Source organism: Nyctereutes procyonoides, unplaced genomic scaffold, assembly GCF_905146905.1.
Source record: "Nyctereutes procyonoides isolate TBG_1078 unplaced genomic scaffold, NYPRO_anot_genome, whole genome shotgun sequence".
Taxonomy (NCBI): Eukaryota; Metazoa; Chordata; class Mammalia; order Carnivora; family Canidae; genus Nyctereutes; species Nyctereutes procyonoides.
This window is the reverse complement of record NW_026575044.1, coordinates 31028651-31100739: the sequence shown is the minus strand read 5'-3', so window position 1 is coordinate 31100739 and position 72089 is coordinate 31028651. Positions and strand designations below refer to the sequence as shown.

The 72089-nt window shown below is 34.9% G+C and overlaps 1 protein-coding gene across 1 annotated transcript; it reads left to right on the top strand.

The window, feature by feature from the left end:
* The first annotated feature begins 36964 nt into the window (after nt 1–36964).
* Nucleotides 36965–71705, top strand: DSG1 (desmoglein 1). The gene is made up of 15 exons (XM_055323612.1): nt 36965–37945; nt 46479–46514; nt 46781–46912; nt 48105–48260; nt 50080–50224; nt 51863–52029; nt 53961–54095; nt 54388–54573; nt 56679–56938; nt 57999–58138; nt 59786–60127; nt 61543–61676; nt 62001–62073; nt 64070–64278; nt 66913–71705. Exons 1-15 carry the CDS (start codon nt 37898–37900, stop codon nt 67957–67959), a joined length of 3210 nt encoding a protein of 1069 aa, XP_055179587.1. The 5' UTR covers nt 36965–37897; the 3' UTR covers nt 67960–71705.
* The last annotated feature ends 384 nt before the right edge of the window (nt 71706–72089 follow it).

Below are 72089 nucleotides of genomic sequence, written 5' to 3'. Positions count from 1 at the left end.
TCCTGTGGCTGAGTCAGAAGACCAGAGATAGGGTTGGTTTTGTTTTTTTGTTTTGTTTTTCTTTTCCTTCAAATCTTATGAAAAGAGCCTTAAAATGATCTTTCTAGACAGAGAAGAGTAAGTATAGATGCCTTTGGACAACACAAAAACAGAAACTTGAGTGTAGGAGAAGGACTTCACACTGTATTTTGCTCACCTGCTTCCTTTAGGCAGTTCTAAAGGGATTTAAATAGTTCTTTATAAAAGCAAAACTGTAAGAATCTCTGTTCAGACTCATAGGGAAAGTTTAATCACTTTTTAAATGAACATATAATTATGGTGTAGCTATGATGCCTATGAAAAGTACACCTATCACAGGCATATGGCTTAATGAATTTTTATCAGGTAACTACATCTTGTGTAACTAGCTCTCTGATCATGATCTAGAACATCAGGGCCCTCCATCACTGACTTCAACTCTGACTACTAGGGACACCTGGAGAGTTCAGTGGTTGAGCACCTGCCTTTGGCTCAGGGCATGATCCGCCATCCAGAACCGAGTCCCACATCAGGCTCCTTGCAGGGACCTTCTCCTCCTGCCTATGTCTCCTCCTCTCTCTGTGTGTGCCCCTCATGAATAAATAAAAATCTTAAAAAAAAAAAAAAAAACCCTGACTACTAGCTTGAATTCTAACAGCATAGTTTTGTCTCCTTTTTGTTTTTAAGCTTTTGTCTATTTACTTTAAATAAATGAAATAATGCTGTATGTTCTTTTCTGTATCTGGCTCCTTCCACCCAATATTATGTTTCTATGATTCATTCATGTGTTTGGGGGTATTATTGATTATTCTCTTTGCTGTATAGTATTTCACTATATGAATACACTGTAATATATTATCCATTCTGTTATTGATGGACATTTGAGCCATTTCTAATTTGGGGATATTATGCATAGTAGTTCCTCCACAAACATTCCCATATTTCTTTCAGTGCATATATTCATTCATTTATGACAGATATATATCAAAGAGGTGGAATTCATAAACTATAGGGTAGGTACATGTTCATTTGTTTTAGTAGATAGCACCCAACAATTTTCTAAAGTGTTTCTATCAATTTACTTTCCAACTGTAATGTGTGAGAGTTCCAATTGCTCTACATTTTTGACAACTCTCAGTATTTCCTGTCTTTTTATTTTATCCTTTCTGATGGATGACCATGGGGTTTAGAGCTGTACTCTAATGCTTGTTGAGGAGTCTTGGACACAGTTCTCACTAATTCTAGCTATAAATGATGTATTTGTTCCCATATCCCACCTTGGTATATAGTATCTTCTTGGTAATTAAAAATAAATAGATTTTTAAAGGAATCTACCCAACAAACCAACTTTACCAATCAACGAAGTCTCTGAGAAATAATTGAGGGGTCAATTCTTCAATCACACTGAATAAAACTGCACTTTCAAGGACATATTTTTTTCAAGTGATTTCATTTTTCTACCTAATCGTTTTACTTTTAATCAGTCTAATTCTCTGTTCTTTTAGAGATTTATCCAGGATGCTTTGATGATTTCCAAAGCTGAAAAATGACTCGTTAAGAAACTTGTTCTGATTAAAATACTATTCATTATTACTACCTGATATTTACTGTGATAATTATCAATGATGCAAAATTAATAAAATAGAGTCCTTTTTTCAGCAATTCACTAGTTAAAGAGAAAGATAGTGAAGATAGTAATAGCTAACATTCTTTGAGTGTATGCATTTCCCACATATTGTCATTTAATCCTTACAGCAAACATTGGAGTAAATTCTCTTACTGTTGTAGATGAGGAACATGTAGCCAGCAATGTGAAGAAACTTTCTGAGTAGCAGTGACATAGAAATGGAGTCAAACCCAGGAAATCTGCTTCCAGAGTACGCTTTTTAATCATTATACCATCTTATAACTGTAACAAAAGACAGAATAGGATATGTGCTTAAAAATAGGGCTAACAAAAGTTACAGGAGAGGTACAAGTGGGAGAGATCAATTCTGACTATGGAAGTAGGGAATTTCATGAAAATGGCATCAAATGAGCTGGGTTTTTAAGATTAGGTAGTACTTTTAAGGGAAAAAAATGAGAAAAAATAGGACTTTATGCAGTGAGAACAACACAGACTCTAAATTCCTTGGGGGAAGGCAATGTGTTTTGTTACTGTAAACCTAAGAGACTAGATAAAGGTCTGTAAGTTAGCTGATATTGAAGGAGTGCTGAAATTTAGGGCATGCTGGGTCCTGGATACATCCCATAGACCCATTTAAGTGGTCAGTGGTCAGTGAATGAATAAATAAAGGGGTGAAGAGCATATTCAGGAAAGCAGTATTTGGGGTCAGTGTAACCAAAGTAGAGCAACTCAGCCTAAGATTTAAAATTTATCATTCCAGGGGCATCTAGGTAGCTTAGTAGATTAAGCATTGAACTCTTGGTTTTGGTTCAGGTCTTGATCTCAGCTGGTGGGATAGAGCCCCACATCAATGCTCATCCTCAGTGTGGAGTCTGCTATAGATTCTCTCTCGCTCTCTTTACCCCTCTCCCCACTCACACTTGCTGTCTTTCTCTCTCTCTCTCAATAAATAAATAAAATCTTTAAAAAATATGTATCATTCCTTATAATTTATTTTCTACTATAAGGTCAGATCTTTAATTGAAGCAACTTGTTTCAAAATTCTGGGAGTAGCTTTGTTAAAGGATCATTAAACTTAATTGCATATAAACTAGATCAAATTTTAAATCCCTTTCAGTAGTGTAATTGTCACTATTTAGGAAAAGTTATTTTCCTAAAACTGATTAAGAAATCAGTGACCTAAAATATTACTTTAGGTTTAAGGAAAAGAAACAAATGTAACATATGCTTCAAAAATAAATATTGAATGGGTGTTAAATAAGATGAATAATTAAGCAAATAGTGGCTAAGTAAAGATATTTTAAAATTAGTACTCCATAACTATTTGAAAAATATTTATCTTTGCTCACAAAGAATCATAACTTGTAACAAGCTTGAGATGACATGTTACATCCATAGGAATGCCAAAAATATTTTCAGTTATGGTGACAGCTATGTCATGGTGAAATGGGCTCAAGAAAACACTATTAGTAGCTTTTTATAAATCATGCAATGCTTTGGGGAACAATATATTTTAAGAATCATAAAGAAATTCGTATCACAGTTACTCCATTTCTGGAAAGTTATTCATTTATTCATTCAGCAGATTTTTATTGGATATACATGCTAGGAGCCTAAAACATGGATATTATCAATATATATTCCCTTCATTCAAAAAGCTAATATATCAACTAAGGGCAGACTTGGAAAAAACAATAAAGTATTACCTTTTAGTTTAATAATGGCTTCTATAAGGTATATTACAGAGGGAAGGAGAAAACTAAGAACAAATTATCCTAAGGAAGCCATTTGAAACAGCAAAGAGAAATTCAAGGAGCTGTTAATGAGATACTTGTAATAACAAAAAATTAAAGGGGGAAAAAACGTCAAAAACCGGAAATATATTTGGTTTAAGGAGATAGTTTAAAGAATTCTGATAAGGATAAACTATGACAATACCTTTAAAAATTAAATAAATAAATAAATATGATATTTACTAAAAATATCACGTAAAAGATTTATACAATATGATTACGATATGTAAAAATACATAGACAAAGATAACGGATGAAAATTGGTAAGTTCAACTAAGGAGCATTTTAATTAAGAAATAGCATTTGATATCACTGCTTTTCTCTCCAATAAAAGGAATACTACTTATTCGATAGTTTCTGGAAAATTGAAAAGAAAACCTAATCAGATTATAGAATTAAAGAGAGTCTGTCTAAATATTAAGGTAAAACTGATGTGTTAAATTGCAGAATGTCAAGGCAACTTAAAATTGTCTTTGTACCATATCTTCCAAGTTCAAAATTCTTCTCAATTATTACCATTATAAACAAAGTACTCCTGTTAAATAAGTGAGTGTTGATTGGTAGCTATCTCCAAATTTTTCAGGTGAGAAAAATGAAACCAATTACTTCAGTGATATATCATTTGCAGAATACAGGAGCAAAGGCCTCTTTATCTCAAGTCAATAATGATTTCCAGTGGGCTCACTCGTCTCAATCAAACTGTTAAATGTAACTTTTTCTTTATCTGCTCAACTCTAAATATGAAGCACTGTGTTTTTTCTACCAGTGATTATAGCACTGCAAGTCACTCTGGAAGCCTAACTATGACTCTGCTTTGTATAAAGTGGAGAGACACAAAATTCTGAAAATAAATTTGAGCTAGTAAAACTTCTCAAGAAGATAATATTCCACGAGGTTTTATTTTCAATCTATATGCACACAAGCCATTTTCACTATCAAAGCAAGGTAACTCTCAGAATTACAGTATAATCAGATCAACTTTTCACCAATGACCTCTGCTGTTATTAGCTGGAATAATACTGTAAGACTTCACAAAATTATGGCTGAAAATGCTTGTAACTAATTGCACTTGTGAATTAAATAATGTTTGGGTGGTGCCTTTTTTCCTCCAAAGGTATTTGTAGCTGTACCAATAAACCCAATGGGTAGAATTTGACCTCTTACTCATAACTTTGAAAACAAATGTCCCATGTACTTGTTAGGCAACTATAATAATTATTTTGGCCTCTGCTTTTAAGCAAATATCGTATAAAAGAAAGTTGTTACATATTTTAATGTTTCCATTAAAAAAACTCTTTAACTCTGTAAAAGTTAGAAAAGAAAGTTATATTTTCAAATAAAATTGATTTTTAATTTCTCAAAGAAAACTACCTTACATGGTTAATAATTTGACTTTGCATAGTCTAATCAGGAAACTGAAACAAACTTCTTTATTTAGAAAGAATTACTAATTCTGAGTTTTTAGACTATCCAATTTTCAAGTATTATATGTATCTATGCTATTATAAAGCCAAATTTGTGAGACAGAAATCATAACATTAATACTTTTCTTATTCTTTAAAAATAATGACTACTAATAAAAGTAATAATGATACTGTTATATTTCATATTAATGTTCATCCTTATGATCTCAGAATGTTTATATATTCAGTATCTCATGATTGTCTTTTTCTCTGTTAACTTGTGTACCCACTCCCAAGTCTATATTTTAATTAGTTTTAATTAGGGCAGATTAATAAATCCCAGCTTGTTCATGGGAACCAACTGATTCAGAATGAATCTTTCCTAATTGTTTTGTGTTCACATGGGTGTTCACCTTGGCTCCTCTCCAAGCTTCCAGCCAAGGGAAAAAATTACCTTTCCACGCCCAACTAAAAACAGAGTCAAAGAATAATTCCTTTGGTGAGCAGCGTCACTGAATAAGCAGTTTTAGCGTGGTGTGTGTGTATTTTTTTAAATGAAGATCTGTGTGTAGATTAATTCGACAAAGTAATTTTCACCTAGAATATCAGATCCTGCTGTTGCTTTTTTTTTTCTCACATTCTGAAATATATAATGTTTATTACCAAGTTCTTTAATATCCCAAAGGACATGTTTTTTTCCTGGATGAAACAGTTTTCTTAAAAAGCAAACTGGAATCTTTTCCCAGCCTGTGTTCTGTGTCTTTCACCTCTAACCCTCCAAAATAACATCTTTTGATACCATCATCTTTGTTGCTGTTCTAAATGAGAGTGTTTTTGCGTCCTTTTTTTTTTCCAGAATATAAATATTAGTGCTCCACTTAAAAAAATATATATATATATATTGGGAAGTGTGGGTGGCTCAGTGGTTGAGCATCTGCCTTTGGCTCAGGGCGTGATCCAGGTCCCGGGATTGAGTCTCACATAGGACTTCCTGCAGGGAGCCTGCTTCTCCCTCTGCCTCTGTCTCTGCTTCTCTCTCTCTCTGTTTCTTATGAATAAATAAAATATATTTTAAAAAATCTTGACTGCATTATGACACAGAACTTACATAATTTCTTGCCTTTCTGATAATAAAAGTCCAGAATCTGTACTTGTTTGGTTTGACCTGGAGAAGTATCCAAGCCCTCCAGAGGGGATGGGTCCAAGCTTCCTATGCCCAAGATTGCTTTGCTTTAGGAAAGCAACATATATTGAGTGGCCATAGAAAAGAGAAAAATCTCTATGAGCTGAGTTGGTATGTTAGAGGGTGATGAAGCAGCTTTCATAGAATAATGAGGACTCGTTGGTGAGGTATTAGAGCCTCCTGTTTTTCTCGAAACCCACCTCCAGAAGTAACAACCCCTCCTTCTCTCCAATGTGATGAATCAGACAATACTCTCATCTCAGGAGTAGCTTCCAGAGTAGTGGCTGCCAAAGCACTCCACTTGAAGGCTGATAAACACTTCTTGAAAATGGTGATGATGACAGATTGGGTGGGTTTTTGTGATACAGCTTTTGAGAGAAGGATTCTAGACGCAGGATTTGTGAGAAGAGCTGAAGAAAATAATATGCGTGGATACAGGAACACAAACAGAAATTTTAAAACAGTTCTATCTTCCACAAAGCCGTAAAATTTAGTTTTGACCCAGAAAATAAATTATTTCCTCTCAAGGTATTCTGACTTAAGAGAAACATATAAATAGCAAGTAACTATGCCATTTGTATTCTTTCAGAGTTTGGTGGAGCTGCATAATCTTGCAACAAAAATGTGGTGGTTTTTATCAACTAGTCTCCAGTTTCTGAGAATTTCCCCATTTTATAATGTCAGCCAGCTAAGAAAACTAGGTCTCTTTAACTTTCTTTAGGCTACACCAAGATCTCAATCAAACTGGGTAGGCTTCTGTTTTATTTTTCACAGATACAGTAAGTGCAAGCTTGCATATGTAAGGTCACAAAATTCACACCCTATTATGAATGAATCTCAGGGAACATTTTAAACAGCAGAGTACATCTATCCATTTTCCTTAACCACATTTTTCTTCCCTTATTTAATGTCTTTACAGTGAATTATTTATTAAAAAGAGAGACACATAAATCTTCTAATACCCCACTTTAAGGTTATATAAATGATGCTTTCTAACTGCATTTCTTAATATAAAGTAAACTTTGTACCCAAACATCTGTTTCTTCCTTCCTTCCTTCCTTCCTTCCTTCCTTCCTTCCTTCCTTCCTTCCTCCCTTCCTTCCTTTTCTTCCTTCCATTCTTTCTTTTACACACTGTTTTCCTTTATTTAGGAAAACAATCCACAAGTATTAATTAAGCACTTTCCATGCATTTGTTCTCTGATAATAATTTCTTCCTTCTTTGAAAACATAATAACTTACAACATGAAAAACTCTGTGAAAGACAAGTAAGTCCAATCTTTTTCTTCTAGGAGCTTTACATTTGAGTACGTGTATCTGTGTGCACACTGAACACGCATGTTTAAGAGCTTGTGTAAGAGAGAGGTGAATACTTAGGGGGAAATATGTAAACAATCAACTGCTATTCAAGTGAGAATGAAAATAGCCATTGAGGTATCTCAGATGTGTTCCTTCTGATTGTAAGACATACCCAAAAGATCAATGAAGGGAGGCAGTCTCTGGGCCTGAAGATGGAAGCCAGATGCTAAAGTGATGCGCAGACAATGAGGTTGAGGCAGCAGCTCTAGGGAATGCTGGGGGATGGTGACGGCCCTGGGGAGGATGCGGAGTTGCCTCACAGTAATTTAGCACATTTCCATTTGCTTTTATCTATGGGAATTGAATGTCTCCAAGAGATGACCTTGATGACCACACATAATATCAAGTTAATCCAAGTGCACATTAGGCTTGAATGAGTTGGATTTCATTTCTCTCAGAAAGTAGCCTCTCATTTATGACTGGCTCCTTTTGTAGCTTAGAGTTTTGCATTTACTTTACACTTTGGGAAGATAATATTTTGGACATGGTTTGAGCGTTTAATTTTATGTACTTTTAAATCTTCATTACAGGAAGCCTAGGTGGCTTAGTTGGTCAAGCGCTTGCTTTTGGCTCAGGTCATGATCTCAGGGTCCTGGGATCAAGCCCTACATTGGGCTCCTTGCTCAGTGGGGAGTCTGCTTCTCCCTCTCCCTTAGCTTCTACTCTCTCTCTCTCAAATAAATAAATAAAATCTTAAAAAAAAATCAAAGCTAAAAATATTTAATCCAGAAATGTTTTTAAAGATGTTTATTTATTTTAGAAGGAGAGAGAATGTGCATGAGCTGGGGGAGGGCAGAAGGAGAAGGAGAGTCAGAGGGAGAAGCAGACTCATGGCTCAATGAGGAGTCAGACTTGGGACTGGATGCTAAGATCATCACTGGAGCTTAAAGCAAGAGTCAGAGGTTCAACCAACTAAACTACCCAGATGCTCCTCCAGAAATCTTCAAGTGGATTTCCCAGGATTGTTTTTTTGGGGCAGAATGTAAAAGAGATTTCCTTGAACTCTGTGGATTCTCAACATCACTTTCTCCATATTATCTTCCTTATTCTTTGATAACATTTTTTCTGAAAGGACTAAAAATCATTTATTTCACTGATTTACTCACTTATACAGTACATATGATTGCATACTGTGTTCTGAACACTGTGTGAGAACTCAAGGGGTTTAAAGAGTTTTGTTGTTTTGGTTTTTTGCTGTTGTTTTGTCTTGTCTTGCTTTTTAGGGAAAATTAATGCCTAAAACCTAAAAGGGACAAATGCTCTGTCAGAAGTCCAGAGCATTTCAGGAGCCTATAGAAAGAGTATTTACTATCTGTCTAGAGAATCTGAAAGGATTCCAGAGTTCAGTCCAAGATGACTCTTTGAAGATACGAAGTAGTCAAGCAGAGGGAGGAAAATGTAAAAAGCATATGAACTTAAAAGAGAATATTAAAATCTGTGAGAAACTGAGTATGATAGAAAAATGTAACCATTTTAAGATAATGTTTGCTGACTGAATAGATATGAAAATAACTATTCTTCACAAGTTTCAACTTTCTAGATTGAATAGATTTCATTATATTAAGCCTTCTTTCCCATATAAATAATTTTTATGATTCTATTCTCTTTTTTCTCAATATTCTTAGAATATTTGTACATGTTATGTACTCAACAGAACTCAACACTGCAATAAAGCCCATACATAGTTTAAGAGTAGAATATTCACAATGAATTTCTCCAAATATTCTTACATATTTATCATGGAGTTACTAATTGATTTCTGATGTTATTCTAAAAATTAGAAACAAATTTATCCTAGAAGAAACAATAAACCTGAGGTTCATTCAATGACTAATAAGCCTAATCTCTGATAACCATATGGTCTGAATGGCAGATTATTTGCTCACTAGCATAACATCGTCCTGACCTGTCTATAGACTCTTTCCGCTATACTATGAAACCCTATGGTTTTATATACTATAAAACCTGAAGTAATTATCTACTAGCTTCATGTACCATTCCATATTAGTAGAATCTGCGGTTCAAAGAGGACAAGTGACTCTTTCCTTTGATCTTTTATTGTAGCCAACAATGGCTGGACTACTCAGGAAGATTCACAAGAATCTTATTTGTTATTTAAAGTAACTATAATCCAATGGTGTTAAGGAACTGAATGTGACCAAAGTTTAAGTTAATATGAACTAACAAAATAGAGTCTTGAATCTAGCATGACTTTTACCTTGATGTCATATTAATACCATTATCTATCAAAGTTTTTTAAAATATGTTTTTTTTATTTGGTGGACAGATGGGTAGAGTTGATGACAAGGTTTGTTTCTTATTTTGTTTTGGTGTTTATATATTATAGATCTTGGTGACTTGGCAACAGAAATTTGATGATAAATTCCTGTTTACCTGGTTTAAGGTACATAGTAGTCTTCCCTGTCAAGATTTTACAAAAGATCTTTTCAGAGACAGCAGCTAGAGTACAACTTCTTTCACTCCATAGTCAGTTAGTTCTGTTCACACCCAAGCCTAGGACTCAATAGGTCATCCTGGAATCTACATGGGCTTTATAGTCATTTGGAATTTTATTTGAATACCATCTGCCTCATTTCATTCATTCAGCAAATATCTTGAGTATCCATTTTATGCCAATTCTCATTTGGATTCTGGGTATAAATGGTTCAAAAAGAATACAAGTTTTTTTGTTCTTATAGAGCTTAAGCCCTGCAATTTTAACCTCTTTGATTAAACTTCCTATAACTGTTATTAGGAGTATAACTAAGATATGTTATGTAAAGTACAGAAACAACTTATGTCAAGTGTTCAGAAAATACTTCAGTTTCTAGGGAGAATGGTATCCTCCTACCAAACATGGTGATGCCTAACCATGGTTACACAAAGCATTTCCAATCTGGTGTTCCACTCCTTGAGTCTCAACAAAGGCTAAGTTGATAAAATAAAGTATTGATCTTTATGACATCAGCTTCAAAGATTAGGGGCTTACACACTGAGCTGGTTTGCCTATAAGATCCCTCGTTATTAATCTGTCATTAATGAATTCATTTATTTATTTATTTTTAACAAGCTAGATGTCTAGCCACACATCAGCTCTTGGAGGTAATTTCCTTTTGAAGTGTTCTATTGTATAATGGATCACTCAAAAAAAGTAAGTCTGGCACTATCTCAAATTTGGGGGGAGAAAATGGGCTATTTTTGTCAATTGTCTGGGTCTGCTTCACAGAGAGGATGAGAGAGTAAGACTCTGATCTAATGACATTGAAGTTCCCTTATACTTTTTTGGTTCTATTTCCTTTAACTGCCTAACACATACTCTTTAAGTTGCAAAGAATATCCCTCATTTGGAATGCTGTGTTCATTCACATGTTTGATAATTTTATAATATATGTTTTAAATTGATTGCTTCTAAATAAATGAACAAAAATGTAGAAGGTTCTTTACTTTGGTTTCCCCTTGTCATAATTTCTCCCGTTTCGTTTATCTGTGCACATACACGTCAGTGTGTGCATAAATGTGTGGCAGTAAGTAACGGGCCAGTTGAAACATTTTAAAGAAAATTTATGTGGGAAAGGCACAAGTGATAAGAGCAAACTACCACTGTTCTTCTTTCTTGTTCTGTGTGTTGAGGAAAGTTTCCATCTCTTCCTATAATGGCTATCAGGCTACAGACTAAGATTTATGGCTCTAATCTCAACCTTGAACACTTAAAACTAATAGGCAGGAAAATTTTGGTTATGATATTGGCTCAAATACAACTCAGATTACTTAAGGCAAATTTATTGGCTCATATAATACTAAAAAAATATAGAGGTTGATTTGTCTTAGGTCCAGGGAATCCAGTGACCTGATCAGTAAGTACTCTGTCAACTTTTCTCTTTTCCTTTCCCTTCTGCTTCTTACCCTTCTTATCTCCTGCTCCCTACATACAGCCCACCTTCTCCCACCACTCATTTTCTGTGCTGTCTTTGCTCTTAGCATTATTGTCTGAGCAGACACTCCCCATGTAGGCCTACACTGAACCAGGAAGAGTAGCCCCATCTGAACAACATGTTCAACAACTCAGAACTAGCGGATGTCTAGAAGAAAAAAAACAAAAAAACAAAGCTATTCATTATTCTAATTCCCTAAACCATTCACTCATAATCCATTTTTAGATGCATTTGATAAGACAAAGTAAAAAGTTAACTGAAGAGTCGTGTCCTACTCTCTTAAGTGATAAATGTACTATTTCAGAAAAAAAACATTAAGCATTTGGCCAAGAATCTATTTTCAATAGGCTGTTTCTCAAAGGTCCGGTATTACAAAGCAGAGAAGAAATCTCCTTTTTCTTTAAAAAACAAAAATTACCATTTGAAATGAAAATGCCTAATCAGATTTTCCTGTCAAATCATCTCAGTCTTAAAATGAAATGTTATGAAAATAAAACAACAACAACAAACAGGCAGGATTTGAAGAATACAGAGCTTTAAATTATTTGTTATATTTCCTATTTCAGTTGGTCAATCAGTCATTGAATATTCATGAGCCCTATTAACCTTTTCTCTGCTAGGCATTTAGGAAATGTATGTGAATAGAACACAGACTTTACCTTTATGACTTAACAGTTTAACTTGGAAACAGGTTAGGAGGTAATCGTGTAACAGAATGTGTTAGGTATTATAATAGATATGAATATTGGAACACTAGCTCTTCCTAGGAAGTTAGGAAAGCCTGCAAAGAGAAGCCATTTGAGACACATTTTATCTTATTTTTAATTAATTTATTTAATTCAATTTAATTAATATATTGTGTATTATTGGTTTCAGAGGTAGAAGTTAGTGATTCATCACTTGCATATAACATCCAGTGCCCATTCCATCAAGTGCCCTCCTTAATGCCCATCCTCACTTATGTCCCCCTGCCCCCAGCAACCTTCAGTTTGTTTCCCAGAGTTAAGAGTCTCCTTCGGTTTGCCTCCCTCTCTGTTTTCATCTTATTTTTCCTTCCCTTCCCCTATGTTCATCTGTTTTGTTTCTTAAATTCCACCTATGAGTGAAATCATATAATTGTTTTTCTCTGACCGACTTATTTCACTTAGAATAATACCCTCTACTTCCATGCATATCATCACAAATGGCAATATTTCATTCTTTTTGATGGCTGAGAAATATTCCATCATAGATAGATAGATAGATAGATAGATAGATAGATAGATGATAGATAGATAGATAGATAGATAGATAGATAGATAGATATCATGTCTTTATCCATTTATCTGTTGATAGGCATCTGGGCTCTTTTCATACTTTGGCTATTGTAGACATTGCAGCTATAAACATTGGGGTGCATGTGCCCCTTCAATCACTATGTTTGTATCCTTTGGATAAATCCCAGTAGTACAATTGCTGGGTCATAGGGTAGCTCTATTTTTAACTTTTTGAGGAACCTCCATACTATCTTCCAGAATGGCTGCACCAGTTTGCATTCCTACCAACAGTGTAAGAGGGTTCCCCATTCTCCACATCCTCACCAACATTTGTGGTTTCCTGAGTTGTTAATTTTAGTCATTCTGACAGGTATGAGGTGGTATCTCATTGTGGTTTTGACTTGTATTTCCCTGATGCTGAGTGATGTTGAGCATTTCTTCATGTCTTTGTTGGCCATTTGTATGTCTTTGAGATGCATTTTAAAGAATAAGAAAGAATTTGTCAGGCTAAGAAAGGAGACAGAGGCTAAGGGAAGACATCCCAAGAAGCTAATACCACGAGAGCAAATTAACATGAGTGAAAGGGTTTTCTGGAGCATTTGGAGACAGGATAAGTAGTTCAGAGGAGTACATGCTGGATATTGGGCTAAAAGGAAAGTTTCAGTCAGATCTACAGACTTTTATTTTGAATTTTTAGTTTAATTCCAGTTAGTTAACATACAGTGTTATATTAGTTTCAGGTGTACAATATAGCAATTCAACACTTCCAGACAATACCCGGTGCTCATCACAACTGTCCTCCTTAATCTCTATTCCTGATTTCACCTCTGGTAACCAGCAGCTTGTTCTCTTTCAATAACAGTCTGATTCTTGCAGATCTGAACACTTTAGGCAGCAAGTGAAGAACAATATTCTTCTAGTTAGCAATCTTTCTCTGGTCACTAGTTTATAGAAATACAATCTCACTTAAGTATGCATATGGGCAGCACACTGGGCCACTATACATATGATTAAGATCCTCAGTTGTCACTTTCAACTCATTTTTCTCAGGGCATAAGAGCAGGACAACATAGAAGGGGTTTGGTGCAGCTTCAGTCACTAGCTTTGTTACATAGGGACCCTGTCTGTTTTCATAAAAGCCGCACTTCTCAGCCATCCTATATATTCTCTCTAAAAGATGTACATGTGGTTTTAATTGACCGAGAAAACATTCAAACTCCGATTCAGCTAATCAACACCTTGAAATGACTATCTAGTAGGGTAAATGGCCTGAGCATCCCTCAACATGAATCTTTGTTATATTTGTTTTGTTGGTTCTTGTTTCCCAGCTGTTATGAGAGAACCTCTTGTCCCTACAAAATTTATCCTGTATGCCAGCTGTCTAGAACAATTATGTTCTAATTAGAAACTACAGAATGCCTCTTGCATGCTCATGAACATGTTCACTCAAACATTCCATGACATCTACCATTTTCTTCCTCTCCACCCTTCTGGTGATATTTGTTCCAGTGGGCACGGTGCTCAGAGATGAATGCTTATGCAGAGTTATCATCATCTGCCACACACTACCATCTCCTCCTGGAATCCTCAAACTGTAGATGCTCTAATGGGTTCCACAAGAAGGGTTACCAGACCTTTTATTTCCAACTGGGAATCATGTATTGGTACTGCTGGTAGTCAGTGTTTGTAGGCTTTCATGAAAGTATCATTTCTGTTTTACAAGAGCACTTCCTTTTCCAGTGGAACCAGGCACACACTGAAGTCAAGAGACAAATCGATATGATGAACAACACAGTGTATTTATGATCATGCCTTCCCCTCTGACAACCAATGTTTTGTTTCCTGGATAAAGTTACCTTCCTGACTCTCAGTGACATTCTCTCCTAAGTCGTTCACCAATCCCTCATGCATACCTCAGTTTCTGGTGGGCTCATCTCATACATACCAAACTCAGAGGCACACAGGTGAGGAAGAGATGGAAGACTTTCCTGACCTTCAAGTCATGCTTTCTGCATATTGTCAGCCGTTACCTTTTGGGAAGACCCACAGAAACAGAGGACACATTTTTAAAGACCTTATTTATTTATTTATTTATTTATTTGAGAGAGAGAGCGAGCGAGTGAGAGAGAAAAAAGAGACAGCACGAGCAGGGGGGAGGGGGAGAGGGAGAGGGAAAAGCACTGATTGATGTAGGGCTCAATCCTAGGACCCTGGGATCATGACTTGAGCCAAAGGCACACATTTAACCAACTGAGTCACCCAGGTGCCCATGAGGACACATTTTATGTAGCTATGTATTTATTCACTGCAATTACCAAATGCTGTACGAAAAAAAAAACAACAATGCTCTAGAAGCTCTAAAATATTTCCCTTTATTATCCTGTGAAACTTAAAAAAATAATGGAGCAAAGTTATTTATAAAAGGTTACAATGATAATCATTATGTGGTGGGGAGGAGAGAGGTACAAACTTCATGTATAGGAGAGACAAGCAGAAAGAAAGAAAAAAGAGAAAGAAAGAAAAGAAAAGAAAGAAAGAGAAAGAAAGAAAGAAAGAAAGAAAGAAAGAAAGAAAGAAAGAAAGAAAAGAAAAAAGAAAGAAAGAAAGAAAGAAAGAAAGAAAGAAAGAAAGAAAGAAAGAAAAGAATAGTTTGGCCCAGGAACAAAGCCTTGGTTCTGGGAGAGTGAAACATGCACAACTGAGAACAGTATGGTGTGTGTCACTCAGAATTTGTCCTGGTTGCCTGTGCCTGAGATTTAGGAAGGCAGTGATACAAAAATCTTCACCTTTGAAAGATATAATGCATAGTTAGTTTGATACCCCTCCAAAGTAAAAGAGAATGACATTCTCTTTTCTTCTCCCTAGATAGCCATTTTGTGGGATCCAACTCCAGTGGGAGAGTGGGGGTTTTCTGTGGAAGGGCAGTGGCACACATGGCATCATCCAAACTGTTTATGGACACTTTGATGAAATCCTCCAAGAAATCTCAGAAACACTTGGGAGGGTGGTCTTTTTTGTGACCTAGGGGATTGAATTATGCAGTAGATTAATCACCATTAAAAAAACAACAACTATTTATTCACCCTCTATTCCCCTAGACTGTCCTTCATTGCTTCTCTATAGTTTACCGATTTGGGTGCATAACTATAACCTCTGGCTCATTTCTTGGGTGGTTCACTACTTCCTTAGAAAAGCTTCTAAGTAGATCACACTGAGATCCACACCCATTACTCTTTGTGCATGTTCAATTCATTATGAACTCAACAATTAGACAAAAGCTCCTCATTGGCTGCAGAAACCAAACTTTGGACTTCACTGATGCAGCAACAGCTTTTTTTTTTTTTTAAGGGTCTTGTGATTTTTTTTTTTTTTTATGATAGAGAGAGAGAGAGAGAGAGAGAGAAAGAGAGGCAGAGACACAGGCAGAGGGAGAAGCAGGCTCCATGCACCGGGAGCCCGACATGGGATTCGATCCCAGGCCTCCAGGATCGCGCCCTGGGCCAAAGGCAGGCGCCAAACCGGTGCGCCACCCAGGGATCCCCAGCAACAGCTTTTTATTCTCACACACTGCATCCCTACAAACTTCGATTTCCCACTGTTGGATTTAGCTCTTAATTGGCCTAAGAGCACTAAGCCGCCACCTTGAGTCATAAGAAGTCAAGCATGTCGAGATTCTCACTGGACTGACTCCATCCTTACCTTACCCCTTCCCCTCAACTTCTTTCACCACCTTACCCCTCGCCCCATCTATTCCTCTATCTTTCTCCTGCCCAGTTTCCAACCATGTTGTTCTCAGAACAGCATCTCATGCCATGCAGCTGCGAGCATATTTAAACATTTTCTCTCTCTTCTCCCAACCTGCATTCTGTCCTTTCTAGGACCAACATGTCTCATCTCAGCGGAGCTCTCCACCCCTCTCAGCCCAACCCAGAGTCTGAGCACAGGTTGCTGCATGCTCTGGGGCTTCTCCACCTCCACCCTGTTTTACCTCTCCACCCACCACCCCTGTTCCCCCCTCCCAGTCTACACCTGGAGGCAATAGCCAGCTCTCCCAAACTACTTAGACCTTTATCTTCACTCTGCATCCAGAGAGCCAGTTTTACTGCTTATTGTTCACTGGAGGGGAAACAAAACAAAACAAAACTGAGGCAGCACTCACATAGCTTTTAGGAGGCAGTGACAGAGGGATTCAGATGCTCCAGAAGAGTGACTTTCAATTTCCCCCCTTTAAAAACCATAACCCATCATGAGAAATGCATTTTACCCTCTGATCCAGTGCATACACATATCAACTGAAGAAAAAGCATTCAATTCATACAACACACTAGAGGAAAGAACAGGATGTACCCAACTGTGTAACACAGAGAATTAATTCAAGTGAACAAGTACATATTCACAAAAACTGTAAACTTTATGGCATGCATCAACTCTTTATTATGTACATTTCTATGTTGTAGTGATACTGTTATATTGACACTGATGCAGCACGTGCTCTGTACTTAGCACATATATTAAATCACTTAATTCCCCTAACACTGTAAGTAGGTCCTGTATCCTTATTTTATCAATAGTGAAACTGAGGCCTGGAGAGGTAAACTAACTTTTCCAAGGTCACATGGATAGGAAATGACTGGACCGGAATTTAAATCCAGGCTGCCATACTCTGGGACAACTACTCTCCCCTGCTACATTTAGACATGTAACTTACATCACCACATAGGGTTCACAAATTAACGTATATTGTGACTTAAGGGTCTTTATAGGTTATCGTCATCAATGTGATTCTGCTGCCATTCACTTACTTTATAATCTTACTCCCTGTAAAATGAAATTGACAGACACATTTTTTTCAAGTTTTGAAGATGGCTATCTTAATGCAATAAATTAATGTCAAGAATTAATATAATATGTCTAGTTAAATATAAAACACTTTGAATAAGTTACATTTCTAGATTTCAGGACAGTCTGATATCATGAGCAGAATACAAAACATTCTCAGTAGTAATTTACTCATACATCTTTTCATTTTTCTTTTAAACAAAAAGGGGAAGATGTATACATTAATGCTATTACTAAGAATTAAATAAAAACTAGAAAATCTACTCCTACAAGACCATAACCATGTGCTAGTGACCAAGCAATCTTAAAATCACAAACACTGAAAAACTTAACACAAACTGATTTCTTTTACTTAAAAGAAAAAAATACCAAAATTTGGGACCTATATTTTAATTATTGATCCTATTTTTCAATTATTGGCTTAAGTTTCCATTCTTTTTATAATTGTGAAGACTATACAACTCTTTTTGGTCCACTTAATTCTAGAAATGCTTGAATAATGTATATATCTACTATCCTGATTGTCATGTTAGTGTAGAGTAATTTTAATCTTATATATGAATGCTTTTTTTTTGTCAATTAAAATGGCTGTGTTTATGAAATCTCACATTGAGAAGCTAAGCCAATGTGGAAGAAAGCTCTACAGGAGGCAGAAGACCTGAGCTAACCTTAGACAAGTCTTTTATTTGCCAGATTTGATTATTCTAAAACATATTGAGTACATACTCTATGGTAAATTCTGGGGTATAAAAAGTAGTAATCTGCAATCATATTGCATAGAAAGGTTTACTACACAAAAGTCATCTGGGAATGAACTGACAAAAACTAATTCTGCAGCTTTGTTTAATGCAATTCTAAAGTTTTCTTTCTTTTAAGTTTATAACAAAATGTATTTATTACAAAATACTTATTTCCCAGAATCACAAACTAGTAGAAGTAGGAGCATTATCTACCTACCAGAACATTTCTACTTTGTGGAGAAAAGCTTTGAGACCCAAAGATATGGCAACTTAGCTCAATGTAAAATTTATTTCAAAAGGTTTGGTAGGAAGGCTTTAAAAACATTAACTGCAACTTTCCTTGAATGTTGCCAAGAAAAACCCATTTTTCATGTTACAAATTTTAAAATGGCACTTAAGAAAATCAGTTGATCTTCTAAATGTTTCCATGTCTTTGAAGTATTCAAAGTGCTTTGTCTTCAAACTAAGTTCTGTGTTAGACGGTACAGAGAAATAACAGGGCCACTGTAAAGTTACACTAATGGGTCACGCCTACTTTCTCTCTCTCTCTCTCTCTCTCTCTCACACACACACACACACACACACACACACACACACACACACAAAACAAGTTTAACCAGTTCTTGCTGAGAACATACATTTACTAGACCTATTAATTTAGGAAAATAATAGTAATATTGTTATAAAGCAACTGTAGTAGGTGGTAAGATAATGAAATAGCAATGGACATGGGACAATGGTCAAATCTCTCCTGAATTTCACAAGTTATATTCCAACACAACATGTCCATGAGTGTGAGGTAGCATTTATGGTTTTGTTTCTATCTGGGAGGTATCTCTAAAAGAACAGATATGCCATTAGGCAGTAAAAGTCCATTGAGCTTCTAGGAGTGACTCGAATTTCAAATCCTTCTGAAATTAAGGGTTTACCATTTAAATCAAATATTCACGTCATCTTAGAGAATGTGGCAACCATATATCTCCACTGATCCCACTACTGCTTTCAGGTGGGGATCTGGGAAACTGCAGCGTATATCAACCTCACAATTTATCAACTGTCAGAGTTCAGAAAGGTCATTACCTGGCTAGACTCTGCAAATTCCATCTTGATGTGTTAATGGCCCCTAGTAAGCAATAGTCCCTTAATTAAGTCTATGTGAAGTTACTTTGAGAAGATGGATAAACCGTCACAATCTACTCATCTGTTCGTTGCTGGCAAATATTGGCTGGTTCAAGACATAACCCCAGACCACAGAAGCATCCACTTACCTTTTAGCAAGTTTTGCTAATCTTTAGTTTTAAGTGCTAAAATTTCCTGAAATTCAAGGACAATAAACTATATACAAGATTCTTAAATACAAAAATGTTTCAAAAGATGGTGAATGATGCATTTTATAATCTCTGCAAAATGAATGTTTCATTTAAAATACACTAAATTTAGGAGTGAGGGAGGTTTTCAAGTACTTTCATTAACTTTGACATTCTCTGGTCTTCTACCTCTGCATATAGGGCAGATAACCACAGTAGCAGAATTTCTGATTTTATATTTGTTTTTATTTTTCAGTATTTGCTCTGTTACTAATCCTGAATATAAAACAATACTATTAGGTGTTATTTCAATACATTTATCAATTTTTGAACTTTGGGAAGTTTAAAAGTATTTAACAGTATCACATCAAACATCTGACATAATAGGGTAATTTAAGCATCAAGTCGAAGGGTCAATTAAAGGAAAGATCTTTCCAATTTTTGTAGTAAAAACATTTTTGCTATACCCATTTTTTTCCTGCATTCATACTTGAAGACCATATTATCTGTTGGAGCCAATAACATTTTATTTGAAGCATTAACAACTTAATGTAAAAATTAATGAGAAAGTAGTTTAATTGCACAGAAATATATTATCCATATGTTTTATTAAATGATTGCTCTCACAAATATTTATCAGGTTTTAGTGCAATATTCTGTGGAATACACAGCATCTAGTTGTAGGTACTCAACATATACTAGTGGAATAAATGAAAAAATAATTTTAAATCTCAAAACTCTTGGAAAATTCCTTGTGGTTAAAAAAACCTAATATTAATGAATTACTCATTATTTGTTTCAAGATAAATATGTCAGGCTCATTCATGTTAATAGTTTAAATGGTCAGTGGTTCTCAGGTGATCTCTATTTTTAAAGCATTGGCTGTTCCTTTTAAATATTTAGGTGGTTTGTATTTATATAAAAACTTTTTATTAGATTATACTACTAGCTTATACTATTAATATCTGTCAAGAAAATACTCAATGATTAAAGTAACAAATAATTTAATTTATATTTTATTACTTTTATTTTACAAGTAGAATCATTTTTATAAATATCTGATAATTTGAATAAATATCTAGAAATATTACTAATTATTTAGTAAATAGATAATATATAAATTTGGATCGACCAATTAGTTTACAGACTATGATGGGTAATATAAGATATCAGAGGCTCCTTGCAATAATTTCAATTTGCCAAGTTCCTGGCTTACAGATTGGGCTGCGCTGATCAGAGGAAAATAAATAATATAAATACAAATACAAAATGGTACTGTCATTTTCTCTACAAGGGCATCATGCTCTCTGAACTGTGACTTCTGTACAAATATCTTGGATCTCCAACCCCTAACATGGCACTTGACACATAATAAAAATTCAATCTGCATTTATTGCATGAACAAAGAAGTTACTGAATTTCACTCTCAGGTTTCTATAAATTCATTATCCATCACTCTCTCAAAGTACACCACTGACAGGATCTTTTTGTTTTAATAAATGATGGGTATTCTTAAACCAAGTGAGGGTTTGCTAGGGTCTGAGTGTGGGTGGAGGAGGGGGCATTTTGAGGAGCAAGTGGAATCCCTGCTGCAGCATGAATCATACCATGGGCCATACTGTGGATCATGCTATGCTGGTACTGTACATCCTGCCTCAGAACAAAGCAGGTTTCTGGGAAATGTTTTCTTTAAAGAGTCATGAACTGTTAAAGGTGAAAATGCTTTTCACAAAGAACTTGGCTTGGAGGAACCCTGGCCCAAGCAGGGTTTTACATATAATGTCTTACTCAAAACCAAAGAGCCCTTATTTCTAGAATTAGTGAGAAAGGCTCCTAGACATTTTACACTGGGATATCTAGCTCCAATTCCAAAAGTCTTCATGGCAAGCAAAAGGCAATGAGAGGACAATCTTTAGTATACTGTGAAGGGTCTGCAGAAAAGACATACACCCCAATACATACACATGAACCAACATGTGCACACACACACACACACACACACACACACACACAGAGGGAATGAGGTCATCCTCTGGAAAGAAGATAAGCAACAAGAATAAATTGTTAGACAAATGTTTGGAAAGGAATACCTAGCATTTAAGACAGTTGTTTTGGATTCCATTACATACATAAAATGAACACGAAACTTTCCCATCAGAAGCCTCATTTTCAACTTGTGCTGAGGAGGAACAGCTTATTATGGGGCATCCTACAATGCTTTGCACATGAGTAACGTAAGCTGACTGTTGAACAAATAGCAGGGAAGTAGCACTTGGCCTTCAGAAAAATACTTCTGATGAGGGCTGATCTAAACAAGCAAGTGATGGCTGCAAAGGCACCTGCTAGGGTGTGTCTTGAGGAGGAAATGGTGGAGGAAAGAGAGAATGATAACCCTGCGGCATGACATCCTTGTAAGGCCCTTTGCAACCTATTCAACAGCAGGAAAAGGAAGTTCACCTGAATTTGCCCTTGGATTTAAATAAAACATGGTCGGTCACAGTAGAGCTATCTCCAAGAACAATCCTGCCAGATCCTACCTCTTTCAACTCTACAGGTTTAGGCTTATTGTGACTTTGGTACAAATTCCCTCTAGAACAATGGACTTCCCTTGCCCACATCTTTCTGCATCTCCAGATATCCTCCATATCCCATTAAGATTCATCTCCATGAAGATTTTTCTCACTCTTTTTTTTAAGACGTATTTATCTTACAGAGAGAGATAGAGAGTAAGAGCATGGAGGGGGAGGAGCAGAAGGAGAACAGAGAGTCTCAAGCAGACTCCACACTGAGCACAGGGCCCGATCCAGGGCTCCATCCCAACACCCTAAGATCCCGAAAACCAAGAGTTGGACACTCAACCGACTGTAACACCCAGGAGCCCCAAGACTCCTCTCACTCTTTAAAGCAGATTAGTGTTTTCTCTCTAGAATTTTTTCTTTTTTTTAACTTAAATTCAGTTAATCAACATATAGTGTATTATTAGTTTCAGAGGTAGAGTTCAGTGATTCATCAGTCTCACATAATACCCAGTGCTCATTATACAAACTGTAATCACAGAAGTTGTGTGCAAAATTTTAATTTATTTTTTTACCTGCATATAAAAAAAACACTGAATGTTAGTTAATAGCACACATATCTCACTTATATTCATATCCTCAAATCCTAGCCCAATGTGCGCTCAAGAATTCTTGTTAATGCTTCACTGCCCATGAGCGTAACTCTCCCTGAATTCCTGGAAGACTCCTCTGAGGGTGCCCAAGTTGTGACTGATCACCCTTCTTGCTGGTCAGGAGGTTACCACTATCTCTTTCTCCTCCATGTTCTCAAGGAATCTTGGAACAACATCCTTATCATCTTCTTCAGAATTCTTAGACAGTGAGGCTTGGGTTGAATGAGGCAGAAATTGTTCAGGGAGAGAGAAGAAGAGTTACTTAGGTATTTCTAATAAAATAAAGCCCATGAGACCATATGCCAGGATTTGCAAAACTATTATCACAGGCTCAAATGACTCTCTGAGGCTCAAAGGGACTCAGATGAGACCATTCATAATGTGGCTCCTGCTGATCCCCCTGGTTTTGTCTCTCAGACTTCCCTCCTTATACTTCATTGCTATCAAACTACTTGAAGACCCACCAATACATCATGATTTCTTATACCCTATTTTAATTCCCACAAACCCTTGCCTATTGAACAGACTTCGTTATCTTCATTTTTCAAATGAGGAAACTGAAACTCATAGGCATTGACTAATCTAGCCAAGGTCACACAACGGAAGGTCAGAATTTGATCTAAGTTTGTCCTTTAAGTCAAGCAATTTCTCTTATTTAACAGAAGCATTCGGGTTGTTCTTCATTGTGGATAATGTCAGAAACTGGCACTAACAGTTTAAGTAATAGGATACTCCCTAGATCTTTGTGTCTCTGTAATTTGTGATTCACACATCAAGACAACCTAGGAATAAAATCTTTCTTAGTAAGTTTCTATGTCTAAGGTTCTCAAACTTTAAGAGACATCCAATCTACTTTGGGTACTAGCTAAATATATAGTTTTCTGGGCCACATAAAAAATATGGATTTAGTAAATGTAAGATAAGACCTAAGAATTAACATTAAGATCCTTTTGAAAAACAATTTTCCACCTATTTTTTTATTGTGCAGGGCACTTATTACCATGAAATTTAATACCTCTGAATGCGAGTAAATATGTTTGATTGCAAAAACTTACATTAAGAATCTGTAGTTACTCGATATTAGTCTGAGAGGAGTTGATGATATAATATTGACACAAGGATCCTGATAGAATTGGGTGTTTCTCTTATCTTTACTTCTTTATCAATATCTCTGAATATATGCAGAGTTTTCTGCTCCCTGACTTTAAATCCACAATTCTGTGACTCACGATATACAAGTCTGACTGCTTGGATGTGCGTTTCCAGAGGTTAGTCATCAGCATTTCATAGTACTTACTAGATTATATCACAGAATTCTGATGATGTTTGCAGTTGCTCGAGCTGAAAAACCCTCCCAAGAACCAGAAACATGTTTTAAAAACCTGTTCCTAAGTTTCTTGTTGTAACTCTGGCATAATTGCCAAAAAATATGCATTGCTCATGGACTGTAACTGAAAACTTATTCTTGAAATGCCCAACAGTAGAACATTTTTTTTAAATCACTGCTTGATTTTAAGTGATGAGGAAGTAGATACAACAAATACTGATTATTTTTCAAGAAGTTGCCACGAAGTCAAATTTACATAGAAGTAACTGTAAGACATCAAGTCTAAAAAATGCTGTAAAAATTAAGGTGGCAGGGCAGCCCGGGTGGCTCAGCGCTGGGTTTAGCGCCATCTTCTGCCCAGGGCGTGATCCTGGAGACCCGGAATCGAGTCCCACGTCGGGCTTCCTGCATGGAGCCTGCTTCGCCCTCTGCTTGTGTCTCTGCCTCTCTCTCTCTCTCTTTTTCTTCTTCTTCTTCTTCTTCTTCTTCTTCTTCTTCTTCTTCTTCTTCTTCTTCTTCTTTCTCTCATGAATAAATAAATAAAATCTTTAAAAAAAATTAAGGTGGCAGAATTTCTAAAAAATGGGGCTTTAATTCAATTTAACTTAAAACATATATTAGGCATATATGGGTTCTCAGGAATCTCTAGGAGAGCAGAGGACAGGCATGATCCCTAATTTTAAAGAGCTTTTTCTCAGGAAGCATGTACGTAATATCTGGAGTACAATTCATACCATCCTAAGCACCAGTTTCTATGGTGACACCTAAGTTGCTCTGGCCTCACTCTTTTGCTTCTAATACATATATCTTTGACCTTAATAAGATCCCTAGACTCCTATACCCTGCCTTTCTTCAGAACTAATCACTCAGGGGATCTGTTCCTCAATTCCCAGGACATACTCCATAGTCTATCTCTTTGGATAGTCTCTTTGGATAGACAATATTCACCTTCATGTTATTCACAAATTTACCAGTAATCTGTTTCATCAAACCATCAAATTTGTCTACTTCTTACTATTTACCATCATCCTTTTAAATCTCTTAACAAAGTTTAAGACACACACTCTTTCTTCTTTTTTTTTTTTTCAAGATTTTATCTATTCATGAGAATACACAGTGAGGAGAGAGAGAGAAAGAGAGAGACAGAGAGAGAGAGAGAGAGGCAGAGACACAGGCAGAGGGAGAAGCAGGCTCCATGTAGGGAGCCTGATGTGGGACTCGATCTTGGGTCTCCAGGATCATGCCCTGGATGGAAGGCAGCGCTTAACCCTCTGAGCCACCCAGGCCACCCTTGAAACTCCTTTCTGTTTTCATTCATTTATTAACTAAAAATATTTATTGATCACTATCATGTATTAGATTCCAGTAATATAATTTTGATGAAAAAACAGCATGGTTCCTACTCTCATGAACCTAACAGTAGAGTGGTGAGGACAGAGAGTAACAATCACACAAACACATAAACTTGTAACTATGATAGCTGCAAAGGAGATGTACAAGGTCCTCACTTTTGTTCCCCTTTACTCTAAAAGCCATTAAAAGCTTCTAAAAGAGATTGATATGTTTAGGTTTGCTCATGGAAATATCTTTTTTCCAGCAATAGTGTAGTAGACATATTAGAGGCTAGCCAGAATGGGATACAGAGCTGTTAGGAAGTTACAACAGCCATCTCAGATAAAAGGCACCATAATCGCTTGGCTAAGATGGTAGTAGAGTCAAGATGGAGAGAAAGGAATTAATTTGAGAGATACTTTAGATGTAAAATCAGTAAAACTTGGTGATAAATTAGAAATGGAAGAATAAGAAGAAAAAGTTGTTGATAATATCTCTTAGGCTTCTGTTTTGCACAACTAGATAGATGCTGGTCTTATTGCCTGGTCAAAGGGAAGGAACCCTGCAAACTGCTGTAGTCTCCGTGGAAAACACTGAGATCCCTCAAAAAAAATTTAAAATAGAATTACCGTATGATGCAGTAATTGCACTACTGGTATTTCAACCCTGCCCCTCCAAAATAGAAAAATACTAATTCAAAAGGATATATGCACCCTTATGTTTATTCAGCATTATTTATAATAGCCAAATATGGAAGCAAACCCAAGTGTCCATCGATAGATGAATGGATAAAGAGGTGGTGTATATATATATGTATATATATGTGTGTATATATATACACATACATATACATGTATATATATACATATATAGATAATAGATACACACAATGGAATGTTATTCAGCCATAAAAAGTCATGAAATCTTGCTATTTACAACAACATGGATGGATCTAGAGTATAAAGCTAAGTGAAATAAGACAGAGAAAGATAAATGCTAGATGATTTCACTCACATTTGGAATTTAGGAAATAAAACAAAAGAACAAAGGGGATAAAAAAGAGACAAACCAAAAATCAAACTCTTAACTACAGAAAACAGAGGGTTACCAGAGGGGAAGTAGGTGGTGGGATCAGTGAAATAGGTGAAGAGGATTAAGACTACACTTAATGAGCTGAGTAATATATCAAATTGTTGAATCACTATATTGTACATCTGAAACTAATATAATAATTATGTTAACAATTGGAATGAAAATAAGTCAAAACAAAAGCAAAGTGAAAGGACCATTTCTGAGAAGGAGAATATGAGTTTTCAACACTTTGATCTATATTTGAAATTTCTAAGAGGAAATGTCAAGTAGGCATTTGGATATACAGGTTTAGAGTTGAATAATAAAGGTCTGGCCTGAATAAATCCACCTGCAGAGTGTTAGTTCATGAAACCAACCTAGGGGACGAGGATACAAAACCAAGCTTCATGAAACAATGCATCAAATGGACGGTTGAAGAATATGCCTGCAAACAGGAAAGTAAGAGCCAGAGAGTTGGGAAATCAATCAAGAGACTGCTTGTGCTCTATTTTTCTCTTATCTTCAGGACTGTTCTGGAAATTACTCACTTTTAAATTCTTCCTGTGATTTAGATTACATGGGATTGAACCGGTTTGGCCACATCTTTAAAGCACCTTTTTGTATCTCTTTTGCAAACTCTTCTTCTTCCCCTTTACCAAGCAAATATAAACATGTAAGTTTTCTCTTCAGATATTTTCATGTCTTTCTCCTCACGTTCTAAGTGATCCTACCACTTACACAGTTTCATTGTTATCTTGAAACTGACAACTTTCACGTATATATCTCTAATCCTTGTTTCTTCATCTGTTTTTAAATGGACATTTAAGATTACCTCTCCTATTTCTAAAAGGCCAATTACAAAGCTTCAAATACCTTCACCTTTTATTATAAAATAAAAGGCTGCTAACAATAAAATATGGAAATGGATCAGAAGAATACAAAACTAAGCATACAATTTCTTTTCCAATAAGCAGATTTTTGTGAACAATCCCAGAAAATTTCCATGCAGGTATAAAAATGTGTATATACAACATATGTTTTTGCATAGTGTTCTACATCTTGGTTTTTCAATTTACTGTAATTTAGATCTCTTTTCATATTAGAATATTTAGATTTGTCTCATTTTTTAAAACTTCCACTTATAAATGTACCCTAATTCACTAAACAAATCATGCTCTGAGATATTTGAATTGTTACCAATTTTTCACTATTACAATAATGCAATGAATGTCTTTGTATGTGTATGTTTTATCAGTGTATCTGGGGCTAAATTCTGAGAATAACAATTGCTGCATAAAAGTGTATGTATAACTTTTTGTCAGTTATTGTCAAATTACTTTCCCAAAACATTCTACCAACTTGCCCTTTCACTTTCAGTCAAGAAGATGATTTCCTATTTTTCTACTTCCCTCTCAACAATGGACATTAGATAATATTTTAGGAAATATGTTTTGTTCATCTGATTGGTGAAAGATCTTTACTTCTTGGTGTTGTTTTCTCATGTATATGTTCAATTCTGACTAAAGTTAAGTATCTTTTTTTTTTCCTGCCTATTAACTATTTTATGTTCTTTTAAGTGAAAGGCCTTTTTTTATCCTCTGCCTATTTTTCTTTTGGGTTGCCAACTTTTTCTTGTTCAAAATCTTTTTTTCTAGCTTTCTCTTTTTTTCTTTGCTTATGTATATTTGCTGTGTACATGTTTTCATTTTTATGTTACTAAAATTTATCATCCTTCAACTCTAAGGGTTCTGGATATAAATAGACATTCCCTGTTTCAAAGTATTTAAATTTTCTTCTCTGAATGCCTTCCTTTCAATTTAAATCTTTTCACCATCTAAATTTCTTTCTGGTATAAGGAATAGGTTAGTTTTGTTCTAATAGTTACTTGCCTCAACCTGCCTCAACACTGTCAAATCTCAGTGATTTGAAAAGAATAACTGTGTTTCAGACTAGAGATCTTTTCATAATCCATATACTAAATCTAGTTTTCGAATCATTAGTCTATTTAATTGACATTTTTATTCATTTTCTGATTCCAGATTATGTTAATCATTGTAGCATTATGGTTAATACCTTAGCCTGGTTTGAGTTCACTCATTACTGTGCTTTTCATATATTAATTTCTATTTTCAGTTATTTTTTATCCCACATGAATATGAAGCCATTTTGTCAAATTCTACAAAAAAAGAATTTTTGAGGTCTCCTTATCATATGCTGTCTTTCTGTAAAAAAACAAAATATGTTTTTCTTTTGATTCATGTCTTCCTCATGTTCCTTAGGAAACCCTTAAAATTTTTATCACGCAGGTTCTATGCATTTGTGCTCTGCTTCATGATGATAGTTTATGTTTACAGTTACTATTATAAACTATTATATTTCTCTTACTATATTCCCCGATAATTAGATTATTTATATTTCTTTCATTATAATCCCTGATATTTATTTAGATTACTGAATTTTATTAATTAGGTGTTCAGCCAACTTAATAAATTTTCAAGTTGTTTGCAGTAATTTTTTAACTGAAAATCTTGGAATTCTCATATAGGAAAATTTATTATCTGTGAATAACCATACTCTTAAGTCATTTCCAATATTTTTACTTGACTATTCATTCCAGAAAATATTAAGTTATAACAGTGGGATCTTTTTCCTCAATTTAATAAAAATGTGTTTATCATTTTGGCACTGAGTAGCATGATAGATTTTTGTATGATACACAACTTGTATCAAGCTACAGCCTGTTCTATTTCTTCATATTCATTCTTTCATTTAAAAAGAGATGATGAGAGACGTCTAGGTGGCTCAGCAGTTGAGCATCTGCCTTTGGTTCAGGGTGTGATCCCGGAGTCCCGGGATGGAGTCCCACATCAGGCTTCCTGTGTGGAGCCTGCTTCTCCCTCTGCCTATGTCTCTGCCTCTCTCTCTCTGACTTTCATAAATAAATAAAATCTTTTAAAAAATTAGAAATAAAACATTTAACACGATGAATTAAATAAAGCTTTGTAAAGCATCTGTGGAAGTTATTTTTTTTAATTTGAGCTATTACAATGGTAAGACATTGATCTACCTAACATTCCTAGACTGACTTCAACGAGTCATAATGATTTTAATGTTCTCCCCAAATCCATATGTCAACACACTATTTCAAATTTTAGCAATTATATTAATTAATGAGATTGTTCCCTTTGGTTGTGTAATTGTTCCTTTTTGTTTCTGTTGTCTTTGTCTAGTTTATTTTCAGAATCATATTTTTATAATCTGTCAATGAATAAACTTATAAATGAAAATCTCTTATTCCTATTTCCCTTGAACTTTTTGACTTGGAGCATGCTATGTTTTTTTGTTTTTTGTTTTTTGTTTTTTTTACTTCATGAAAAAACATATGCATGACAATTATTGAATATTCATGACAAATATTCCCTGTGACATTTATTATTATTTTTTAAAATATTGCTTCAATTAAACTATATTTTACCAACAATTTATAATGCTATTCCTACTTTTGTTTTGTATACACTGGTGGTAAAAATATAAAATAGAGCTAAAATGCCCCAAATCAAAAAAATTTAATTGTTTTATAGAAAGTTCTTTATTTCTGATTTTCACTGTTTTGATTTAAAACAAAGAATCAAACATGATATCTAGTTTTAATGTCTCCTTAGTCTCCTTTAATCTGGTACAAACTGCCATTTTATTTTCTATATCATAACTGATATTTTTAAGGATGCAGGACATTTTATTATAGGACATTCCCAAATTGATATTTTTCTAATTGTTTTCTCATTTAATGATTCAGGTTAAACATTCTGGGCAGGAACACTATATGGTTGACAACATATAGTTTTATAGCATCATGCAAGGAGGTATACATTGTCAGTTTGTCCCAATGCTTAGTTTGATCAGTTGGTGGGATGATATATTTTGAGATCATGTAAACACCTGCTATCACAACAAATCTTCCTTCAATAGTATTAAGACCCTTTGATGATCTTTACCTGAACCAGTTATTATTTTGCAGAGTTCACTATAAAAATTATCTAATTCTATTTTTTTCCTTTTATTTATTAGCTGGCAATCTTTCCTAAAGAAGAACTTACTCTTCATCCCATTGCTATTATGAGGAATGCTATGGGCTCATGTATTCTTTTTTATTCAGTGTGTCAGAGCTCATTTGCATCATTATTCTTTTTGATGACTTATGCATCAAAGACACAAATTATGCTTATGTAGCAGAAGTCTTGGTTATTAGGAGATATACACTATCATGATATATGCAACATCTAAATTATTCAATATATATGAATACACAAATTATACATGTATTTGTAACATGAAGAGAGCTAATGTGGAAAAACATTAGCAAATTGTAAATTTGAATGAAGGTTTGAATTTTTTTAAGCAGAAGAGGAACAACACAATACAAACAAATAAAATGTAAAAAACTTCTTAGTTCTTACACCAAAACCTCAGATTTCTTTTTATTCCATTGCACCTAATGTGAGAAGGAAGGAAGCATTTCCCTTTAGTCCCCAGCACCTTATTCGTCCAGCCTCCATCCAATTGGCCAGCTGGTACTGTTTATTTTACTTTTGTCACACTTCTATCTCCTTTTCCCTTTCCCACTGAAACTACATTATTTCAAGGTCATCACTTAAACTATTATGGAGGCCTCCAAATTCATCTTTCTCCTTCTGGTGTCTCTTCTCTATCCATTCTAAAGGTTTCAGGACAAATTCCCAAAGCACATTGACTAGGTTCATACCTTGCTCAAAGCCCACAATGGTTCTTTGTCTGCCATAGCATATCATCCAGATTCCTCAGCAGGGCACTTAAGGTCCTCTACGTTCTGTTAACACATCAACTCTGCTACCTCTCACAAATGGTACATGTAGGTCCAGTTTGATTTTCCTTTCTATCCTGATAAATTCAAATTCATTTCTGCCTTCTTTCTCATCTACATCTCCATTTGTTGAGACTGTAGTCAACCTGAAAATTTCAAATTCTACCTCTTCCATGAAGAGTTCTCCAATTCCCTTAATATAGAAATTATTTCTCTTTTGTGGGGCTCATAAAACTCTATTAAGGCCTTCCTTACAGCACATACATCAACATAGCTTATCATAGAGACAAGCCTTATAATTCTCTTAGATCCAGTCAAGGTTACAGCCTTCTTAAAAATGGAAACTTTTATTACCTGTTTTTCTCTCTCCTGACAACTAGTACAGTCCCTATGAGGCCTCAAGAAACATTAGTGGAATTGAATTTTTAAAACTGTAGTCACCAATACTTTCTGAAAATGACAAACTGCTCATAGACTATACCCACACCCCTAAATGGAAAGTATCCTAGACAAATATCAATCAATATATTATTCTGAAACCTATTAGTATCATCATCATCAAAAGCAGGATCTTCAAAAATGAAAAGCAATGGTAGAAAATCTTAAGAAGGTGGAGAGTGACTGCATTGTTTTCACCAGAGACAATAAATAATCTGAAGGCATAAATTTGCTGCTGACATTCCAATATAAAGACATGGAAATATGAAGTTACTGTATTTTTTTTTAAAGTATGACATAAGGAGAGCAATGTTTCAGAAACATTATCCTGGAAAATGAATCCAAAATGGGTTAAAAGGGCAAGTGCTGAGGTACAATTAGAAGTGTGGCATAGCAATGCTGGGTGAAGACAGCCTGGAAGGATCTATAGCAGAAGGAATGAAGACAGAAAGGCAACATTGAGACAAAAGAAGATAAAAATTTGAAAGCATAGATGAGTTGATTTAGGTAAACTACAAAGAAAAGAAGAAGCAATTCAGCATTTTAGAAATCAATTTTAGTATATCATATAGGTGTAGTCTTTAATAATATAAGATTTCTCCAACATCACCTCCAACAAAACAGAGCTAAGGGTTCCCAACATACTGCATGATTACTTCTATTTAGCATGTTGAGGGAAAATCTGTTGTCTTTCCCATCCAGCTAGCCTGGAGCTACATGAAGGCAAGGACCATGGTAAGTTCATCTTTACTACCTCAGTGCCTAGTATAGTCAAGGCATATAGTAGGCAAAAAAAATAAAAATAAAAAATGTTCTGGAACTGAACTGATGGCAATTTACTATAAGTAAAAGGAAGGACTAAATTTGCACATGAAATCCAAACAGTACATAGAGGTGGGAGCTAATATACATAGGTGTGTGAGTAAAAAACATCTTCCAGAAGGGAGTAGTAATTCTTCTATTACAGTATGTTTGCAGCTACAGAATAACCTCTGTAAGGGCAAAGTTTGAAATTATTCTGAATGTTCCACAACACCTAGCACAGCAATGAAAATGCAGTGGATGCTCATTTAGAATTATTTTTAATTTTTTTAAAGAAATAACAATAATAGATTAGTTTCTTTGACCACTCTTATTTAATCACAAAATATTTAAGCATTAAGATAAAGCCTGAGGTTCACAAAATAATTTGATATTTTTCCCTGTTCACGAATATTCTTTCTATAGAGAGGAAAGTACATTAAGATTTTGTGCTATTGGGCAGCCCGGGTGGCTTTGCGGTTTAGCCCTGCCTACAGCCCAGAGCGTGATCCTGAAGACCTGGGATCGAGTCCCGTCCGGCTTCTTGCATGGAGCCTGCTTCTCCCTCTGCCTGTGTCTCTGCCTCTCTCTCTCTCTCTCTGTGTGTCTCTCATGAATAAATAAATAAAAATTAGGGATCCCTGGGTGGCGCAGCGGTTTGGCGCCTGCCTTTGGCCCAGGGCGCAATCCTGGAAACCCAGGATCGAATCCCACGTCGGGCTCCCGGTGCATGGAGCCTGCTTCTCCATCTGCCTGTGTCTCTGCCTCTCTCTCTCTCTCTCTGTGACTATCATAAAAAAAATTAAAAAAAAAAAGATTTTGTGCTATCAAATTCTTATTTTAGAATTGACTAGAGAAAAATAAAATTACGGTTTTCCTTAATCTGGTTTAAAAGGAAAGCAGAAGAGTTGGACCATAGATTATTCTAGTCAATTAAACAGTCTTTCTGAAAATATAAAACTAAAAATATATTTTGATTATAAAGTTGTATCTTTTCCTCAGTGGTTAATTGCTTTAATTTAAGTGGTTACTTTAAGTCATCATGATTTCTGTTCATACACTTTCAATCAATTTTGTGGATTCTCCTAAGGTCAACTAATTTCCTAATGAATCATATTTTGTATTATGAATTATAATCTATTCACCTAGTGCAGAGGTCAGCAAACTTCTATAAAGAGCCAGGTAAGTAGTTATGTTAGGCTTTGCAGGCCACTTTGTCATAACTATTCAGCTCAGTTGTTGTAGAGGAAAAGTAGCCATAGATAATACACATGCAAACAGGCACGGTTATTTTTCAATAAAATAATGAAAAGGCAGTGGGCCAAAGTTGGCTCATGGCTATAATTTGCCGACTCCTACTTTAGACCTTTATTTTAAATTTTATTATGAAAATTCTCAAAAATGCAGAAAAGATAAAGATTATCCAGAAATGGATAAAGAAGATGTGGTCTATGTATACAATAGAATATTACTCAGCCATTAGAAATGACGAATACCCACTATTTGCTTCGATGTGGATGGAACTGGAGGGTACTATGCTGAGTGAAGTAAGTCAGTCAGAGAAGGACAATCATTATATGGTTTCATTCATACAGAGAATATAAAAAATAGTGAAAGGGATTATAGGGGAAAGGAGGGAAAAATGGGAAAAATCAGAGAGGGTGACAAAACATGAGAGACTCCTAACTGGGAAATGAACAAGAGGCAGTGGAACAAGGGGGAGGTGGGCAGAGGGATGGGGTGACTGGGTGACGAGCACTGAGGGGAGAGCACTTGACGGGATGAGCACTGGGTGTTATACTGTGTGTTGTTGGCAAATCAAACTTCAATAAAAATATATATATATATATTTAAAAAAGAAAAGCAAAGAGAAAACCATATACTATCATTTAGATTTGGCAATTAACATTTTGACATGTTTACTTTATGTTATTGCTAAATTACCATAAAGAAAATTTGTTACCAGTTTTGCTCTGCATAATTTAGTACGCATCTTTAAAGACACAATGCTACATAACCTAATAAAATTTCAAATAATTCCCTAATAGTCCATATTTAAATTTCACCAAATATCTACAAAATAATTTCTATAGTTGCTTAGTTCAAATCAAGAATCCAATTTAGGATCAGACATTGTATTTGGTTACTACATATTAAAAGAAAAGTATCCTTTAATCTAAAACAGCAGCCTCCATCTCCCAGACTTTGTTGTGACTCACTGAAAAACAGCCTGATTTTAAACAATGTGAACAAGATCTGGAATCAATACATATCATAGGAACATTAATATAGAGACAAGCACAAACATTTTTCCTTATATTATCCTCAACATACTTTCCTTAATTTTTCTATTTTTATGATTTCTTTTCATCTCTCACCTATATTTTAAACAATTTATAGAGCTGATTGGGTAATTTGATACATACCTGAAAGTAGAACTTCACATATGACATAAAAGCTTATTTTACCGGGTTTGACTAAAATATATGAATCCATGCTCTGTATATGAAGAGAGTAGAATTATCAGGAATTTTAACCAGGCTTAAGAAATTCTAATTGGTAGAATACATCACCTTTAGTGAAAGATGCCAATTATTTTCTGTTGTAAGAAAGTATTACACTATCCCACACTGTGAGCAAATATAGAAGTTTAGGCACTTGAGATGACCTTCTAGAGTTTGCAAGTAAGTGCCTTATAAGAGAGAGGAAAATTCCTTCCCAGGAGAGTTTTGATTCCTGTGAGAAAATGTTAGCTTATCAAGGGAATTCCAAAAAGAAAAAAATCAACCCAAATTCCATAAAATCTCTATGAAATGAGAACTGTTGGTATGTAGGTGGAGATATGCACGCCAACCGATGTTCAGATAGAAATGGGGTCCAGGGAGACCAGAAGCCAACTTGTGTAGCACAATTCTGTGACAGTGTGATATGAAATTACAAGTAAGATGGCTGGAGGAAATAATTGAGAAAATGTGAATACGCAAATGAGAGGGGTTTGTGTTGCCTGTGTTTTAAAGTATCTTAACTCGTTGGCATTGGGAAATAGGATCAGTAAGGAGTCAGGAAAAAGGAGCAGGCCAACTCACATAACAAGAGTACACAAAGAAAAGGGAATCAAAAGGCATTGACTGGAAACTCTGAAAGATAGAGTTCCCTCATTTGAGAAAAGGAATAGAGCAGATTTAACTAAAGGGAGTTGAATTTACAAGGAACAAAAGGAGTTACAGCTTAGAACAAGATAGAAGATAATAAAAATAATGATGCTCTCACCTCTCTGTACTATGCGATACGTTAACCACTGGCCACATGTGGTTGTTTAAATTTAAATGAACTAAAATTAAATGAAGCTAAAAATTCAGTTCCTTGGTCATATAAAGCCACAGTTCATTTGCTCAGTAGCCATAGATGGTTAGTGGCTACTGGATAACACAGATAGAGAACATTTCCATGTCTCAGGAAGTTCTCTTGGACAATGCTACTCTGAAGAGATTAAAATAGTAGGAAAGAGGAAAAGGCAGGGAAAGAAGTGAAAGAAAAGGAATGATGATCCGTAAACTCCCTTTCCCACTTGTGCTCCATGTCACTAGTCCTCATGTGACAATTAAGATAGTCGCCGCTCTACTACAGCAAGGTTCTGACATGCCTCCTCTCCAGAGAGCTGCCTGACAAATGCAAGAGTCTAGGTGTTGGGACTCTTGGAGCAGGGCATTGAGTTACGGGTGGAGCCAGGGTCGGGCTTGGGAAAGGACTATCCAATGCATGAAGAGGGCCTGTGCACAACCTAGTACCATGCCCAGAATTCCAGGTGGATAGAACATTCATGCCATGCAAAGCTGCAAGAGTAGATTCTTTCATCTCTGGTGCTCAGTGAGTCTTCAGCCATTCACGGTCATATAATCCTACTACTAATATATTGCTCAGACTAAGTCATAGGTCGATACTCACATTCTATCTTACTCTACTAAGAGAATTTTAGCCTGACCCTCTCCTTTCATTTCATTTCATATCAACCAATTCTTATAAGCATTCTTATTCACCAATACTACAAATGAACATCATAGCACCTTCTCTCTAAGCCCCATGAGGAAGAGCATAATATTTCAAATCACTGTTGAGTAACCTTCTTTGCCACACATCTGTTGTGAAATGACAGCAGTTTGTAGAGGTTCTGACCCTCAGAGACACCCTCCCTTTCTGGGACATGGTTAGCATCTTTTTGACCATAATCTACATCTTATCAGATGGGTCTCTTGTTCCACACTGCCATCTCAAGACTTCCTGCCCCTCACAATATTTATACTCGACATAGCTGGGTAAAGAGAGGATAACCCAAGAACATTTGCAAATGCTGCCTTGTGAGAGTCACTCTTCGGAAAGCTCAGGGCTGCGTTCAATCTCCCATTTGTGTGTGTGGGCAGCCATTTCTTCAGTGCATTACCCATGTTCTAATTGGCTCACTATCCAGATTCTTGGCTCTGTGCTTGGGACTCGTCACTGCCTTTTCACCCACCTCACCTGCACAGCAGCTTTCCATGCTTCCATTAGCATTTCAGGCACTGATCTTCATTCGTAAAATGGCCAACAAGATTTTAATTGGTGGCTCTGACTTTTACTATTAATCTGGCTTAGATACTTTAAATTTTGTTTTACTACATTTGAAAAGGGTGAAGCCTTAAAGAGAGAAAAATAATAATTGAGGAGAGAAGATACTCAGAGAAAAAACAGAGGCTTCTCTGGATTCAGGCTGTCCACTTAAAGAGAACTGTGACTTATGCAGGGGACCTTATCATTGTAAGTAGCATAGTTTTGCTTGTTTGGATTAATTCTTTTTTTAAAAAAAGAACCCTCACTCCTAACATCGGAAAATTTTCTGGTTCTTTGATATCTTTAAAAAGTGACTGAATATTTTCTAACATCCACTGAAATGGAAAGCTTTTGATTTTTGATTAAGACCTGAGCGTCTGGTTATGAGTATGAACCAGATAATCCGTTTTGAATATCAGCCTCCAGACTATACGTGGCTTTTTAAAAATGAAGAAGCTTAAACTACCTGTAAATAGAGCATAGGGGGCAAAGTCCCTATCAACTGTATCACTCTCCATCCCTCTGATCATTTTAAATGCCTGACACTGAAAACCTTCATTAAAGGAGTGAATCTTCCAACCCCACAGAGAGCTGCCTTTCAGCTGGAAGAAGGGTGTGTCCTGAGCTTTTACCGGGAGCAATGATGATCTTGTCAAGCATTTCACGGAGACCAGCCCAAGTTTTTAGGGTGGGGATCTAGACTGGTTATACGTACCTTGTGCTCTTCTCCCAGAGAAGGCAGAAACACCTCAAAGCCTGCATGTAAGAACATCTACTGAGAAATTATTTTAATCAGACACCAGTTGATTGGGGGAAAGAAAAAAGAACAGAGAACAAACAAAACTCTCTTGGTCTTGGATGTAAGAGAACCCAGCTGCAATGGACTGGCACTTTTTAAGAACAGCCACAGTGCTGCTCATTTTTCTGGTAAGTGGATTCTGTTAAAAACCCTCATAATCATGCTCATTGTAAACAAGGGAGAACTTTTTAAAAAGTGTTATTTGGTATTATTTCTAACCTAAACCCATTAAAAGTTTATGTTAATGACATGGTGATTTTACGAACTAGATTTTTAAGTAGTGTTTCTCTCTTTAATTGAAGACTCGAGCATATTAACGCATCAGTGTTAACTCATCATATCACATCTCTGACACTGAAGTCAGTGCTAAGTCATGCTGGGAAAATACTAAATTTGGAAAAGTCTTATCACCACTTGATAGCATTTTGTTGTTCAAATTATTTTTTGCAGGTGGGCTCGTAAACTAACATCGCGGCTGTGTCCTGATCTTTACCCTAAACATTTTCTCATTCTCTGGGTATCTTTACTGGCAGATTCACTATAATTTTAAAGCATAAATATAGGATACATATAAATTTAAATCATAGCAGTTTGTGACTGGCCTCACAATCCAAATAATCTCATCAGTTCTATATGTGGTTGGTATCCATATCACTGATAGCAAAAGCCCCACACTGCTAAACTGTGATTTTATTTAAAACAACATTTTTTGATCTCAAAAAGCATGGCAGTATGGGAGATTTATAAATGATATAATGATATAATAAGTGAAGGAATAGCTGTAATTAAGGAGTAAGTATAATTATTATGATACTGGTTCTTACCACTGGAAAGTAATGATCGTGATATAAAAGTTGTATATTTGATGTTTAGGCAAATGTAATGTGATGCTTTATCACTGTCTCCCTTATACGTTATTAATTTTCTCTTTTTAGAGATAACTAAGATAACAGTAGGTGTCATATCAAATTTCATACAGGCTGGAGAATTTTAAATCATAGTCTTTCTCACAGGAAAGTTAATGTAATCCAAAGAGGCAAGTGCCAGATAAATCACCCTCCAATTTGGCAGGATGTAGTGCTGTGGTTCATATTTGTTTCTACTTGCTTAATTTTTGAACTGGATTGTTGGGTTTCTATAATAACAAGTTAGACCTTTGAATCAAAGTATGCTGGTTAGTTTGAATTCAGTTTATTAAGTAAGAGAGGTCATACCAGTGGATTTGTTACAGATAAGCATCAATAAGCTGGTAGTTTTTCTTCCAAACTGCCTTCAAAGACCAGCCCTGTATCATGAACTTTTTAAATGGATCTTTAGGATCAGTTAATATCATAATTTGGGATGTGGTAGGGATTAACAAGCACTGTACCCTATGTTATTTGAGCATAGGGACAGCTATATATTGCAAGGTAATTAAATACTTTTATTTTTAATTTCATATAAAGCTGATCCACTAAGGCCTATTCTAGTTTCAGCTGATTAGAGTTTATTCATATGCTCCGTGCTTTCATTAAATGTATAAAATATCTCATTTCTTTATTTTTATGATTATTTCTAATTAATTACATCCTATGAAATTCCTTTAAACACTGTCAAATTAGTCATTCTTCATAAAATGTATCATTTTATCAAAATCATGTATTCTCATTGACCTTTCTTTGTAGAAAAGCTTTCTGGACATTTACACTTTATTTTCTAAGTTTGGATAGTTTTGGTTTTTTGGTTTGTGGATTGTTTGCTTATTGCCATATTTTACTTTGGAATCAATCATAAGTTTCTCCTCCATCTTATGAAAATTATCTCTCTCAAATAAATAAATAAAATCTTTTTAAAAATAAAATAAAATATTTTCCCCTGAAAATTAACTACCAGTATAGTGGTAAACTCTTCCACTTACCTTTCTGCTAGCCTCACCATGAAGATTTGCTTTTACCAAAAAAAAAAAAAAAAGTCTTTATTTTTCTCTGCTGAAAGTCTATAATAAGTGAAAATCTACATTAGGGAGCATACTTGGACATACTTGGACAATTTTTAAAACCTTTAAGACATTTAAACTGGTCATATCTTTAATGCAAATCCATTTGAGAGCTGAGCAGCCATCTATTTACATGTACGTCGTGTAATTGGTTTAATATACCTGAAAGTTTAGGCTTTGTTCAGATTAGTGAGTTAGATCAAGGAGAATAAAGCTGAAAGATCTGTTCTTAAAACAAGCAAGCTGGTCACAGGACTACTCCGTTATTTAGACAAGCCTCCTAGAAAGACAAGAGCTTACACCTGTTATAACACTGCAAGCCAAAGAAATGTTACTGGACCCTCATTTATTTTTCTTTCTTTTTCTGTAGCTGCTAAATTAGTGTATTGAAAAGGGAGGATGTGGAATGCATTCGAGACCGCAGAACAATGTCACCGAGGTAGCATACCCAAGAAATCTCTGTGAACGGTTCTAACAATGAGATAATGTATGGCAGGGCCCCACTGTAGGAAAGCAAAATAGATGCAGCATAATTTTTTTTTATGCAGTAGAATTTCTATAGTTCTAATGATTTCTGAAAATTTTTCACAACTTTGCCAGATTCAATTAGTCACCAACATCAGTACAAACTCAAGGTGTCTTTTTATAGAAAGGCAAACTTCTGCAGCTTATACCCAAAGAACAAGCAAATCTATCTTTACTGATTTCCAAGAATATCATGCTCTTGCATGGTTAAAACTTGCCTTCAAAAGAAAAACTCTAAACAAAAAGAAAGAAAGAACACCTCTGGCCAGCTGATAAACCATCTCCACAATTTGACTTAACTGAAATAAATTAGGATAGAAGCAGGAGTTTCCAAAGTATTTCTCAGTGTGCAGGTTAAAATACACAGAAAAAATACATACTTCATTACATAGTTCATCAACTTACTTGAACCAGACATTTTAAATTTCCATAATTGTGTTCATTGATGCTTAAAGCAAGAGAAGGGCTAACAAACTAGTACAGAGCAAACAGAAAAAGGGAGGATTCTTTATGTTTTCTTGTGCACATAGTATAGTGATGCTAATTATAGGTAACAGTATGTCAGTAAAATATTTTATAGAAAATGAAGATATTTTTGTTCACCTGTTTGATAAAATTTACAACTTATGTTTTTTTAGCTTTATTTATTTATTCATGAGAGACACACAGAGAGAGAGAGAGAGAGAGGCAGAGACATAGGCAGAGGGAGAAGCAGTCTCCTTGCAGGGAGCCTGAGGTGGGACGTGATCCCAGATCCCCGGATCACGACCTGAGTCTAAGGCAGGCACCCAACCACTGAGCCATCCAGGCGTCCCAAAATTTATAATTTGTATTCCAGGAAAACCATTTCCATTTCATAGTGTTCTTAAAAGCTTTATTATTTCACTGCAGATATAGGATCAGCATCTTGCACCTTTGTAAAAACAGGAACTACAAATTTCCCATCATTTAATTGGTTGCCACAGAGTAAAACATTTTGCCATGCTCAACTTAGGTAACAGAAAAACCAAAAGCACTGAGAGATGCTGTCTCAATAAATTTGAAGGCCTGGCCCTAAGGGACAAGGTTCACTTTTTTAACAGGGATGATGAATGTAGAAAAGAAAACACTCTTGTCTATACCCAGAGCACATAATTTCTGGTAACTCTTTCTCCACTATACATTCACCAAGGACATCGGTGCCGAGTATCCCATTTCCTAACAGGTATTGCCTAAGGAAAAGGCAGAAAGCATGCTCGGCATTGCAGTTACTTATTATGCTTCTGTCAATGAGGGAACGCCCTACAGAGTGCTGGGACATGCCACTCTTGGTGGTTTGCTTGCCCTGCGAATTCCTTTAAAGGACTTAGGCAGGTCGAAGTAGTTTAAATGCCATTGGCTACTGATCTATATTTTCAATTGGTCCATGAGAATAGGGTGCAGCCTTTTACACTTGGCTAATGAAAAACTGCATCTCTACAAATTAATGGCTGCCGGTGGCTCATAAAACTACTTGACTGTAAGTTATTTGAGGGCAGATTCTGTGTCTGATTCATTTTTGTATCCTTTGTAGTGCCTCGCACCAGGGCAAGACTGCTCACTAGATGTTTAATCACACAAAGTAGGGGCATCAGAAGGCAATTTGGGGATAGTTTATATTTCTCTCCCCCTACACATTCCAAAAAGTGATCAAGAAATTAAACATAGAAATAATAAGGTTGAATTTCCCTAACACTTATTTTTATGGTGTTTTATTACATTTACTTTACATTTCATCTAAGATTTGCCACAGTATTTTTTAGGGCTTAAGCCCTTTCATCCAGCCTTGAAGCCACTTAATATACATTCAATACATATTTTTGTCAAATAAATAAATAAACCAATAGCAAATAAGAAAACTCAACTTATCAAGGTATATCAACTCCAAACTGATAGTAATACAAAGACAAAACAGGAGTTTTTTAAAAAGAAGCAAATTATTATATTTTGGCTCTGTCCCAAGTTCATCCTTATGATGTAAAATACAGTTATCAAATATGTCAGCATTTGATGCTTAACAACTGGCAAGTGGCTATGGAAGACCATCTCCCAATTATTATATACAAGAGGTTTGCCTCATAGAAATTACTTATTACTTTCAAGACCATTTTATTGTTTGCAAAGAAATGTAAACCTCAGTATCAAAAGAGAAAAAATGACCTAAAAATGAGTATAATTAGAGAACCATTGAAATTATCATGCAATTTAGTGTCCTGTGGATTTTTTTTTTTAATATATGTGGATTGGCTCTTTAAATAGAAATGAAGGAAGGACTCATTGAGGATGCACTTCAAGTGAATTATATTCACTACTTTCTTAGAATGTTTGGATTAGAAAGGGCTTTAGTCTCATAAGTAGCCAATGAAACAGAGGCACAGAGGGACATACCCAGTAGACAAGAGAGATGAGATATACTCAGCTTAATAATGCCTGTATTCATTTTTAAGTGAATCTCCATCATAAGCCTCCATAGTACCCATTTCCAACTCATTTAGGAATCCAAACTGCTCCCCTGATTATACTTACTCTACAGATAAGGTCTAGATCAATCAGATGATGTCCTTCAACTACCTCTTACAGTCTACTGATTTTAACCTCCATCCTTCCTCTCTTCCTTACCCTCTCTGCTTTCTTTCTGCCAATTCTCTCCTGCTCTGTTACACTTCTACCAAGTACTTTCTTTCTGAACCTCTCTTTCAAATAAAAATCTCCTACTTTTTTCTTTCTTCACCTTCAAAAATCCACATCTCCCTGTCCCAGAGTATTTCCTTGGATGCCATATCTCATTTTACCATCCCGTCTTTGTTTCCTTTTGTAGTCCAATTTCCTGGAAAAGAAGCCATCTTTATGTTCCCTTCCCCTCCCATTTATTCCTCAATCCCTTTCAGTCAAGAAGGACCCATTCCATCAAACTGAAAGGATTCTTTTGAAGGTCACACAAAACCTCGGGATTCATTCCACTCCAGGATTTTAAGTCATCTGACACATGTTCACATCCCATATCTCTTTCAATTCGCCCTTCCTTTGACATCTGTGACATTGCATTATATTTTCTTCCCACTTTGGCCACTTCCTTTCTCTTTTTCTTTGTTGCTTGTTTCTGTTGCTGTTCCCTATTCTATAAATGTAGGAATTCCCCTTGTTTCATGCTCGGCCAGAGGCTGTTTCTTTGTTATATTCCCTACTTTAGGGTCTTCAAATTCTCCCATGATTTAAACTGTCCAACCTGAGCAGATCATATGAGATCTGAACATTGTTCATGGTGCTGATACATATTTCAAATTGCTAAGCACCTTCACCTGGCCATTTCTCTAGCATCTCAAAGTCCATGTGTTCTAATCTGCTACATTCTGCTACTGCCTTGCACCTCACCTCTTAGTTTGAAACTGCCATCACTTGAGATTCTTCTTTCTCCTGACTCCCATGTCCTATTTGTTCTCAAGTCCCATTCATTTCAATTGTGTGGAATTTCTGCCTTGATCTTCCCTGTCTGTTACCACTGTCACACTGTCACAGCTTCTGTTCCTCCCTGCCTCATCTCTGGTCTGTTTTGATGTGGAACACTCAACTACTTGTGGCCTATAATCCTGCCTCTTTCTACCACCTGTGGACAGAATAATCTTTTAAACCCACAAGTTTACCATTCCTTTTCCATGATCAAATAACTGATATTTTCCTACTGCACACAGGGATTAGGTGTTAGAATTGGAAAGTAACTTTATATAATTTATTCTCCCTCTCATTTTACAAATGAGAAAACTAAGGCTTAGAGAACTTAAGAAGTACATTGAAAGCTTTCTGACTCTACCAAGCACTCTTTTTATCTCATTATTTTGCCTTTGAAAGTCCAAGAGTGACTTTGTTTCATTGCTTATTCTAGACTCTGAGCAAAACAATAAGGCTATGTCAACACTACATATTTTTAAGCAGACTTGGCAGTTTTTTAATTACTAATTCAATTGGGAGCCTGACACTATGGTGAAACTTACTTGGTCTTCTGCCTAAATTGCCTCTCATGGGAAAAAGAATGACCCAGCTTCATAAAGTTGGAAGGTTTATTAGTCATCTGGCATAGTTCTCCAAAACAAACAGTAGGCTCTGACACTTCAGTGTGGAAGGGAAGTGCAAGACAGAGAACACATGCCTACATAACTCTGTAGCTATGAAGAAATGGCTTCCAGATAGACAAATAAGGTATCCCTACACCCCCGTTCCACATCCACAAATGGTAGAGAGAGTTCTCATGAGTCCACAGGTAGCATGAAGTAACATCATCTTAATTCTGTACCTGAGAGGGACTCAACAATAACATTTGAGTTACTTATCTAAACCATTTGAACCATCTACTTCTTTTCCCCCTGGAAATTATTGTTGTTGTTATATATGGACATTCCTGTTAGGCTAACATGAGATGAGATTAAAATCAGAATGTTTTGAATTCTCAAAGTTGTATTGTCAATTTTCCATAGTATAGCTTATTTAATAATTTAGTTGGAATAGGCTATCTTGCATTTTATTGTAAAACCAATATCACAAGCACAAATTTAGGCTGAATTGTATTGGATGATATTTAGCCATAAATTTGTATCCCAAACTCAATTTCCTCATCTGTAAAATGGAGATAATGACCACCTGTATTTGTGAAGATTGAAGGCACGGATTTCTCTAAACACATTATCTAGTAATTAGTCACTATTCAGTGAATTGTAACAGTGATAATAATAATCAACATTAAATATATACCATAAGAATATAATTCCTATAAAAAATCTCTTCACACTACTCTCATTAACCAAAAAATAGGTATTTTCCTGAATTATCAATTATAACAATTTTTGAAAAATATGCACTTGGAAACCAAAATTTTATTTTTATCTAATGGTGAGATTGAAATTATAAAAAGTAACTTACTCTATCTTGAAGTTTCTATTATTAGTATTTTTTAAATGCAAGCTTCAATTTCTTTTATCAGTGATGCAGATGAAGTCTAATTGTAATAATAAATTTCATACGTTGCAGTTCTGAAAAAATTCAACTAGAAGTTGAAAATTTCTTAATTAGAGAGAAATAAAAACCAAAGATTTACATTATCTTTAATGACTTGAAGTTAAAACTTAATAAATGCAAATTAACCTTCACATCTACGCCTAATTTTTAGATAGGTATTTTACTCTGTCTTAAGTATACTGACATTTTAAACTTAATATATAAAATCCATCTTTTTTAGAAATGCTTTTGGGTTTTAGAGAAAAGTAATTTAAATTATCCTGATCTTTCACTACAAATCATATGTAAAGATCAAGATCAAGCTGAAATAAGGCAGAGCTCTACTTGAGTAGTAGCTCATTTGTTGAACAGGGAAAGTGTTTAATGCTGGAGAAGAGATTGCTAGAAGTTGCTTACCCACTAATTTGTCCCTACATGCCTACAATTTCTTCTCCTTGCTATGGAAGGATGCATTTATATCTTTTTTTTTTAGGGCTAGCATAAAATATCAAACAGGAACTCATTTTTATAAAAGAAATTATTTGCGTGTTAGAACTTTTTATTCTCATATTTCAAAGCAAATCTATCATCTTAAGATTTTCAAAATACTAGAAAATCTCCCATTTAAAATTAGAATATGAAGGAGCAAATACTCTGAAACTTGTCAGATACTTTCAGTTCTATATGCTTTCTTTACTCCACTTTTTTTTTCTATTTCCATCTATAGCTAGTCAGATCCTGAAACTATAGTCAAAAGCTTAAGTATCTTAACTTACTGTTGAATATTACAGAATAGCATCAGAATAGGTCCTTAAGTGCAAGATTTATGAAGAAAGCCTAAATTTCCAACCCTCACTCCTCTTGCGTTCAATGTCTCAGGTCATATGATAATACATATCTGTGTAGGCGAAGAATGAAAGAGGTTAAAAAATAAAAGTCATTAAAAAGATGGGTATAACTGAAAAGTAAAGACAAAAAGAAAAGAAATCTATAACATCATCATTATACCTGGGAGATAAGCTAGATCCATCTCTATCTGGACTGATAAAATAACTCTGATGACTCACAAGATTTATTTGATTTTTAAATGATTGGATAACATGAATTGTAAAGCACTTAATGAAAATTAACTGTTGCGATTATTTTGTATTTTATAGGTGGTGGTGGAAATTAACAGTGAATTTCGAATCCAGGTAATACACAGCAAATCTATTTTTTTCCAAATTAGAAATAAGGAAAATAGTTTGGAAGTAACAACACATTTTCAAAGAAAATTCATCCTTATAAGTAAAAAATGAAGGTTATGCTAAAATTAATAGATTATCAAAATTACCAATTTTCCTAATTGAACATCCTCTCTTTCTAATATTACAATTACCCTCTCCTCCAAAAACTTCAGTGGCATGTGAATTATGAATAAAAGTTAATAGATACTACTACTTTATCATGCTTATTCAAGGTAAGAGATTACAACACTAAAAATGGCACCATCAAGTGGCATTCAATCAGGAGGCAAAAACGTGAATGGATCAAGTTCGCTGCAGCCTGTCGTGAAGGTGAAGACAATTCAAAGAGGAACCCAATCGCCAAAGTAAGTATCAACACCAAAGCATAAAATCAAAAATCAGAATGGATGGGGTTAAATTTCAAAAGAGCCTATCTTTTAAATATTTTATAAATATAAACTCACTTAGAATTTATCATACAAAACAGAAGTATAGTCACTCATATTATGAAAACTGAAGCCATTAAAAAGATAACTTAAGAAATTTAGGCACTGAGTTAAACAGTTAAACATTGACGTGCCTCATTGGTAAAATAGGTATATGTGATCATAATTTATCCCCAATTCTAGGTTGAAAAATACAGTGATTTAAATAATGAATTTAACACTTAGCACACTCAGAGGGATTATTTTAATGTGTATTCTTTCTGCCTTGATCTATTAGAATTGAATTTCTACTTTTGGCTTTTTTTAAGTAAGAATTCACAATGTACCCTATTTCATACTCTTCCTTTCATTTCCCTTTGTTTTCCTTTGTATAAATACACACACACACACTCACAAATATATCCCCACACACAGATTCACACACAGATACATATACATAGACACATATACAATATACGCACACATTCAGACAGATATACATTCTCCAGTTAGATCTGCTTAGAGTCATACAGCATTGCATTTCAAAGAATGCAATGAATCCAGCTTCAATAAGCCATTTATTTGGGGGAAATTTCCTTATTTTCTGATAATACATCTTCCCCATTTTCAGAATTAAGGGCTTCTACACAGAGTCAGATAAGTCTTGTCACCTACATAAAACTACTTAAAATTTTCTTCTAAAACTACATTTTTAAATTTTTTTGGATCAAGAGATCAAAGTTATATAAAGACAACACTGGTAAACTGGAATTACCTACTCTAGTGCCAGTGCTAGCACAGAGCCTGAAAATAATATGATCAATTATAAATGTGGAAAGAAAGAATGAATAAATGAATGAATGGATGGATGATGACTACCTTGTCCTGGGTTTATTAAAGTGGTATGTTATTTTTTTCTTATTTGGTATAAATAGAAATTGAGTTTCTTTTATTAGATTGCTTGCTATTATGGAAAATACTAGAGTTCAAACGAGAAAAATAACTATTTCCAGCATTTCCCAAAACATAACAGGTACTGACATTCTACAGTTCTCGAGAAAGATAGCTGTTTATCAAACCTAGCACTTTTTATTTGTTCTCTGTAATATTTTCACCTGTGCTTTCTCTGCAGATTCATTCAGATTGTGCTGCAAACCAGCAAGTTACATACCGCATCTCTGGAGTAGGAATTGATCAGCCACCTTATGGAATCTTCATCATCAATCAAAAAACTGGTGAAATTAATATTACATCCATAGTTGATCGAGAGGTCACCCCTTTTTTCATTGTAAGTTGGCTCCACACCAATATATGTGTTAAGCCTTAAATTATTTTTAGAATATCTTAAGCTCAGATCATATTTGATTTGATTTCAGGAATCCCAATATAATTTTTGGTTGTCTCAATTGATGAGCATCTTATGACCCAACAGAAACAAATAGATTAAGAGAAATGTCTTGCTGAAATGCCTTAGCAAAAAATGTTAGCTTCTGGTCTGTCCCCAGTGGCAAACTAGAATATTTTTTTTTTGGAAGGGCAGGGACCTAACTCTTACTTCTTTTTCTTTAATTCAGCTGAGAATATTGGTTTCTCTTTAACTCCGTTGTCAAGTGATGATTTTTGAACTACTATGCTCTTCTGAGTAAACATACTTTATTATAAATTCACATTGCTCCAGCTCACCTGAGCTAGAAGGTGCTTTGGAAACACTCCCATTCATCCTTAATTTAATCACACATCCATTCTTGACTGGCTGTGACATAGCTGCGAACCCACAACCTCATTAGCACTTAAAGCAGCTGACCTGATGATTAACTTCGTTAAAAGTCTGAGGCCTTCCATTACACACTCCCACAATTTTCTCTCCCCCGGTTCAGAAATATTCTGCATTAAATCCAAAAACAGGATTAATTTCCTACTTCTTCCCACAGTTTATCCTCAAGAAATTTCCATTGTTCCATAAGTACCTGTTTCTTCAAGAACCTTATTCTATCAATTTTATTTTTTTGTCTCTCTTATGCTTGTTCCTTGGCTGCTTCCATTTCCATTTATCATCATGGTCGACACTTGTTAATATTTAGAAAAAAAGGAAATACAGAAAACCCTTCTTGATCTTGTAGGCTCTTCAATGAAAACCTCACCCACCCATCTCCCCCAGACACCTTCAAATAGTAAGGGATGCTTGTGCTTTGTGTCATTACTGCTTACTGTGTATTCCTTAGGCTGCTTTAATTCCTTAGTCTTCTATTCCAAACCTATATTCCTGTCTTATTTCTGACAATGTTTGCTCATAAACTCTCTAGGTCAGCATGTCAACCTATTAGCTTTTCTTGAAGCACAAGGCATTTCTATAGTACAAGTAAAACAGCACACATTATACTTGCATACCCTTCATATAGAAGTAATAATAACAACAGCAATAATAATACAAACACCCACAAAGTTACCACCTAGCTAATGAATACTACCTTTCTTTGAACCCCCCCCCCATGTGACTCTCCTTTACCCCATCCTCAAAGCCAATAGCCGCTACTCCTAATTTCAACAATGCATTTTCAGTACTCTGCTTCTTTCCTCACATAAATCCCTTTTCTTGGAACATCTTGTCAAATCCCAGCTCCAGTTTTTGGAATTCTCTCTCAAGATCCTTCTCATTCATTACATCCTCCTATTCTTTAAGTAACTTATCATGTTACCTTTTCTCAAATGGTATTTTGAGTTTGTATTTGCCTCCCCTTATTGATCATAGGTACTGCTTGTACCTACAGTCTAGTAGGAAATAATATGTCTTACTTTTTTTGGTTACCCTCAGTGCCTAGTATAGTATCCAAACAAAGTAAGAACTTAATAAATATCTGTTGCAGGATGCCTGGGCGACTCAGTGGTTGAGTGTCTGCCTTTGGCTCAGGGTATGATCCTGGGGTCCTAAGATCGAATCCCACATCAGGCTCCCCACAGGGAGCCTGTATCTCTCTCTGCCTGTCATCTCTGCCTCTCTCTCTCTGTGTTTCTCATGAATAAATAAAATCTTTAAAAAATAAAAAATAATAAAAATAAATAAATAAACATCTGTTGCACCAAATAATTATTCTTATCTTCTCTCCTAGATCTATTGCCGGGCTCTGAATTCACTGGGTCAAGATTTAGAGAGGCCTCTTGAGCTCAGAGTCAGGGTTCTGGATATAAATGACAATCCTCCAGTATTTTCTATGTCTACTTTCGTAGGACAAATAGAAGAAAATTCTAATGCAAGTAAGTATTCCATTTTATTAAGTAAACAAGAATACATTGACTTCCAGATCACTCTTCACAGCCAGGCAATGAGATACCAAACTAAGAAGGTACTACTTCATCATGAATTTAAGAGACTAAGTACAGAAAACCATCCAGAACAGAAAGTCATTCTCAGTCTCCATAACAGCTTTCCCTTCAACTGTGGCAGCAGCTCCAGTTTGGCATACCCAAGGAGCAACTACAAAGAAATAAGAAGGGTTTTTTCATGTAACTCATACATCAGCTTTTTTTTAGATTCCTAAGGAGAAATCCCAAAATACTTTGTACAGTGGTGGCAGGGGCACTGGGAGGAGATTTAGCCTCCTAATCTGGCTGCTCTGAAGGGCAATTTCAACCATTTCTGTATATATATATATAATATATATATATATATATATATATTATAATTTATATTTCTTATAAATTCCCAAAATCCTGACATTTTACTTTTATTCATTAAAATACTATACCTATTTTTGAATAGGTATCCATTCTAAAATACCATCCTAAAAGTGTTGTGAAAATTTACACAGTATGGTAAGTAAAAAATCAAATAGAAATCAATTCAATTGTTTTCCATGGTACCATTCTTGAGGCAAGCACTATCATTAGTTACTTAGATATATATGTTTTATGCTTATATAAACATGCTTTTGGAAACAACTGGGAACATATTTTACATATTAATACATAATGTAAATTTTTGTTTAAAAATATTTTTAACATTTTTCCATATTAGGAAATGAAGATGTCTTCATTACTTTTAATAGCTGCATTGGATTTTACTGTATGGATGTATCATAATTAATTGCTTACTGAAAATATTTTAAAAGAATGCTGAAATGAATTACCTAAACACACACAGAGATTGAGAGAGAGAGAGAGAGGGAGAAAGTTCAACTCTTTCATGAATTCAGTGAGGACAATACTATTATCATCCCCATTTATAGAGTGGAAACTGAAGCCAAAATCATAGAGAGTTGAGAGTCTTTAGTTGAGAGAGTTGGTCTGACTTTAATATCACCATTAGATTGTAGTGAAATAAAATGATATTATACTCGATAAATCACTGAACACTGATAAATCATTGAACACTACATCTGTAACTGTGTACTTTATGTTGACTAATTGAATTTAAATTAAAAAGAAAAGGATTACACTAAAATGAGAGAAGGAAAAGCAGAGTAAAACATTTCTTTATTTTCTAACTATCAGTAATGTGTAAATTCCTGGTAAAATGTGATCTTTTTGTCAAGGCAAAGGTATAGAAAGGAGTTAAATTAATGATATGTTGGAGAAGTAGAAAGGAAAATGGTAGTGCGGGACACCTGGGTGGCTCAGCAGTTAAGCGTCTGCCTTCAGCTCAGGTCATGATCCCGGAGTCCTGGAATCGAGTCCCACATCGGGCTTCCTGCATAGAGCCTGCTTCTCCCTCTGCCTGTGTCACTGCCTCTCTCTGTGTGTCTCTCATGAATAAATAAATAAAATCTTTAAAAAAATGGTAGTGCATACATTGTACAGACCAACCAACCCTAACACCCTGTTAAAAAAGCAATGTACTATATTATAATGAAAATGCAAACTGTCCATTTACAACCAATTTTCCTTGATTTCTAGATACTCTGGTGATGAGACTCAATGCTACTGATGCAGATGAACCAAATAACCTGAACTCAAAAATAGCCTTCAAGATCATAAGACAAGAACCTTCTGATTCACCAATGTTTATTATCAACAGAAACACTGGAGAAATTCGTACAATGAATAGTTTTCTAGACAGAGAGGTAATATTGTTTTTCTTTGAATGGTTAGTTTCAAAGGAAGTAATTCTAAAAGCAAGAGTACCTAAGAAAGAAAAAGAAGATGATATGTTTAATTTTGAATTATATAACCTTTTCATATAATGGTAATGATATAAGAAATATCTTCAAAATGAAATACATTAATGTATTTCATAGTGAAATACTTAAATACATTTTAAACTGTTATTTCTCATTCAATTCTACTTGATATTTCTCTCAATTTAAGAAAACTATATTCTGAAAGTACACAAGAATATACATAAGGCAGAGGCACAGCTGTACTCTTCTTTTAAAAGTGGGATCTATAATGAAATACATTTAAGAAACAATTGCTATTATGTCCCCCATCTTGGTAGGTCGCAATGCATGAACATGGTAGAAGCTCCAAGAATTCTTACAGGCTAAGAAATTTATTTATCTTTCTTTAACCCAGAATATCCTAAGCTCATCTGAATATGAGACAACAGAACTCTTCTTCTTCCTTCCTATATCTCACCTACTGACAGCCCAGATTATTTTTGGAAATTAATCAAAATGATGGATAGCAATTGAGTAACATTCAGACAAATCTTTTCACTTACAAATAATATAATTAGTGATAGTTATCAAGTTAGAATCAGCATGGTTTCTATTAATACCATATGGTCCCATTATTTAATATAAAAGTATCAATTCTTTCATCATTTTTAAAATACTGATAGGATTTACCTGATCTGTATTTTAGAGATATAAATGAAGTTTTATTTTTGAATTGATAATTAAAATTTATTTTAATTATTATAGTTATTTTGAATGAGATCTGTTCAATCTCATGAACAGAGACTGTTAATGACTGTGAACACTATTAATGACCCCTAGGTTTATAATAAATCAGATGATTTTCACATTTCTTAATGATCCAAATCCTATCAGTTTCTAAGTTACCTATATCTCCTTTTTCACTTGTTCAAAAATAACCCCTAGAAGAAATTTACTATTTACTTTTTCTCTCTCAAACTTCCTTAAAGGGGCCAGTGGGATTCCTTTCATATCAAGAGTTTTAGTAGTGAAGAGCTCTAAAAATGAAAGGAACTCTGTAGTCACTAGCAAGCCACCAAAGCAGATATTTTGAACCTGGAGTCCATGGAGAGACCTCAAGACGTCCCTAACAGGGATCCCTGGGTGGCGCAGCGGTTTGGCGCCTGCCTTTGGCCCGGGGCGCGATCTTGGAGACCCGGGATCGAGTCCCACGTCAGGCTCCCGGTGCATGGGGCCTGCTTCTTCCTCTGCCTGTGTCTCTGCCTCTCTCTCTCTATCATAAATAAATTTAAAAAAAAAAAAGATGTCCTTAACAAAGAATCTTCTAAAATTATATCCACAATTTTGAATAAGGATGTGTGTATACATGTGTGTAGGAAAGGCTTCTCTGCTTTTGCTGAATTCTAAAAACTTAAGCACCATTGAGTAGAATCAAGAAGATAGAATTATCAATGACTCCACTGCTTCTGCCCACCATCCTGCCTCCCAGAAATGCAAACCATTTGTTATCTCTTTATTTTCTCGTACGTTTCAGGGCTGATTATTTACAGCATGGAATTTTCATGTCATAAATTCTTGATAAACCTAATCTCTCTCCTCCTAAGTATTTTGGTCCACTTTACCCTTTATAAACTTTTTTCAACCTCTGGACATGAGGCCTTTAAATGTGTTTTCTTTTAAATGATACTGGATAAGCATTGCTGGAAATAGAAGGGGCAACTGTTTGTGAGATTTGATTCATGTGAGATATGTGGATTTTCAACATTCTGTGTTACCCCTATCTCAATCATAAATTTATGTAAATGTTGAGCCAACATTTTAAAAGAATTTTGCATGAGACAAAATACGGACTGTCTGGATCAACTATGACATTTTTTTGTAATGTGTGCTTTTAGCAATATAGCCAGTATTCCCTTGCTGTGAGAGGCTCAGACCGAGATGGTGGGGCAGATGGTATGTCAGCAGAGTGTGAGTGCAACATTAAAATTCTCGACGTTAATGATAACATCCCATACATGGAACTGTCTTCTGTAAGTATTTGTCCTTGAAATTAATAACTTTAATTCATTACATTCTAAAATTTGTTCAAACAATTCTATTTACAGAGGTACATGTTATTTTTAGTGACATACAACCCAAATGTAGACACGTGTTTTGTCTTATGTTTGTATATATATTACATAGGAAAAATATATGTATTTGAACAATGAAGCATGAGCCCATAAACACAGATCTCATTTCTAAGTAATGAATGACTGTAAACCAGAATAGTTCTTCTCTCATTCACACAGTTGTTAAGATTTTTTTTACTTCTTGTTTCAGCATATGGTTAGAATTGAAGAAAATGCTCTATCTCAAAATTTGCTCGAGATTAGAGTAATCGATTTGGATGAGGAGTTCTCAGCTAATTGGATGGCAGTAATTTTCTTTATCTCCGGAAATGAAGGAGGTTGGTTTGACATAGAAATGAATGAAAGGACAAATGTGGGAATTTTAAAGGTTATTAAGGTATGGTATAATTATCCTAAATATTTTGTTTTCTTGATCTTTTTCAAAATGCTAGTCTTAAAATAAAATGTTAACATGTCACAAAATTGAGGGGGTGAAAGAATAAAAATTACAGTTTTAAAATGATATATGATTATAGAGCTTTTTTAGCAGTTTTTCCGTTTATATCACTTTATAAAAACTGGCATTAAATTTGAACTTGAAACTCTCTTCTATTAGTATACTACTCCTTCAAAGATCATATAAACTTAGAGCATTTCTAAAAATGAATCCTATTTTATGCTTACAACAAAGTATAATCAATCCTTAAGATTTTGTTTTAGATGTTTAAATAATACTTTTTAAGCAGATTTCACATGACCTTAAAAAATATGTCTTTGTCAGCATTGTACATTAGTTATCATGCACTGAGAATATTTGTCATGTAAATTAAAAGTTGTTTAGTTCTCTAAATGTTAAATGAGGTGTTTATACAAAATTAAAATTAAATTACTGTAATAGTAGGATTATCGCATTCCATTCTTCCTGTAGCTCCTAATCAGGGCTTATATGTATATAAATATACTAGAGATTTGGTCTAAGTGACGAAGATTTGGTCCAAGTCAACAGAATTCTCCTATGTTCCCCCTACATTAATGATCCACCTCATGAGTGGATCATTGAATTTCCTCTAAGAGTTGGGGGGGAAAAATGTGACTTCTACAGAGCTAATAGTGAAAGTTTCAGCCTGTGCTACAAGACTCGTGGATCTATTTTTTAAATCTGCAATAGCTATGCGTGGATTGTGTATGATAAAGGCAATTATGTATTCTTTATGGTAAAATGTATTCCTTTCTAAACTATTTCCTTCCTTCATAATAGTCCTGGGAAATAGACTTCAAAGGGATTTTGTTCCCAGAAGAATGTGTGATCATTTATCTTATGTCTTCATAAAGTGTCATCATGCCTATAGCTTCCATTTACTGAGGCAGGGTGCGGATGCCTTAGTTTTTTCCTCACAGCATCCCTGCAAATTAGGATATGCCCATATTGCAGATAAATACACTGAAGTTGAGAGAGAGTATGTAACCCACTCAAGTTCTGATAGCTAGTAAGTGGTACAGTTGACATTCAAACGTAAATTTCTCTAGCTATTAAGTTCATATTTTCTCTACTACTCTATGATTCCATGCTGGAGAAACAGTCCTAATCTATTTCACCCTGAACTACTATATTACTTTAAAAAATTAGTCTAGTTATCCTCAATATCTCTATCTGTAAAATGGGAATAATGTTGATTTTTCTCCCAGGCATGACATTATATATTAATTCCTTTGTTATATGTATGTATGTAACGTATATGTGAACATGATTTTATAGCCAATGTTAAAGATTGAAAATTTTACTAAGTACAGAGTTTGATTGTGAATTGACAGTCATCTAAATTACTCTCAAGTGAAATTTAGAAAAAATATATTTGGGGCTTACAGGCATAATGCACAGTTGTCTGTGAATTTCATAAGTAGTGGATATTGACACCGACTTTCATAATGAAAATGGCTACTTGAAATATTTTTTTCCAGAATATGTTGAACAAAATAAGTATATTTATTATATTTATACTTTGTTCTATTACTGGGCTTATTGAGAGAAGTCACACTTACAAAAGTAAAATTTCTTCTAAATACTTCTTTATGGAGAAAACCAGTCACGTGATTGAACCTGCTAGATATTTGGCCCATACTTTGTAATAAATGGAGCTACTTTGTGAGAAAAAACGAAATGACAGAAGCTAACTTAAACTGTCTTTGTGCTACAAAATGCATGGATTTGACCATCTATATTATTTTGAGTTTTTAAATTTGTTTGATGGATAATTATAACTCATGTCATGTACTTTCAACTTTTTTGACAAAAGATCTAGGGCAGTTGGATTTTTTCTTCCTATATTTTCATGTGTTTATGTTGCATTAAAGATAAAGACAGAATAGAGTGTATATTTGTATGTATTTATATTTAATTAAACAAAGGGATGTAAAAGTTTTCTGGCCTATTATCAAAGGATTTGTCTTTCTTCCAGAATGTTTTTTTCTTATAGTGAAACTATCTCACTCTGTATTTTCTAGCCCCTAGATTATGAAGCTGTGCGGAATCTGCAACTTAGTCTCGGTGTCAGAAATAAAGCTGACTTTCACCATTCAATTATGTCTCAATATAAAGTCACAGCAACTGCAGTCTCTGTGACTGTGTTAAATGTAATTGAAGGTTCAGTGTTTCGTCCAGGTTCAAAGACATATGTAGTAAGGAGTGACATGGGACAGAATTATAAAGTGGGAGACTTTGTAGCTACTGACCTGGACACAGGTCTAGCTTCAACAACTGTTAGGTAAGACCAACATTTTCCAAATAATTTTTAACATATATTGAACTTAAGTATGTATGTTCTTTTTAGAAATTTTAAGTATCTGAATTAAAATATTTTTCATTATTTTTGAAACCATCATTCAATCATAAAAAGTACTAACTAGTGAACTATTATTTAATTCACAGCTTTTACCTTAGGAAAATATAAAAATTGTGCAAAAAGTAAAATGCAAAAAATGTAAAGATGCAAAATGTGGAAAATATTGGATCTTGAAAGTTTGACATTTCTGTATTTATGTATTTTATTGGTCATTTAGCTGATTACCATATATCATGGTTATTCCCCTAGAAGATTTTATGGACTGATTTTCCTATTGCAAATGGGTCCAGATTGAAATCAGTGAGATTTAGTTAGCTCATTTCAGTTACTCTCTTCACTTTAGTGGCATTTAATATTGATAAACTATCTTGTACTCCACAGATGTGAGTTCACTGAGGGTAGATCATCCTACCTTCCCCACCCCACTCTGATCCTCCCAAAGTTCTATCTAGTCTTTGAGTTTAGCACAGTGCTTAAGACAGAGTTATTTAACCAATGTTTAACAAATATGCAAATAAGGAAACTCAAAAGAAGTCCTATAAAGTCATCATATATATGGGAAGGGTGAGTGAAAATAAGGAGATAATGAAGCACAAGCTGATGGAGAAGTAACTTTTTTGGTAAGAGAGTTAGAAGGAGCCCAAGAGGTCCCAGGATCTGGGTCTTCCAGGATAGTTCTAATGCTACCAAAACCAAATGAAAATAAGACTGTAAGAAGCAAAGATTATTCTGACATCCAAATGGGCATGAGGTAATTCCATCAGAAATGACTGCTAACAATTCATTTTTCTTAAATTTAAACATTTTCTATTTCTGAATGTCTTCAAACAGAAGGCACTACCCTGAAAAAAAAAATAAAGTCTCTAATAATTGCAAATGTTATGCAGAGGTTTTAACCACTGACTTGAAACATGCCATTTATAATCAAAATCTGCCTCTTTTAGAAAGCTGACATTAATTCGTACTGTTTCTTCAAATACAGATATGTAATGGGAAATAATCCAGCTAACCTACTAAATGTTGACTCAAAAACAGGCATAATTACTTTGAGAAATAAAGTTACCATGGAACAATATAAAATGCTTAATGGAAAATACCAAGGAACAATTCTATCTATAGATGGTAAGAAATCAATTTAACTTTTTTCCTGTCTAGAGGAAATTATATATACATTCAGAAATTAAAGTTTTAATTGTATTTTGAAATAACCCTTTCCCAACAACAACAACAACAACACAACAAATCATACTGGGTATTATATAATCAAATTTTTAATGATATGAGAGACAACATAACTCAGTGGCCAAGTTCATGAGCTCTAGAGTGAGACTGGATTGGTATCTTGTACCATCACTTAGTAGCTATGGGATTTTGGATAAGTCATTTAACCCATTTATTCTTCAGTCTTTTCTTCTGTAAAATGGGACACTAACATGGATTTAGAGATCCCAAATAAGCTATTACATGTAAAGCACTTAGAAGAATGCTAGTATTCAATGTTAGTTCTTACTAATGTCAATAAATGATTTTTAAAAATTGTATTCTTAAATTACTTGCAAATAATTAGTCCAGAAGCAAAGTTAACTTTACATTATTTTTGGAAAGTTTATGTGAAACTTCTTGCAAAGTAGCATGTTTGTATTATGTTTCCAAACCAACAAAATTAAAATTAAGCTGGTCACCAAAGGGATGGGAAAGGGGAGAGATGTTGGTCAAAAAGTACAAACTTCCAGTTACAAGACGAATAAGTTCTATGGATCTAATGCAGAGCCTTGCCTTGTGATCATTAATGACAATGCAATTGCTATATACTTAAAAGTTCCTAAAATAATAGATCTTAAATGTTCTCACCACAAAAAAGAAATAGTTGTCATGTGAGGTGATGGAGATGTTAGCTAATACTATGGTGGAAATCATACTGCAATGTATAAGTATATATCAGAATGACACACTGTATACCTTAAGTTTATACAATGTTATATCCAATTTATAAAGTTAAAAGAAGATAGCAGGAAAAAAAGGCTTATCATGGAATTTTTAAAAATTGCTTAAGACATAACTACATATAAATAATTGTAAGTGGGTTATAGAAAAGGATGATGTTCCATCAGCATCATTCCTACACTGTAGTAAGAATTATTATAATCACCAATGTCCAGCCAGAACCTCAGAGTTATGAAAGATTTCTAACCTAATAGGACGTGTTGGGGAAGAAGCTTTCCTGTACAGTGGAAGCTAGACTTTGAAAATCTTATCACTGAAGGAGAAAAAAAAAAGTCACACCTTGAACTTTCAGTATTGTGGGTTTTCTGCACTGAGCAATTCCTAATCAGAGATTATCACATATTCAAATCCTATGGAAAGCAGATAGTGCCAATGTGATGAATAAATCTCTGCCAAGGTAATTTAGGAGAGAATAAAGCAATTAACTACTGCACATAAAATACAAATACAAGTAGCTTCCATTCATTTAAGTAGTATGTGGACTATGACTGATTTGTTTATCTAAGGTGAATGACAGCACATACATGACATGGCATTTACTGTTTATATTTCTCAACATATGGGACAGTCTTTCAGGAGCACTAATATTCATCATGGTTTGATTTAAAAACTGAGTCACAAGTAAGGGATGATTTGTGAAGTTACTGAATTCATGAGAATAAAGATGTTGAAATAAGTTATTGACTCAAAAAATGGTTTTATCTTATTCAATGATTATTATACTAAACGTATTAAATATTTCTTTCATTTCAACTCTTGTTGCAGATGCTCTTCAAAGAACTTGTACTGGAACAATTAATATTGACCTTCAAGGTTCTGGGTGGGAAGATGATTTTGGAGAAGTTACCAGTTCTGAAAACAGTGGAAGTTCTACTGGAGATAGCAGTGGAGGTACAGGTGGAGGTGGCAGAGAAAATCCTAGCGAAGGTGATACCACTACAAACACAGGTGGCAAAACTTCCACTGAAAATGAAGGCAGTGAAACCCAGACACAGACCAATGACGACTATCCGGAATTAGGTGGTAATAACTTAAATCTGTCAGATAATGTCCATTTTGGTCCTGCTGGCATCGGACTACTCATCATGGGATTTTTGGTCCTAGGATGTAAGTACTTTTAACAATCCTATTCATATGTGTCCCTCTCCCTGAAATTATGGGGAGGAGATAAGCTTTCTGATCCTATGATAAAGAATACTTTATAAATTCTTATTTTGTGCACTTATTAAGAAATGCCTATTTGCTGGTGGGTCTGTAAGATGAAAAAATCAAACTGCTTGACCCCTTATATAGTGCAGTGGAGGATAAAAACTTCTTTGCATTCAATCTCAGTGCAATGGGAAAGTGCTATCACAGGCAGGGTTCAGATTGCTATTTAGGTAAAGAAGACAATCATAAATGATCCAAACAATCAGAAAAGGCTACATAGAGAAAGCAAACTTGCAGAATGTAACATAAAATACACGAGAAGAGATAATTCCCCAATTTCAGTTTTTTAGCCCTATTAACTATTAAGCAGCATTTTAAAATTTTTAAATTAAGTACTTTATAAAAGTAATTTAATGCCCAGGTGTTGATTATCTCTACTGCAAGTAATATATGACTTTCACTTTGAGTTTATTGTTGATTGCCTTTGGGTAGCATAGTTTAAAAAATATTTTAAAATTATATATTTAGGGTCAAATATCTCTAGATTCAAAGTTTTCTCTAGCCCTAGCAAATTTTCAAGAAAGCAAAATACATAGGATTCTCTTCCTCCTTTCTTTCCTTTTTCCCTCTCTTACAATCCGTTCCTCATTGCTATCTTTTCTATGTTCTTTCCCCTCTACCTCATTTCTTTCTTGTTTCTTTCCTTCCTTTGTTGTATTTTCTATGTACACATCCTTTCCTTCATCTGTCCATTCATTCCAAATCATTTATCAAGATTCTATCATATAAAAGGCTCTGTGCTAGACATATATTTAGATGAACAAGAAAATCCAACTAGGTTAACAGAAAGACATCATTTGGCAGTGTAATATTCTCTATTTGTGCAAGCATGCTTTCAAGAAAAAAAAAGCCATGTAGAGGAAAATAATAGAGGGAATAATTACTTGAAGCATGAGTAAGATTTTACTGCTGAAATTACAAAGGCAGGCATGGATGAAAGAAAAAAAAACGTGAAGACATGGAAGAGGAAACGTAAAGACTCAAACATACTGCCTGTTTTGTGCAGCTCTCTTTTTTGACTCTAACATTTTCCTGAGTAATGACAGCAAAAAGTCTCATCTGTTTTAATAGTATAATACTATTTGCGAGTTGAATACTATATAACAAATGAAAATTGATTGTAATCTAATATACTGAAGCTTACAATGATTCTGGTATCTGACCATGATTCAGTTTGCTTATTGAAACTTTCATAATAATTTTAAAGTCAAATGCAGTTATATTAGGGTTTCAAATTTAATCATACAAAAGCAAGTTATTTTTTTAATGTGGTTCCGTTCCTAATTCCAATATTCCTATCCTTTCACCAACAGTGGTCCCATTTTTGTTGATGTGCTGTGACTGTGGAGGTGCTCCTGGTGCAGGAGCTGGCTTTGAGCCTGTCCCTGAATGTTCAGATGGAGCAATTCACTCATGGGCAGTAGAAGGACCACAGCCACTTCCCACAGTAAGTGCTAATTTGTAAGAAATGGCTTTGGTGGTCCCCAAAACTCAGCTTCATGTACATGAACCAAGATGTTGGCTATAGCTCACATCTATTCTTCATTCTGGGATAGCCAATGTGAAAAATGAAGAGAAGTCAAAGGTCCATCTGAATTAGATGGAAGTAACCAGGAAAGACTTTCTAAATGAGGTGCAGGTTTTAAATGGATTTCAGAAGTTTTATAAATAGTGTTATTTTAGAATCTGGAGTATTTTGAGAACAAACCCAATATATAAGGATAGAAAGAAAAGAATGACTACAAGTGGGGATATGTTTCTTGTCTTTTAGGATGCGACCACGGTCTGTGTACCACCAATACCATCTGATAATGCAAATCTAATTGAATGCATTGACACATCCGGTAAGAAGTTTGCTTTTTGTTTGTTTTTTGTTTAATTTTAACAGCTCAAATGATGAAGGAATTCCGTTCTGTCTTTACCTTACTATTTCTCAATTATCTTATTTGTCTTTAAAATTGTTTCTATCATTCATTTTTAAATGACTAATTTACAAATTAAATGGTAATTATTATTCTTATATGTTGAATTTTTAAAATCTTCCTCAATCATCAGAGAGTACTCAGGAGATGATTCTAGTAGGACCTATATAAATAGGAGAGAAGAATTACAAGTCAATTTTGGTCCAGGTTTTCTAATAGAGCAAACATTATTTACCAAAAAAAAATACAGTTGACCCTTGAACAGCACAGGTGTTAGGGATGCCGATCCCTGTGCAGTCAAAAACACAAGTATTAACTTTTGATTTCCCCAAAACTTAACTATTACTTAACTACCAGAGTTTTACTGTTAACATAAACAGTTGATTAACACACATTTTCTATGTTTTATATGTATTATATACTGTATTCTTACAATAAAGTAAACCAGAAAAAATAAGTTGTTATTAAGAAAATCATAAGGAAGAGAAAAACATTTACATTACTAAATTGTATTCATTTAAAAAAAATCTGCATTCAAACACACTCTGACCTCAGCTGCTATCATGACAAAGAAAAAAACTGCATCCATTCTCAGCATGTGCATAAAGTTGACATAAAACAATTTGTCTGGTTTCTTAAATTGAAAGTAAGTGTATGAAACACTATCAGAATCTTTCCAAGTTCTCAGTTGAGGCTGTGTGCAGGTGCTGGAGTCTCTCCTTGCACACAGTTAACCAAGACTTTTAAATACAAAAGGCCTTAAAACAGGGGTCTAGACCAGTTTGCAGGCAGAAATGAGGGAATGATTAGAATGTCATAGCAAGAGGACAGCTACCATGCTAATAAAAAAATTCTTTTAAAATTTGTATTATCTTTGAAAACTGTTGTACCATCTTGCCTTTTCTCAGAGTAAACAAAATTAGATATTCTCTTCCTTTTCTCTGGGTCTTTTTAAAACTTGTCATCATTACTTTCCTACTTGCAACTCTTTAAAATAGAAGAGGTGTAGGAACGCCCAGAGCTTGTAGAATTGCACTTTATTCAAAGACTAGACACAGTGGCCTCTAAACCTATTTCTCCTCCTGATGTCTCCATTTTTGGTAATGACATCAGCTCCTCTTACCTCAGAAGCAGCAGCCAGTTGACTTTTCTATCTCCCTATTCTTTAACATCCAATCCATTCTCAAGACTTGTCAAATCATCGTATCCATCAGGATTTATTTATGCATTTATCCCTTCATTACATCTAAAAGCCTTTACACAAATCTGGAACAAAGCACAGTTAGAGGCACCAGAGTCATAAAAGGATGAAAAATACACTGTCCCTAAAAATCAAGATTTTTAACATATTAAAGCCATGGGGCACATACCCCAGGTCAACATTTCCCTATCTATGGCTCTTCCATAGTCTGAGCCATCATTTTGACTAACTTAGCTTGAACATGGTAACAGGTTTCTATTCACCCATCACATCTAAGTGAAAACCCAAGATTCTCCATGCAAACCTTCCCCTGATCACAGCCATGACTACTCCTCTGAAAGCCAGTGGTTCTTGGGTCTTCTTCTGGATGCCCTGTACTTCTAATGTGTTGGGGTATTCTTATACTATTCAGCTTTTAGAATTTGGGTATTTCCCCACCAAACTCCCTCAATTTGAAATCAAACTCTCTAAAGCATAGGTTCTTATAACCTCTATGCAGCCCTCCCTCTTCCAGCATGACATATAATTAGCAACAAATAATTAACATCAAACAATTAACAAACTGATTAATAATATTATTTTGAACTCAATATTGCATTTATAGCCCTTTACTTATTGTCTAGATTTTACTTCAATGAGGAAACTTACATTATACAAAGTTATTTTTGGTCTATAATATACCAGAAAAAGAAAACTTAGTTTTATCAACACTTTTAGGGGTTTACACAAATGAGTATGGTGGCAGAGAAATGCAAGATCTGGGAGGAGGAGAAAGAACAACAGGATTTGAACTAACAGAAGGAGTTAAAACGTCAGGAGTACCTGAAATATGTCAAGAATATTCTGGAACATTAAGAAGAAATTCTATGAGAGAATGTAGAGAAGGAGGTCTGAATATGAACTTCATGGAAAGCTACTTCTGTCAGGTAAGGTTTCTTTTCTTTTCTTTTTTTTTTTTTTCCAGGTAAGGTTTCTAACACTGTGTCTTCCTCTCCATCCTGTGCCCCTGGCTCTACTCTAGGCTACCATTATTCCTCAACAGGGCTTTTGCAGGGTCCCAGCCTCTAGTCTCTGCCTGACAGTCATACAGCTGCTGGATAAAATTTCTATAATTCTGAACTCATCACTTTAATCCTCTACTTAAAAATAGCCAATGGCACCTAGCTCTATTTGCCCAAGGCATGAGGTCCAAACTCCTTAACATGACAAGATTATTCATAAAATGACCCCTTCTCTCACCTCCAATTCCTCCTCACCACCAACTCCACATACCAAGTGTCCTTGCCTTATTCACACTGGTCTATTCCCCTCCATGCCTTTGCCTATGCTGTGCCTCTCCTGCGATGCTTTTAACCATCACCTCTTTCATAAACTCCTACTCATCTTTTAAGGCTCAATCAAATATTACTGCCTCTCTGGAGTTTTACTGTTAACCCTCACATTCAAAATAGAATAGATGTTTCTTTATCTGTATTTCTGTAGTGCTCTGTGTATAGTCTTTATAGAACTTTATCATTGCTAAAATATGTTTCTATGTCTATCATTTTTTTTAGCATCTTGTCCATATGTTCTCTACATGTCGCCAGTACCTAGCTCAGCTCCAGGCACATAGTAAACATTCAGTAAGCATGGGTTCAAGAGCCATAGCACACTTCCAGAATATTCTAAGAACCAGCAAGAATTAATTTTGCCACCCTCAGGAGACAGAATTGTCTGTGGATATGCACTATCTGATACTTAAGCTTTCAGCAATTTTCTATCCCTGAAACAGTCTCTGATAGATTTACATTCTTCTACATCCAAGTCTAAAATATCTTCTTTAATTCTCCCATTGGTTTAAAGGGAGGCTGATTATCTTGAAATAAAACACTAATGAAAGCCTTTCAAATAATGGGAGATAATAATAGGAGACTTGTTGCTGAAATCCACAGGAATACTTCCTATCCATGTCCCTACAAGTGAATGTTATTTTCATGAAAAGTACAATTCTTCCTCAAAACTTTTGCACCTTGCAACTCCTTCTGCCCAGGACACTCTATCTGCTTTATTCCACCCACTGCTTTATTCCAACCGCTACGAAATGCTGCCCTTGGCCACTCTATCACCCTATCTCTTCACTCTGTGCATACCGCCTCCTAACAAATATGTTTATGTATTGTCTGTCTCATCCTACTAAAATATAAGCCCTATGAGAGAGAGACTTCAAACGTATTTCTTCACCCCTACATTGCCAATTTCCTAATAAAGTGTCTGGCATATAGTACAGATTCAAAAATATTTTTGAATGAAATAGTGAAATGACTTGGTTTGCTAATAAAGATATTTCCAATACTTAACCTGAAAGTTTGCAATCCAATATTATGAAGGACAGAAATGAGATAAAAGTGCACATGTTTGGGACACCTCGGTGGCGCAGCTTGTTGAGCATCCAACTCTTGGTTTCAGGTCAGGTCGTGATCTCCAGGTTGTGAGATGGAGCCCCAAGTCAGGCTCTGTGCTCAGTGGAGAATCTGCTTGAGATTCTCTCTATATATATCTATATCTATATCTATATCTATCTATCTATATATATATATATATATCAAATTCATAAATAAACCTTACAGAAAAAAGTGCACGTCTCTGGGCTTTAGCTTTGAATTGAAGAAGATCCTATTTTAAAAAATCTTCAGTTTTGAATCCCAAAATGGCAAAGACATGTTCTGTTGTTTTGCTGGAAAAGCCATCTTGAAGTAAATCTTCACAAAACCACCTAATTCACTCCGCTGGAGAAAGGAGAGTGCAATCCTGAATGAGCCCAAATCAACTATGAGCTACCTTTTATATACAAACAAAAAAAGAAAGAGAAGAAAGAAAGAGAAAAGAAAGAAAGAAAGAAAGAAAGAAAGAAAGAAAGAAAGAAAGAAAGAAAGAAAGAAAGAAAGAAAGAAGAGAAAGAAAGAAAGAAAGAAAGAAAGAAAGAAAGAAAGAAAGAAAGAAAGAAAGAAAGGAAGGAAGGAAGGAAGAAAGAAAAAGAAAGGAAGGAAGGAAGGAAGAAAAGAAAAGAAAGAAAAGAAAGAGAAAGAAAGAAGAAAGAAAGGAAAGAAAAAAAAAAGAAAGAAAGAAAGAAAGAAAGAAAGAAAGAAAGAAAGAAAGAAGAAAGAGGGGAAGAAAGAAAGAGAAAAAGAAAGAAAAGAATAGAACCTCCCATACACACACACAATTGAGTGTACTTAATGTTCAGTGCTTCTAGGTATCTCCTTCCAATTTGGTTACAAAATAATTCATGTGATTTTTTTTGCATGTACTTTTGTATCCAAAGTGCACTATGATGAGGGAAGTCCATTTAAATAAATTTTAAAAATCAAAATGTATTAACAGGATTACAGTTAAAATAATATCCAACCAAATTCTTTCAAGAAATTATATGATGATTTTAATACATCTCTAGTAGAGGTTCGAATTTTGTCTTATATGTTCTTCTTTGATAATGCCCCAAAAGCAAAAAGAATGATAAAGACTTCTATTATTGTTAAATATGTATCCATAATTTCATTTTTCTCTTTTCTCTACAAATCTAGAAAGCATATGCTTATGCAGATGAAGATGAAGGACGTCCATCCAATGACTGTTTGCTCATTTATGATATTGAAGGTGTAGGTTCTCCTGCTGGCTCCGTGGGTTGTTGTAGCTTCATTGGAGAAGACTTGGATGACAGCTTTTTGGACACACTGGGGCCTAAATTTAAGAAGTTGGCAGATATCAGCCTGGGAAAAGAAGTTGAACCTTATCCAGACCCTGATCCCTCTTGGCCACCTGAGAGCACTGAACCAATTTGCCCTCAGCAGGGAACAGAGCCCATCATTGGTGGACACCCTCCCATCTCCCCACATTTCGGTACTACCACAGTCATTTCTGAGAATACCTACCCCTCAGGACCTGGTGTACAGCATCCTATGCCTATTCCTGATCCTCTGGGCTATGGTAATGTCACTGTGACCGAGTCTTACACCACCTCTGGCACTCTGAAGCCCACTGTCCATGTTCATGATAATCGACATGCATCAAACGTAGTGGTGACAGAGAGGGTTGTTGGCCCAATCTCTGGCACTGATTTGCATGGAATGTTAGAGATGCCTGACTTGAGAGATGGATCAAATGTTATAGTGACAGAAAGGGTAATAGCACCAAGCTCAAGTCTACCCACCTCTTTGACTATGCCTGATCCCAGAGAATCATCAAATGTGGTAGTGACAGAAAGAGTAATCCGACCAGCTTCTGGCATGATGGGCAATCTAAGTATACACCCTGAGTTATCAAATGCCCAAAATGTGATTGTGACAGAGAGGGTTGTTTCTGGCTCTGGCATAAGTGGTATTAGTGGCCCAGCTGGGATAAGTGGAGGCAGTGGCCTAGTTGGCAGTGCAATGGGAGTAAGTGGTGGTGGCATTGGGCTGAACAGCCTGGGAGGAGGTGGTGGCCTGAGTAGCAGCATGGGGGGCACAGCCACCATCGGTCATGTGAGGAGCTCCTCTGACCATCACTTTAGCCAGACCCTTGGATCTGCCTCCCCTAGTACTGCCCGAAGCCGAATCACAAAGTACAGTACAGTACAATATACTAAGTAGCCAGGATCCCAGTACATTTGTTCTCAGTAATGGTGATTTAGATTCCATTCCCACCACCAAAAAACTAATGATGCGTTTGATGATGTGCAGGTAGGTGCTAAAAAACTGTGGAACAAGGTCAGAAACCACAATGAGAAAGACAGATGGAAACAGTGCTATTGAGCAAGAGCTCTCCTAGCATTTGTAAACTTTTTTCTTATATTAATACTAATGGAATCATGACAGTGAAGTAAAACTTGAGACAGGGTCTTCTTTGCTTCTGTGTGGCCTGTCTTATATCTCCAGCAAAGGGAATAAATTAAACTCAGTCATGCAAAACCACTGGCCTTAAGATGGCTATCTGCACAACTCTCCTTACTCTGTTTTGATTTGCCATGTAGCTCAGGCAATATTAAAAAAGGACTAAACATGTAACATGAGCTCACTTATGTAGGAAGAATTTGAAATATGTGCTAAGCACCTAGTCAATTTCACAGATAATAGGAATAAAAATCCAACCATGTATTCAGACCATGATGAACCATTAAAGAAAACAAAATCTGGCTACACAATCCAGTTCACAAGCCATCAAGCACTCCTACCTTAATAATTGCACAAGATAAAATAAACCTCAAATGAGGAACAATTTCCTGGGAGGAAATTTCCACAAGGGAATGGCAATAGGGGAGATTCATTGGGGGAAAACTGGAAATGTCTGAACCTGATCTTGAGATGGGGCCTCAGCTAAAATTCCGATGGAGTCCAGGAGTTTTCTGATTCTAGTTTGTGTTTTGTGGTAGATGTGAAGTTGCAGAATATCACACTCATTCTTCTCCTTATCACTGTGGCTCTTACCTAAAGGCAGAAAGCTTGCCAAGTATACTTCTCTGACTGAAGCAAGTAACACCTGACATGGTTGTCATCCCTAATGGTAAATTACCTTCCAAGGAAGCAGATGGATACCACTTTGTATTTTCAGATGTGTGTTTAGTAAGTGGATACCACTTTGTATTTTCAGATGTGTGTTTAGTAAGTGTTATTCACCTACATCCAGCTCTCTATTATACATCTCTTAAGTTAAAATAATTTACTTAAGCTGAGCTGTGAAAAAACTCTGCAGTATGGTTAAGCTTTGGGGGGATTTTATTAAGGGGATCTAAAAAAAGTTTTTAGAACATGTAAAATGTTTAATGGGAAAAGTTAGTTCTGTAAAGTAATGCTGTACTATTAGTTTTAATTGAGTTTAGTACTTTTAAAAACAACACTCTGCTGCTATTTTAAAGAGGTCAACCAAAACCTTTTAACAGAGTTGATGATATTGTGTTAACTTATGTGAAATTGTACTAGACAATCCCATATCCTTACTCTATCTCACTCCCTAACTAAATTTTCTCACTAGAATAAATCTTATACTCCTTATTTAATTTGTTGATAAAACTCTTGGCTTATATAATATTCCAATTTATAGATAGTTCCCAAATTATATAGTATGATATATTTTTCTAGCTTCAAAATTTAGCAATATACTATTTATGATAAGCCATTTCTGTGTGTTTGCTATATAGTAATGCCTGGTTTAAAAAAATTTCTAAATAGAACCAAAGCATTCTTAGACAGGGATAAACCTGCTATGGCAAGATAGAGAAATTTTTTTCTCATTTCTAAATTCAGTGTTGATATGAGCTCACTAAAGTGAAACTAGATATGACAAAATTGTTCAAGGACTATTCCCTGTCGATTACTCAAATTTCCCAAGGTATTACAAAATCCAAGAATAGTCAACTTCCAACACTTTTCAAAGGGAGCTAAGGAGTGAACTATTTTATCAGAGCTATTTTGCTCTATGTTATAGTAGATGATGTCAATATTTTCAAAGCCACAATATACATCTTATTTTACATCTGTAGTCTATGTGAAATTTTGATAGTCTGTAGCATGTCAAAATGCAGAGGTGTAAATAAAGTCATTTACAGGGACTCTTTTATTTCTTTCTCCCATTTGGGGAGGGGGGAGCTTCCATTAATGATGGATAATCTTTCCAGAAATAAAGTCAAAATGTATTTATTGAAATATACTTGATTATGCTGGATCCAGGAGTTTGAAGGAATAAAAATAATTACTAGTTAATTAATTCAAGGGAATGGTATCTGACCAAAAGTAGCTTCTGTGTCACTTTGATTTCTCATCAGAAGTGTTTTTTAAAGACTCTGGATATCTTCCAAAAAAGTTTTTTAGATTGTCTAACAAATGCCAGAGTGACCATCTTTAATAACTGTTGTTATGAAGATCCATTAGTAAAAAACCATGGAAGATATAAAAAATGACAGTATTAGTTGTCAATTTTTCTAGGAAGATACTTTCAAATAAATTTTTTGTCAGGATTACACACTGATGTTCTAACTCTTTATTCTTAAATTTTAAAATCATCTTTTTAAGATATAGTTCTAACAATCCTTTAAAGGCATGTCATTTTTTCAATAAACAACCTTTGGGCAGAAATCAATTCTCCTCTGTAGATCCTTTACTCCAACTCACAGACCTTAGGTCATTCTACAGACCTAAGATATGGAAATTATTTTACAAGTAAATGTTATAATTCAAATCTATATTGGAGGCTGAATCTCAGATCAACATGCTCTTAACAAAAGGGAGAGGAAAAAATAGTAGTTTAAATGTTCTGTGTATAGAGTTTGAAATAAAGTGATGGTCCTTAGGGTCTGACTTCCTAAAGATATGGTCCTTAGGGTCAAAAATTAGTGTGTCATAAATATTTCATAATTTAATATCAACCAAATTACCATCCTGAGCTAATTTTAACATTTAGTTCCAGATTTGTCTGCTACATATTATTAGTCTGTATGTATATTGCCAAATGTAACTGTATGCACTACAAATTTACAGAAAAGTTATCGCCTGGGGATATATTTAGGGCTTCATCTGGACATCTGTTTACACTGCCACATAGTTTTACCCTTATAATCTCCATTCAATGTAATTTCCTGACAATTTTAATCATATAGCTTCAAAAATTACATAGTTGCTCTAACTGGATGTTTTTAATTATATACACAATTCGTTTCTGAATTTATACCAACATCTGAATGTTGGTATAAATCAACCAGGGTATAACACATATGATACCCTCTAGCTAGAATAGGAATTTAAAGGTTTTATCATCATTGGCTAGAAGAGCCAGTTTAGGAAAGACATTCAAAAGCCAAAATGAACTTTTAAAAGTATTTGCCACATTCTCCCATACCTATTTAATAAATTCCAACCTTTTGTAGGATTTCTGGTATTTTTAAGACTTACTTCACTTTGCACTGCAATACACCAGTCTACACAGATTACTAGTCCCCATGAAATAGAATCTGCATTCTGGTTCTAGATTGTTCAGTTTATATTAGGACAACAGCACGAATGGATCAACCTATTAGCCATCAAAGAATTTTAAAACAAGGAATAATCTATTGTTTAACTGTCTGTATTCCTTCCATTTAGTTATATTTGAATTACTAAACACTTTATCATCAAGCAGTACCTAGTCTTATTTTTTTATTTTGCTATTTTACAAGTATTTTTAAACTCTAATATTCATCTTTGGTGATGTTTAAAACAGGTGCTTTCTTTTAGGTTTCAATATAAAAGTTCTTGGCTCATTTGGGCAATAGTTCCTTGCTTGGTTGGTCCTCCGTTGGCTATTTTAAGTCAGTTTGTAATTTCCAAAGACTTATGTTTACGGCAATAAAATGATTGGTATGCTTCCATTATCTTTTCTGAATTTTAAAGGTGGGGCGGTTTAGACTGTAAGGAATAATTAGAGGTTATCAAATCAAATGATTATTTTCAGCCCATATGAGGGAAGAAATACTTTATTTTCACATTGTTAAAATTTATTAACATTTCCCATTTTCTAGCTCTTTTTTTTTTCCCAGTGTTTACTGAGGAGCCTCCTCTGCAAAGTACTTGTCAGCAGTGTCCAAGCACAAATAAATAAATGACAAAAAGCTGGGATTTTAAAATTCTGTTTGAAATTTTTAGCATCTTTATATTTTCATCTTTCTCTCTTTCATACTCTCATTTATATTTTTGTTTACACTAGCATTGTATTTCTTTTAAAATTGATTTTCTTATTAGTTGCTTTTAAAATC

Excerpts from the sequence above, each read along its gene's own strand:
- DSG1 (XM_055323612.1), top strand. The coding sequence starts at position 37,898 with ATGGACTGGCACTTTTTAAGAACAGCCACAGTGCTGCTCATTTTTCTG. Across the intron at positions 50,225-51,862 it reads AGAAGAAAATTCTAATGCAA|ATACTCTGGTGATGAGACTC; the intron begins GTAAGTATTCCA and ends CTTGATTTCTAG. Across the intron at positions 54,096-54,387 it reads CATACATGGAACTGTCTTCT|CATATGGTTAGAATTGAAGA; the intron begins GTAAGTATTTGT and ends TTCTTGTTTCAG.